This window comes from Mixophyes fleayi, chromosome 3 (genome assembly GCF_038048845.1).
Source record: "Mixophyes fleayi isolate aMixFle1 chromosome 3, aMixFle1.hap1, whole genome shotgun sequence".
In the NCBI taxonomy this organism is placed as follows: Eukaryota; Metazoa; Chordata; class Amphibia; order Anura; family Limnodynastidae; genus Mixophyes; species Mixophyes fleayi.
This window is the reverse complement of record NC_134404.1, coordinates 285,389,432-285,461,520: the sequence shown is the minus strand read 5'-3', so window position 1 is coordinate 285,461,520 and position 72,089 is coordinate 285,389,432.

Below are 72,089 nucleotides of genomic sequence, written 5' to 3'. Positions count from 1 at the left end.
ATGATACTCATGCATTCTAGTCAAATCAAGCTACTTAAGGTGTTAAAAAGGTTCTTGTCATGCATTTGGGCCATAGCCCAGGCCTCAACCACCAACCACTCCCCACTGTCACCCCCGGCAACCACCAACCACTCCCAACTGTCACTTCTCCTTCAAGAAATATATATATTTTTTTTAAAATCTTTATAAACACTTTTAACAATTAACAAATTAAATTAACAAATTAAAAACATCTTAGTATACCAAATTTCAGCCCTTTCTGATTTTTTTTTTCCACACACACTAAGAATTTAGTAGGTCAGTGTATAACTCCGCCCAGCAGGTGGCGCCGCAGCTTGGTTTTATTTTTTTCCACACACACACAGACAGACTAACACACGCCACTAGACATTTATATTATAGATATTTAGGACTCTAAGATCACCTTTCATTATAGGAGTTTGAGGTATTGGAAATAACTATTGTTAGCTAAAGAGAGATAAAAGGGTATACCAAATGAATATAAGGGAACAAATATAGAAGAAAATATGTAGGAATGGAGCCACACTGTATGTACTAACAATTAATTTTTCATATACCAAGTCATTTTAGCCCACAATTAATATAATTTTAACCACAAGGCACTCATACATCTAAATACTACCCCAGTTCTAATTCCTACATCAAACATTTCACGTAACCATAACCCCTAGAAAAAATCTTCCTACTGTCAACCCAAATGAATCTCTACTAAGTTCCAGGACTTCCCTAGCACCATATGTGACCCTCTGGCCTGTAAGGCAATGTGTTATACACATACACTGTGAACAGTGTGAACAGTAAACACTGAGGGATTGATTCATTAAAGCACGCAAAATTAACATATTGTGCATTTTTTTAAGAACGCACGTAAAAATGTATGTAATCATGGCAAGAGCATTTCCGTATTCAACTACAAGCGGATCTATAGAAACATCTCTTTTTGACTATTGGTCTAGGTATGCTCTGCTTAAAGGGCAGTTGTCGTATGCAGAGAGACACAAATCACTGCAGAATACTGTTGGCAGAACCTTGTAGTGTCTGTAAGCTGTCAGCAGTGTTGGATAGGGATGTTAGTCCATGCAGCCAAGTTGTTGGTTTATTTGAGAACACTAACAACAGCAGTGATGCCGGTACACACAGGGTCAATGGCTGCAACAGTTGTAACAGTTATAGAATACAATTAGGGTCAAAGTGTCATACAGCAGGGTCATAGTTTCATACAGCAGCAGGATGCTGATGTCCCTAATCACCTCCCCTGCACCAGTTGGCACTAGAGGACCAACAGAGAGAGTGTGAGAGAGGAGACAGCATACAGAGCACACCTTTCTCCAACAGATATGCCCAATACATATGTGGAATATAAAGTCCCAGCAGAACTCGCCAAAAAAAAAAAGTATTCACCTGTTAATAATATAGTCATTATATGTATAATGTATATAAAATTATTTTTTACAGTTGATATTGATTGCAAACACATGTTCTAGCATGATACACGACTGTCATCACTTGACACTTACATCTGCCCTGTGGCTGGTGCAAGGGATATGACTGAAAAACACGTACCAGAGAGCTGCCAAGATCTTGATTCATATGCTCCTGCGTGAGCTTGAACCTGGCACGCTATTATTGTACATTGACTATTTGCAAACGCCCTTCCCCTCTCAGTTCCACCTATGAAATTATAGGCTGTCAGAAGTGTTCTTTGCGCTCAAAGATTAATTGGATGCTCTTGCGATCATTGGCGTATAGTCCGTTTCTGGGCATGCACAGTACAATTTAATGCAGCATACGACACTTATCAACATTTACATTCCTTAATGAATCATGTGTATGAGGAGGAAATGAAAGAGGGATGGACAGAAAGAAGGAAGAGTGCTGGGTAGAGAGGAGGAAGAAAAGGGACAAGATAGAGCAGAGGGAGCAAATATATTCCATCTGTCCAGTTTTACTACTATACATACCTCACAAAATCCTTACATGCAAAATAAGCAAAATCAGCAAATAAGCCACACCCCTGATCCACCCATACGTTGCCCCCAACCCACCCCAAATGCCATTTTTGTGTGAAGCTCCACCCATTTCCATTTAACTTCACCTCTTTCAAGGTCTGCTATTCGGGACAGTTGGAAGGCATGATATGGACATTTTTTTTACCATCTCAGCACCAATGCAGGTGCACAACCTGCATGATAGTAATTCCTGTCCCTAGTCATGTATATAGTCATGAAGCGCTTCAGTGTTCTCACAAGTTCCTAGTGAATTCATAGTCTGGATTCTCAGGAATATTGCAGATTGTCACGGAACTGGGACACCAACAGGCTATTTACCCTGAGTAGAATATCCAGATAAAAATACACATTAGGTTTATTAATAAATAAACACTAGCAGCAATTATAGCACTATCAAGAAATGATTAACCAAGAGATACTACAACAGATGGAAACTACATCACAGCGGGGGTGCAATTGCAACACTATGCTGATATTCTATAAGTCAGCCTGGAGTGTCCAATACGGGCTGGCAACCATGCTGCTGAGGCAAGTCAGGAGTCGAGCTTCACTGTCACTCTCCTTTTGGCATACACATATAGCCTCAAGACTACAGATGAAGGAAGATTGCCAGTTCTCAAAGTCCTTCTGTAGCATTCCATTCTTCTGTCAGCTCATCTGAAGCAATCACTGCAAACGATTTCTGACTTCTTCCAGGTTGCAGAAAGTGTCTTTAATGCAGCATAATGTGCTCTTTATATAGTCCACAATCTAATCTCCCCCTCTAGCAACAACTACACACTGTCTGAATGTCACTATTCCTCTAAGAAAGTATGAATCCTAAAATGTCAGTCTAACATATCACCAGACTTCACCAGGTACCCCTGCAAAGGAGTATGGGCTCTGCTGCAAGGTGACACACAGGTGGTAGCCCTCTGCCTAGGTTCCAGGTGTGCCTTATGCCTAGGTTCCAGGTTCACAGGCTTGTACATCAAAATCACATAGAAGTCACGTAAAGTTCCAAAAAAATCATGGTCAAAAACACGCTAGAGGTTATGGTGCAGAATCAACTCGCAGAAGAATGGTTATGAAAATCCGAGGTCAGTGTCACAAACAGAGGTTCAAGATCAGGAAACAAGCTGGAGAACAGTATAACCCAAAATCATCATTACACATTATCCTAGCATTATGGGGTTCAAAATGATCAGAATTTAGAATTATCACACAGTTCTATGACATTAAAAATTAAAAACTGTCCCCTACTACCTTAGACAAGTCATATGGTTTAGAAGAGATGCAGGTATCATGATTAGCATTTGCAGGAACATACTGAATTATCAACCATCCTAAATCAGTACCTAATAACACATTTGTGGGACTACTATTAGACACACCTCTTTCTCCCCCCTCCATGCTCCTCAATCCAGATTCACTTGTGCCATGGAAACGGCCAGGCTGTCTGCTACAATCTCTGTAAAAGTACGGGTCTTTCATGGAAGCTGATTCGTATAATTCACAAGTCCGTTCTGGAAGGACTAGGGTAATTTCAGCCCTAGTATCTCTCAATCGTAGAGTTACGGTATTACCCACAGCAACTGAGTCTAAACAGCCTAAAACAAATTGTCAGGAGATAGGCCAACAGCAAGGGTAGACTGGGCTGGGGTCACAAGCGGCATTTGCCTCAGGGGCTGGTCCCATAGATGGGCTACTTTGGGCTGGGTCATCATGTCACCTGCATTTTCTTCCTATAAAATGTTCCTAGTAGGTTGCTGAGTTGAGTTTTTTTCCCCCGGGCTAAGATTTGCCAGTCCTCCCCTGGCCAAGAAGCTTAAATGAGGGAGTGTATTTCTTTTTTTCAGGGCAAGAAATACTGACATGTCCCACATCCTTACACACAAAACATCTGCGGGTAACAACGCCTAGTTTGGTGGGTGAGACAGGTACAAACAATCCGAAGGCCAGCTGGGAAAAAGTGTTTACAACAGGCTTACCTCATTTCCAGCTGGCAAATGCAGGCTTCCAAGCCGCTGAAATCTGGTTGGCAACACTTCCATCCAACATTTGTGCAGCCTCATCCGAACTTTTGGATGCATGGCCCTGCAAAAACTGCCATACTTCCACAGAGCAAATATGAAGAAACTGGTGTTTAACCATCAGGTCCATCAAATCCAGGTGGTAATAGACAGACCTAATTGTCCAAGTCCCCATCTTTTTCCTTAATAGGAAATTCTCCAAACAGGGTTTTAAAAATCGTACATCCCAGGACTCACGGTACTGTGGCAAATCACTATACCTTTCGGCTAACTCCAACTGAAACTCTCTCTCTGCCTGTGCCTGGCATTCTGTAGATTCATGGTCCTCCTGTGTCTGGCCTTCTCAATCTCAATCTCTATCTGTCATTCTTATAAAATAAAATGCATACACATATTAGGGTCACACATATCCCTTCTGTTGAAGAATCATTGGTTGAGAACTGTGAATGCTGGAATGCTCTGGTTTAGACAATTACTTGAACATCATCCACGGTGATTCTCTTGTGCTGTACTGGTTCCCAGTTGAGTTACCATGCCACATTCTTACTTTGCATCATCTTCCACTAATGCACAGGTCAGCACTTCTTTCTTATAAGTAGCTGCCATCTGCTCAATCTGTTTGCCAAATAAAAAAGTAGAAAAAGAAAAACAAGGAAGGGAAAACTGTTTTGTACATATGTCTTGATAAAAAAAAATTGTGCTTTGCACTGTTCTATTCCTCACACAGATACTACCAGTTCTTAAAAGAAAGAGTTTATTACTAAAATCAAGCATTAATAATCTAAGTAATGAAACTATCCCACTGCTTAATCACCAAATTTTCACGCACACAGTCACCGCATCCATGTCTTATATGTATATATAACTTATTTATTGGAAGGGATTAAACAGGATTTCAGGACTCTCGCATTCACCTATCACACATCATAGATCTTGCTGAATCACCCACTAAACAGTTCTCTCACATCCACACACACTTAATCACTACCACTACCTACTTATTGTATTAGGGCAATAGGACCCCAAGCTCTGTTGCACAAATGTACACACTGCACCCATTATGCTCTTTGTGAGTCAAAAGAGTTAACTATTTACACACCTGCATTCAAAATGTAAACATAGCCAAGCAATATTTTGTTACATAAATGTACTGAAAAGGCTTCTGGATTTGTTAAGATCAAAACATATTACATTTTAGATTAAATATAAAAAGTGTAAGGCATTAGATATAATAAAAACAAAACATATAATAAATGACATAGAAGATAACTGCAATAACAGTTAAAATAAAAGAGATTCCCATACAGAAATAGAACACTTACATAGATCCTTTTGTCTATATACTGGGGAAGAGTTAAGATAGCTTCTCAATTAGATTGATGCCCCACAAAAATGACAATTTAACATAACATACAGTTTTTTTTTACCATGCTCACCTGGAAAGTCATTCATAGGGGCAGTAAATTGCTAATATGGGGAATAAATTCACATCTGCGTAGATTGTAGTCTGTTAAGACAATCCAAAATTCTTATACCTGTCATATCTTTTCTCTGATACATCACAGAGGCATAATTTCCCACTCAATAAACCATTCATAATTCTCAACACAATTGCATCTCAAATATGACATTATCAGGTAGATAGATGATGATAATTTCTCTATACAATTTATGCAGCTTTGATCACATTGGCACAGAGATCTCTTGAAATGGAATGGGAAGAAAATTATTTTCAAGTTGTATAATTTCTATATAACCACATAGGCTCTGTCTGAGGGATGATGACAGCTGTGTCTTTGAAGCATATCTAAATGGATATGGCTATATTAGGCGGATGCAGGTAGGATTATCAGATGGAAGCAGGTTCTGAGACTATGCATGTGCTCTTTGATACATTTAATCTAGTTAACTCCCTGTCAGGATCTGCCTGCAAGCTTATGCATTACATGCTGCTTTGCCTGGCAGCTCCTGCCTTTGTCCTTATTATTGTATTGCGGCAGTACCTCTGATTACCAGAGATGCTGCTATTGTGCCTTTCTTGTTTGCTTTAGGGGTTAACTTGTTTACTAATTATTCCATGCACCTGGGTGTGTTCTCATTTCCCTTTATATACCTGTCACTCCCAGCACACATGGCTGGTTATCGTTGTCATATCCTGTTGTTACACCCTGTGGTTTCTTCCTCCTGCTTGCTCCTGTGATTATGCTGCATTAGGATCTCAACATACATTCTGCTGAACTGTTTTCATCTGTGAACCTGGTACTTTCATGTGCATCTCCCTGTACTTGCTGCCTGGAATCTTTCCACATCTCCCATTTACCTGCAACTGTGTATACCTGATAATTTCTACAAGACCATTATTACATCATCTGTTCAGTCTCTTCAGCAATAAACTTGTATGTTTTTCACCTTATTCATGGCTCCGCAGCTGTATCTCTACATTGATTCGTGACAGTATAACCAGCCTAAAGAAAAAACAGCTTAGGAGTCGTGTGGAGGATATTTTCTGGGATCTTTTTCTGCAATTCCTTTTTCATTTGTTTTTTGCAACATGTCTGTTTCAGCAATCTTGGAATTGCCACTGCTACAAACTTTACAGATGGACATTATCTTGCTACGTTCTCAGCTTGCTAGATTTTCCGCTTTACTTGTGGACCCTCTCAGGAGAATGTCTGATTATGTCTCTTCTAATACAGAAGCTGCTGGTCTGTCTCAATCCACCTTTACTGCTGCTGAACCTGTGCAAACAGCACCTCTTAATGGTGCTTCTACAAATTTGCTGTTTAGTAAGAACTATGGGGTAACTAATTCCCAGTTCACAGGTGGTCCACGCCCATATCTGACCGAAGAGGAGCGACAACGCAGAATAACAAACAAGTTGTGTCTCTACTGTGCCAGCAATGCACATTTCTTGCAGGACTGTCCTATCTGTAGACCACGTCAGCTTACTGAACCATCCCCTGTTGGTTCCTCTCTTCATTCTAAATTTGTTTATGCTCCACCATTTCTGTTCTCTGGGAAGAGATCTAATCTGCCAGCTCCAGCCGCCTGCAATGAGGCGCCAACAGCCTCTGTTTCCTGTTCCGAGGTGCCAGCCTCTGTCTCCTGTTCCACTGTGCCAGCCTCTGTCTCCTGTTCCGCAGTGCCAGCCTCTGGCTCCTGTTCCGAGGTGCCAGCCTCTGGCTCCTGTTCCGAGGTGCCAGCCTCTGCCTCCTGTTCCGAGGTGCCAGCCTCTGCCTCCTGTTCCGAGGTGCCAGCCTCTGCCTCCTGTTTCGAGGTGCCAGCCTCTGCCTCCTGTTCCGAGGTGCCAGCCTCTGCCTCCAGCCCTGAGATCCCAGCCTCTGCCTCCAGCTCTGAGGTGTCATCATCTGCCTCCAGCTTGGAGTCTGCTTCCACTGTGTCCGGTCCTGAGTCTGCTGCCACTGTGTCCGGTCCTGAGTCTGCTGCCACTGTGTCCGGTCCTGAGTCTGCTGCCACTGTGTCCGGTCCTGAGTCTGTTGCCACTGTGCCCGATCCTGAGTCTGTTGCCACTGTGCCCGGTCCTGAGTCTTCTGCCACTGTGTCCGGTCCTGAGTCTTCTGCCGCTGCCTCTGCACCCGAGTCTCCTGCCACCATACTGCCTGGTCCTGAGTCTCTCGCCACCGTGCTACCCAGTTCCGAGTCTTCAGCCGCTGTCTCCCGTTCCGAGTCTTCAGCCGCTGTCTCCAGTTCCGAGTCTTCAGCCGCTGTCTCCAGTTCCGAGTCTTCAGCCGCTGTCTCCAGTTCCGAGTCTTCAGCCGCTGTCTCCAGTTCCGAGTCTTCAGCCGCTGTCTCCAGTTCCGAGTCTACAGCCGCTGTCTCCAGTTCCGAGTCTTCAGCCGCTGTCTCCAGTTCCGAGTCTTCAGCAGCTGTCTCCAGTTCCGAGTCTTCAGCCGCTGTCTCCAGTTCCGAGTCTTCAGCCGCTGTCTCCAGTTCCGAGTCTTCAGCCGCTGTCTCCAGTTCCGAGTCTTCAGCAGCTGTCTCTCTTCCTGAGCTACAGCCTGCTCCAGGGGGGGCGCTGCCCTTAAAGCCTGCTCCAGAGGGGGCACTGCCCTTAAAGCCTGCTCCAGAGGGGGCGCTGCCCTTAAAGCCTGCTCCAGAAGAGTTGCCTGTCTATGCGGTTCCGCCCAAGTTGCCTGTCTATGCGGTTCAGCCCGAGTTGCCTGTCTATGCGGTTCAGCCCGAGTTGCCTGTCCATGCGGTTCAGCCCGAGTTGCCTGTCCATGCGGTTCAGCCCGAGTTGCCTGTCCATGCGGTTTAGCCCGAGTTGCCACTCTATGCGGTTCAGCCCGAGTTACCACTTGGTGCTGTCTGCTTTGAGGCTTCTCACAGCGCTGTCTGCCCCGTGGCTTCTCACAGCGCTGTCTGCCCCGTGGCTTCTCACAGCGCTGCCTGCCCCGTGGCTTCTCACAGCGCTGCCTGCCCCGAGGCTTCTCACAGTGCTGCCTGCCCCGAGGCTTCTCACAGTGCTGCCTGCCCCGAGGCTTCTCACAGTGCTGTCTGCCCCGAGGCTTCTCACAGTGCTGTCTGCCCCGAGGCTTCTCACAGTGCTGTCTGCCCCGAGGCTTCTCACAGTGCTGTCTGCCCCGAGGCTTCTCACAGTACTGTCCCCGCCAAGCCTGCCTCCCCGTCCGGGCCTGCTGCCAAGCCTGCCGCCCCATCCGGGCCAGCTGCCAAGCCTGCTGCCCAGTCCGGGTCAGCTGCCAAGTCCAAGTCATCCTTTGCTGAGAGTGCCAAGTCTGAGCCGTTGCCTTTCTTTGAGGGGCACATTTCCCAACTTGGTGCCCTTTTGAGATTTTCTGCGTCTTATATTCCCTCCCTACCTGAGCTTGTTAACAACCCTAAGAGACAGGTACTGTTCCTAATTTCATATTTTAGAGGGGAAGCTTTGGAATGGGCAAACCCACTTATTGAAACGGATCATTCCATCCTATCGGAGATGCTGCTATTGTGCCTTTCTTGTTTGCTTTAGGGGTTAACTTGTTCACTAATTATTCCATGCACCTGGGTGTGTTCTAATTTCCCTTTATATACCTGTCACTCCCAGCACACATGGCTGGTTATCGTTGTCATATCCTGTTGTTACACCCTGTGGTTTCTTCCTCCTGCTTGCTCCTGTGATTATGCTGCATTAGGATCTCAACATACATTCTGCTGAACTGTTTTCATCTGTGAACCTGGTACTTTCATGTGCATCTCCCTGTACTTGCTGCCTGGAATCTTTCCACACCTCCCATTTACCTGCAACTGTGTATACCTGGTAATTTCTACAAGACCATTATTACATCATCTGTTCAGTCTCTTCAGCAATAAACTTGTATGTTTTTCACCTTATTTATGGCTCCTCAGCTGTATCTCTACATTGATTCGTGACACTCCCCATTGAGCTTACAGGCAAAATTCATATGCATTTCATCTATGGAGAAAACATTTATTGACAATTATATTCATCAGTGAAATGTATTATTTGGGCCTCCACCATGGCACTTATCGTATCCAATACACACTTTGAAAACACATGTCTGATTGTTTAGTGGATTACAACTCTCAATGTATATAAAACAATATGTAACCACCTAAACAGCGCTCTATGATCCTAAATGCAGCAAAATCTTTTAAAAAAGGGGTATACAACTTAAAAAATCTTAAAACAGAAAAATAAAAGACATTCAGCGCTAAATAGTCCTCATGGACAGAACAGACACAAATGAACAAACAAATAAATGTTTATCGAAAAAATCCACAATCTGATCTTTGATCCCAAGTGACAATGAGGAGTGATAGTTTCACAACTTAGATGATTTATTCCTGAAATGATGTGCAACTTCCCATCACCTTCGTGGTAATAATAATAGGTGTATTCCTACCGGATCACTGGATCACAATGACATATATACGGTAAGGGAACTCCTCTCATCAGATCACTGGGTCACAAAGGCATACAGACGATTAAGGAACCTCCTCTCAGCTTGAAGGTTAATCAAGAAATATCACATGGCTGTCTTCCTCTCCAATTTCAATATATCGATGTAAATTCATTCAAGGGAGGAAAAACAAACCAGATCTAGCGTGATATTGTTTAAAAAGCTTCAAAGTTTATTTAAAAAGTTAAAAAATCAAGCATATAATAAAAGAATGCTCCTACCAGAAATCAAATTCTCAATGCACCAAGTACAGGATAAGATGGTAAATGTCCCGGGATAACTTATACTCTGATGCCTTCAAAGAAGATAACTGGCGTGGCTCTTAATACAATCCCATAGATCAGTCTTATCACTCCGACGAGTTTTTGTCTAGCGGTCTTTATCAAGGAGATAAGACTGATCGTAAACCCGTGGTTATTTAAACCGGATGTTGCCAATCAAATGTGATTGCAATACAGACATATCAAATAACATATAACATATGAATATACAAATAGAGATATACATAACAAACCTTAATCCATATAAATTTACTGAATTGATTATGAAGATAGTGATGTACTGTCCCAAAATCACAATTGCCAAACCGGATATGACATAGCGCTACAGAATAGTATTCCGATTGGTGCATGTGATGGAACGCAAAGCCGGATATGGGCTGGTATTCCCAAGTGTTGCGTTCCAGACCTAATGTGTAATGGAGCGCAAAACCGGACCTGGGCATCATAAGATGGTGATTCCAAGTAATGCGTTCCAAACCTGATATGCGATGGAGCGCAAAACCGGAAGCGAATGCTCATAAATAACGGATTTATTTGTGGTATATAATATCGGAAGGGTTTGGCTTAACAAAAACATATTGCACAACAAAATACAAATAAACAAAGTAACAGCAGAGAGTGTAGTGATATAAGGAAAAGATACATTATTACAATCGGAAACTATTAAAGAAAGCATTTTATTTCAAAATCCTTGTTAAGTCCTTGAGGGATTAAACTATCTAACTGGAATATCCATCTCATCTCGGTCTGGGATAACTTAATGTCTACAGACCTATGTTTCCAGGTTGGTTTGATGGTATCAATACCTAAAAAATACATAATGTCTTTCTCCCTACAGGAGTGATGGGTTTTGAAATGAGCAGACAGCGAATGGGTTTCCAAACCTCTTCTAATGTTATAAAGATGTTCGCTCATCCTTTTTTTTTAAAGGTCTAGAGGTCTTACCGACATAAATCAGACCACATTTACACGCAACCAGATATATCATATTAACTGAATTGCATGTAATAAATTTTTTAATGGTATAAGTTTGTGCATTGACAGTGAATTCCATCGTTTTACTTGCGAGATTATTACTCGATGTGGATCTGAACGCCTGGCAGCTTCCACATCTATAAAATAACTTATTTTTAATACTACCTGCTGTTAATGTCTCAATAGGGAGTGTACCTCTTACCAAATGATCCTTTAAATTTGGAGCTCTTTTGTATACAAATTTAGGTTTATTTGTCTAACAGGATATTATCTTCTCAACTCTCAGTGTATCACCTCCTTTTTTCCAGTAAACACATTTAATATTTTTGCAATGTGATATCTCACTATAAAATATTAAAACATTAACAGTTGTGCAATGTTCTATAATTAAATGAAAAAACATGCCGATTATTTGACTTTTGGTTATAAGCTCCACTAGAAATTGCTTATATCCCATTTAAAGGAATAGTCCATCTGTGTGTATATTTCTTTCTTCAGAGTTAAATATATCGTAATAGGCCCATTGGGTCTGTTTTGCAAACAGAACTACCTACCTAATTTTAATTATGGGTTAAATATACTCTGTGGTTCTTTTAGCATTGATTACACAGTTTAATTAAAAAGAATTAAATAATGTCTATAGAGGTGGCTTTGCCTTTAATGACACTTCCGTATATATCCCACTTCTAAATTGATAAATTATAAATATCATTTAGTTAGTGAAGTTTATTGACATTCCATGACTGGTTTTTATCTGCTTATCGTAATGTGTATCTCGACACATGATTTTCTCAGATTTATTGCTTGTTTATATTGCATTATTCTTTCATTTGACTATTTACAGACACACCTTGAAGCCTTCTTGCCGGGTAATAAAATATCTTATACTCTACTGATGCTGGTAAACAGAAGCAAGAAATGTGAATAAAACAAATAAATTCTAAAGAGACATAACATATGAACAAAAGAAAATATTTGGTCTAGAATCTTGATGTGTAGGGTTAAGCCCTATCACCCATTTTCCCTGGAGATAGGGCTTTTGCCCTTTAATACCTCATTGGTTATGTGCAAAAAGTTCAACATAATCAGGATTATTTTACACTATTATACTTTTCATTGTTCAAGTCATATTGTCACTAATAGATATATTTATAAAATAAAGTTGTTATTTTACCTTTAATGAGAATATAAGGGACTCAATGTTCTACTGACATTATTAAAAGTTCTTGCATTAGTATTAGCAGCTGCTTGGGAACTCAATCCCAAACCAAAAGAGCAAACTGGCAGTCTAAAGCAAGTTTGAAGGTCGGATATTGCAGACAGCCATGAGAGTTGGGATTGTGTCTGTTTGGAGCTACTTTTGTCATTGTTGCTCCTGCAACTTTTCTTTTGTGGATAGGCTAGGGGTAAAATTATGTGTTGTGTTTTTTGCCGCAAATTGTGAAATTAATCACCAGATCTGCCTACCATGACCACACCCCTATAATGCTACTCTCTGTGACCTCATTAGATTATTCTTCCACTTATATTCTCCATGCTTGATGATTTTCATCATTAAAAGCTTAAATTAACACAATGCGCCTGAGTTACTAAGGAGAGTAAAGCGTAAAAAAGGAGTAACGCTGTACCTAGGCGAAACCATGTTACATTGGAGAGGAAGGTAAATTTAAAAGTGGGGACAGATTTAAAGTTGGCATAGGGCATATCCTACATCAACTTTAAATTTCAGTGTAAAGTTAAAGCTGTCAAGTATTTGTGTGTAACCTGAAAAAACAGCCAGTATTTAACTTATGTGCAAAACAATAAACTAATTTGCACCCCTTGCATTGTAACATGGTTTGTCCCGGAGTACATTTACTCCTTTTTTTTTGCTTTGCTCTCCTTAATGACTCAGGCCCAACATGAGCAACACTTGGTGCTTATACCATAAAACCGTCTAGGATTACTTTCTACAAAATCGGATTCATCTCAACTTTTTCTTTTGTCAGTAATAAGTCTGTTGACATTTTATTTTAGTAATAAGCAACTTAATTGTCTTTTCCTACTCAAAATGTTAACCCCATAGTTCCTCATGCTGATTTGAACACTATACATCCTACAATAAGCTCTTAAAAACTGCATGTACAAATAGTGTATTTACTTCCATCTGTTTATTCAGAGGCATCTCAAGACATATCCAGGTCTGCACCAGTAGCATATGCGCCAGGTTTACATCAGGTGTACTTGCAATCAGATACACCAGGATATAAGTACAAGAAAAGTAGCAAAAAATTCATTATAAAATACACCCACAAAATCATATAATATAGACGATAGCAATGAAGAAAGCTGCGAAGTTCAATCAGCAATCAGCCAATCAGAAGCAGCTAGCTAGTGCTGGTGACCGGCATCGTAATTGGGGTGTTCTTGCACCATCCTTTAGGCACTCACAAGTGATACGGATATTGACAGGTGTATCTACTTCTCTGTGCGGGTCTACCTTAGTTGGCAATTACACAAATACGTCTTCACTGTATTCGGTCTGTGTTTGTATGTTCCTTCCCCCTTCAGCCTTTCTAAGTGTAAGTAGACTCAAGTTGCAAACCTGAATACGGATGTAGACGTGCACTTTTTTTTGGGCATGCGCAGTACTTTACGTTAATGTAACTGGCATATGCATGAGCCCTATAGGCAGGAGTGAGCCACAAACATGACTGTAGCCTGTGTTTAATACAAACAACCTTTAATACTTTCTCTGAGCTTTGTGCAAAAAAAAATATTTTAATGTGAACCATAACTATCCAATTTTTAGGTACCCTCCACTGTATTATATTTATTTATTTTATTTATTCATTAATATTATTTATATACACCAGCATATTCTGCAACACAATTGGGAACAAACACAGTAATAAAATAAGACTTGGGTGTAAATTTACTAAGGGGCGGTTTAGTTGACAATTTTTAAATCTCCACACATCAGACGTGGATTTATTAGCCTGAAAGCTCAAACCGTATCAGATGCCTGGCGATTTGAAAACCCCATAAATCGACCAGATTATGCCAAATGCCTGGTAAAAGCACAAGCTAAACATCCTGTTTTACGCTTCATTGTGTAAGATTCTTGCATGCTGCTTCTTGTAGAACTACAAGGGTCAGCATGCACAAGGGCGCCAGTGCCTACGGACACTGATGTGTTTATTTATGTAAGACAGTTTTTTATTTGCAGTATCTAAATTTATAAACATTTCAAAGCAAAATGTAAAGACAAAGGAAGAAAGGAAATTGAACCAAGAACTAGCAAATGATCTGGAGAGGCTTCAGCTGGATGCCATTGAAAATGACAGATAACGCCTTCCCGAAATGGCATTACCTTGCTGTGAAAAGCTTTGCTTAATAATTTTGCATACCCAATATTGATATATGGTGTCTGCATTAGGAAATGTTAAAAGGCTTATTATGGCAGGAAAATATTTGAACCCATCATATAATATGCAATGGCCATTTTACATAGAAAACTGCAGTTATTTCCATTTGTACGGATTCTCGCACCTTAGTAAATAGACCCCTAAATCTACAAGATGATTAATTTAAGTGTAACACTCATCATCATTTATTTATAATATACATATATTATATATTCACTTATTTATAATATACATATATTATATCTATCCATATATATATATATATATATATATATATATATATATATATATATATATATATATACAGTGGTTGCAGAACTCACATCTTGTTAATCTTTTAAGAAAAAAATTATAAAAATTATAAAAATTTACCCCCTTGTATATTCCTATATATATATATATATATATATATATATATATATATATATATATATATAAATTTACTCCCTTCCTTGCCCCTCACACGCTTGACAATTGTAAAATATAAATGCTTACTCTTACCTCCTCCTGGCTGGCTGGCAAGGCTGCAGTCCAGATGCACTGCTGTCTAAAGCAGAATGCTGTCCAGTCTTCACTGCTGCCCAGGAGCAAACGCAGGATATCTAGAGGGGAGGCCCCAAATGTGAGATTTAATAATTAACAAAACAAGACAACTGGACATCACTCACCTGTTACACACTGACATGCCCCCTGCTGCCTATCAACTTTTTTCACATATGCCCACTAGCTATTCTCCCCCCTATTCTGCCCCCCTCATTCTTCTGTAGCCCTCTCTTTCTGCACCCCTTGTTTTTTTGTAGCCCTCTCTTTCTGCCCTTCTTGTTTTTTGGTAGCCCTCTCATTCTAGCCCCTCATTTTTCTGTAGCCTTCTCTTTCTGCCCCCCTTGTTTTTTGGAAGCCCTCTCTTTCTGCCCCCCCCCCTCATTTTTTGGTAGCCCACTCTTTCTGCCCCCCTCATTTTTTGGTAGCCCTTTCTTTCTGCCCCCCTTGTTTTTTGGTAGCCCTCTCCCCCGCTTTCTGTAGTCTGTACTTACCTTCTATGCTTCTTTTCTTGCTTCTCTGCTTGATCGCGGCTCCTCTCACTGACAGTGTTGTGACGTTACGGCCCGAAACAAGACACACACAGAAGCGGTGCTGCACTGTAGCAGCACCGCAATGAAAAAAACCTCAAAACCCTTGAAGAAAGGTGCCGGAACACCATTTGGAGGGTTCTATGAGAAAAAAAAGCCCTGTATATATATATATATATATATATATCTCACTAATTCCACAGAGCTCTACAGGGAACTCACTCACATCAGTCTCTGCCCCATTGGAGGTTACAGTCTAAATCCCCTAACACACAGACTAGGGTCAATTTTGATAGCTGCCAATTAACCTACTAGTATGTTTTTGGAGTGTGGGAGGAAACCGGAAAACCCAGAGGAAACCCACGCAAGCACGGGGAGAACATACAAAATTCAACACAGATAAGGCCATGGTTGGGGATTGAACTTATGTCCCCATTGCTGTGAGACAAAAGTGGTAGCCACTATGCCATCGTGCTGCCCATAGATAGGATCAGGTTACATATACTGCAAATTGTAGCATAAATTTGATCTAAATGATGATATAGCCAAATTTGCTTTGTTGATTGTAAATTACACTTGGCTAAAATCAATAATGAAAATCTTAGTTAATAATGGTGGGATAAATAATCATTCACACTTTAAAATATTTAGCCCAAAAGAATATGGCATGCTATAATAAAAATGAAATATGTTTTTGGGCTGTCTAATTTAATGACTTCATATTCAAGGGAAATTGAAATTGTAACATGTTTATTAAAATAAAGAAAAACTAAAACACTGCATGAAGTAATGATTTAAGGCAAAGTACATATTATTACTTGCAAAAAATGTGTTAGGTGTAATGTTATATCCTTGAAAGAAAGACCTTGCAGATTAGCATACAATCCCAGAAAGTAACTCTATTTTTCAATGTAATGGCATATGATTTATGTCTTTATGTCCTAACAGCTTCATGTAACATCAATCAAAATCAAGATGTAACAAGCTGTTATCAGGATGGGATGATATCACTATGTCCTAAGGCTTTACTGTGAGTCATATCTGACTAGACAAAGTTTGATCCTCATATTTTCCACTGCATATAAATATTTCTGAAACACTTTCTGTGTAGATTTATTACAAAACATAAACTTAAGAGTACTGAATCTAAAAAGAAAACTATCGCATATATAAACAAAATACCGTACTCTCCAAAGAAAATGAAATATTCAATAGGGATGCAGCAAGTCCATATTTTCAGCTTTAAAAACTTTTTCCAAATCCCAAAAAAGAATCTGAATGCAAATTTGCTTCTTAAAATTAGGTAAGGTGGGATGGGGTGGAGCTAAATGAAAAAATAACTTCTTAATCTTTAGCTACAGGATTGAGTAACAATATGAAGGATATTTAGGGGCATATTCAATTGTTATTCCGCGCCGCGGAAAAACAACTACAGTTAATACGGTAATTTGTAGATGGATTTCAGCTCGCGGCTCAGGGAGCTGCGAGCTGAAATCCAGCGAGTAAATTACCGTATTAACTGTTTTTCCACGCACGATTACCGTAATAATGGTAATAATGATGTTTCTAAAAACACAGATTTTTACTGATATTACGGTAAAAATGGATGCTCACTTTTGCTCAAATCTCTATGCACACCCGGTAAGCCCATTAAGCACGGCAGGAGGGCGTCGTGTTTACGGGAAACCCCACCAGCCCACCGGTGCCCAAAATAAGCATTTCTTTAGCGCAGGTATGATACTAAGAAAACTGCTGGGCACCCAGCGGACCAGGACTGTCTCACAGCATGATACTGGAGAGACTTTAAGACCCAGACAGTCCAGTCTGTGAGGGCTGCTGAGGTTCTGTGTTGTGTTTGACAGGAAAAATGATGAGAAAGGTAAGACAGTGATTCAGGGAAGCAGAGTAACAGGGAGAGGCCTGAGGAGACTTCTTAAAACAGTAAATAGAGGGAAACAGATAAAACAGAGAGCTAGCTGGAGTGACAGCAGCAGTGACCAGGACAACTGATTGAGTGACAGAGCAGTTACCAGGACAACTGATAGAGTGACAGCAGCTGTGACCAGGACAACTGATAGAGTGACAGAGCAGTTACCAGGACAACTGATAGAGTGACAGAGCAGTTACCAGGACAACTGATAGAGTGACAGCAGCAGTGACCAGGACAACTGATAGAGTGACAGAGCAGTTACCAGGACAACTGATAGAGTGACAGAGCAGTTACCAGGACAACTGATAGAGTGACAGAGCAGTTACCAGGACAACTGATAGAGTGACAGCAGCAGTGACCAGGACAACTGATAGATTGACAGAGCAGTTACCAGGACAACTGATAGAGTGACAGCAACAGTGACCAGGACAACTGATAGAGTGACAGAGCAGTTACCAGGACAACTGATAGAGTGACAGCAGCAGTTACCAGGACAACAGATAGAGTGACAGAGCAGTTACCAGGACAACTGATAGAGTGACAGAGCAGTGACCAGGACAACTGATAGAGTGACAGCAGCAGTGACCAGGACAACTGATAGAGTGACAGAGCAGTTACCAGGACAACTGATAGAGTGACAGCACCAGTGACCAGGACAACTGATAGAGTGACAGAGCAGTTACCAGGACAACTGATAGAGTGACAGAGCAGTGGACAAAGATGGTGAGACACAGTGAGAAAAGAAATCTGAGACAGGCATTAAAAAGTGTAAGAAAGATAACATTATAAAGAGAAACTGATAAATAGATAGAAAGAGATAACAGATGAGGATCAGACAGTGATATATATTTACCTATTTGCAAGTGACAATTTCTCTGACAGGAAAACAACAAATAGTTTCACATATTTATCAGAATATCAGTATTATTTATTACTCCCTGAACATTTGGCTGATACTTATGTTTAATCACCAGATAAGTGTGATGTGTGTCCAGTGACAGAGACTCTTACCTCACAGTAACACAGAAACTGCATTATTACTGCAACTAACTGTCACCTCAGAGACATCCTCCATCTTGTGGTTGGCATCCATATTGCCTAGCTAAGTTTATTACCACTAAGACTACTGATTGTTCATGGAGAAAGAAAGATAGTAATTGTTATATCTAAGATGCTATGTGTAGAAATGCAAAAATGTGTTTAAATCCGCTGTGCAATTTCCATCACTGTTGCCAAAACACTCAAAGGCAGTGAATTTTGTGTTATATTAAGAGTAAGTTATTTGTGAGTAGCATTACTTGTAACTAGAATATTGTAATTATATGGTATTTGTTTCTAATCATTATTCCCCCCCCCAAAAAAAAAAATTTTTTTTGTAATATATTGTGCCTGAATACTAAATTTGACGTTAGTTAATTTTTGGTGTCCTACTTGTATTGGGGACCTGGGTTCTCTGTCCCATTGCCTTGTCGTTAACTAAAGAAGAGCATCGGAAGACCAGGTACGATCCACACTACACTCTAACAACACCTACCTATCGGAGTGTTACACGGGCGCCTTCTCCCTTACACTCTGAGTCCCTGCTCTGAACAGAGCAGTGATTGTAATAGGTGCCTGGGTACTGGGGAGTGGCACATGTGCAGCCAATCCCCAAAGGGTCTTCATTGACCATGCACAAACTCCAGGTAGGGGTGAGCTGGAAATGCCTGGCCAGCCCTGTATGGAGCATGTACATGGTGCTGATATCAAATATGTCCAAGTACTCATACATGTACGTCTTGGTGTTTTTTTTATATTAAATAGTATTTAATCTGTCTAACTAGAAATATTATATAATTACAGAACATGTTTGATATGATTCAGCAAAATAATTTTCCTGCACTACAATCATAGAAACTGAGCCATTATCATTTAACATAGATGTCTTAATTCCAAAGATAAGCAAAGTTGTGGCGCAATTTCACGTGAAACAAATTTCGGTCCAAACACCTAATTTCACAGAGGTGCAAAGTTCCAGTTACACTTTTCCTTTGCCATTGTGTGGACTAGCCAAGTTGCATTTGTAAATCTGCATTGTGTAGAATTTTAGTTTATAAATGCTGCTGAAACTGCAATGGACAATTTACTCCTCTGTGTTGTAGTTGGGATAGGATTCGGAATTCTAAGCAGCAATACATACATAATATAGTCAATTCAGTGCAGAGCAGTTAGGACCAATATTTTTGGCACAAATCCATCCATCTTTCTATGGGTAGGGTGACCTCTAGTGTTCATTCAGTTCATGAAAAAGTATCTTGACCATAGTGTTAACCTTACTGTTTGAGAAAACTGCCAGTAAGAACAATGTAGTGGATATTTATAAAATCTATAAATACATTCTTAAACCCAGACATGTGATATGCACACCAAAACTCTCATATAAAAATTATAGAGAAAAACAAACATATCACAAACCATCGGTAAACAAGCCGAGGTCAACAACGATTGGTCAGAACAGAAATAACTGGTATTCAAGGGGCTAAACAAGCTCAAGTAAACATTCTGCTCAGGCCCTCAACAATATGACTGAGTGCCTTTCTGACATATACTTAGGCCACAGCTACTATAAATGACACAGAGAGTGTTTAGGATTGCTGTTCTACTACTTGACCCACATTGTGTTAGGCTTCCACTTATAGACAAAAACACTGATGTTCTCCAATAGAATTTGCTGATATAGGGCGTGATTCATTAAGGCAGTGGTTCCCAAACTTTTTCAGTTCGCGGCACCCTTAGAGTCTCCAAATTTTTTCAAGGCACCCCTCCAAAATAATTACTGAGCAGTCCTGTTTTAGAAGTAGTTGGGTCAAAAAATTGTAATAAGTATTTAGGTCACGACAGAAATACTTATATGCAAAAATGCCCCTCTGCATCCAGGCACACTGCCCCCTCTGCATCCAGGCACACTGCCCCCTCTGCATCCAGGCACACTGCCCTCTCTCACGTTGCCCCCTCTGCCCTCTCTCACGCTGTCCCCCTCCTATGCCCTCTCTCACGCTGTCCCCCTCCTCTGCCCTCTGTCCCCCTCCTCTGCCCTCTGTCCCCCTCCTCTGCCATCTGTCCCCCTCCTCTGCCATCATTCTGTCCCCTTCCTCTGCCATCATTCTGTCTCCCTCCTCTGCTATCTGTCCCCCTCCTCTGTCATCATTCTGTCCCCCTCCTCTGCCATCATTCTGTCCCCCTCCTCTGCCATCTGTCCCCCTCCTCTGCCATCTGTCCCCCTCCTCTGTCATCATTCTGTCCCCCTCCTCTGCCATCATTCTGTCCCCCTCCTCTGCCATCATTCTGTTCCTCCTCCTCTGCCATCATTCTGTCCCCCTCCTCTGCCATCATTCTGTCCCCCTCCTTTGCCATCATTCTGTCCCCCTCCTCTGCCATCATTCTGTCCCCCTCCTCTGCCATCATTCTGTCTCCCTCCTCTGCCATCTGTCCCCCTCCTCTGCCATCATTCTGTCCCCCTCCTCTGCCATCATTCTGTCCCCCTCCTCTGCCATCATTCTGTCCCCCTCCTTTGCCATCATTCTGTTCCTCCTCCTCTGCCATCATTCTGTCCCCCTCCTTTGCCATCATTCTGTCCCCCTCCTCCTCTGCCATCATTCTGTCCCCCTCCTCTGCCATCTGTCCCCCTCCTCTGCCATCTGTCCCACTCCTTTGCCATCATTCTGTCCCCCTCCTTTGCCATCCTTCTGTCCCCCTCCTCCCTAGCCATCATTCTGTCCCCTCCTCCTCTGCCATTATTCTGTCCCCCTCCTCCTCTGCCATCATTCTGTCCCCCTCCTTTGCCATCATTCTGTCCCCCTCCTCCTTTGTCATCATTCTGTCCCCCTCCTCCTTTGTCATCATTCTGTCCTCCTCCTCCTCTGCCATCATTCTGTCCTCCTCCTCTGCCATCATTCTGTCCCCCTCCTCTGCTACGATCCCTCTCACACTCTTCCCCGCGCCAGGCGCCAGCCACAGAAAGAAGAAAGAAAACAGGAACTTACCAATCCGCCGGGCCCCGGGACCCAGCAGCCTCCTCTCTCCCGCAGCTGTCACTGACGTCGATATTCAGTGACAGCTGCGGGAGAGAGGAGGCTGCTGGGTCCCGGCGCCCGGCGTTTTGGTAAGTTCCTGTTTTCTTTCTTCTTTCTAGGTCTGGCCCGCGGCACCCCAGTGACAGCGCCGCGGCACCCCTGGGAGCCGCGGCGCACAGTTTGGGAACCGCCGCATTAAGGAAAATAAGGCGAAAAAAGGAGTAAATATTCTCCTGAATAAACCATGTTACAATGCAAGGGGTGCAAAGTAGTTTATTATTTTGCACATAAGTTAAATACTGGCTGTTTTTTCATGTAGCACACAAATACTTGGTAGCTTTATTTTTACACTGAATTATAAAAGTTGATCTAGGACATGTCCTACTCCAATTATAAATCTGTCCCCACATTTTAAATTACATCCTCTTCCAATGCAACATGGTTTTGCCAAGATGCAAAGTTACTCCTTTTTTTTGCTTTACTTTCCTTAATGAATATGGCCCATAATCAAGAACTCATGGTTCCCTCAATTATTGAGAGTTGTCCTGGTCCTATTAGTGCAATTTAAAAATGATGACACACGCGGTATCATACTTTATAGTTGGGCTGAGCTTCTTTTTATGGAATGCAGTGTTTTAGTTTCTCTTAAATAACATGAATGTAAAAAAAATTTCAATTTAACCTTCTCCGTCTACAGCATATTTTTAGTAGATTTCTAGATCGTCCAGGATGGGCAATTTTGAGACTTGCAGCAAATTTCTGTGTGGAGAGCAGTGGCCCCTTTCTTCTTAGAATTCCTCCCATGAGACCCATTCTTGCTCATTGTTTTCATATGGTATAAGAGGAAGCCACTGTAAACTCCTAGTTATTCTTGATAAATGGTGTTCATTTTTTTCTATTAGAATACTATCTGCTTTGCCATCGTTTGATGAAAGCCAAGAACTTATCTAATCTATGGTTTTGTAACCCTATGAGTATCATCAACTTTTTTCAAAGGCTCCACGAAATGTCTTTGGGTTCACAAACTTGTAAATAGCAGATTGTTGTGGTGACAACTAAAATTTGTTTATATATGGATGGGATCCTGGAATTTAGACCTATTCTGGTTTCTATGTTTAGTTATGATTTGAGCATGTTTATATATATGACTGACTACATGAACAAGCTCGGAATTTATGATTATTCATGTACTTTCGAGCACTTGCATCACAAAATATCCTGCATGTTCACTGACACATAACAGGGAATTAGACCCATTCTGCACTGACTAGAATGTACAGATCACCTCCAGATGACTATTATTAACATTAATGTTTATATTGCCAACATACTTTGTAGCACTTTACAATTGGGAACAAACATACTGGGTATTAACAAACATACAAAGAGATTAGAGGGAACTGATCACAAGCTTTTGTAACACCCCCTTTTCCACGCCCTGAAAATGGTATGTATGTAAACGTATAACAGACTTTTCTTATCTTTCCTGTAGCGGACAGTGCCTCTACTTAAGTGTTCACATGTACATCAGGGGAAGACAAAAGGAACTATATTTCCCAACATTTGAACAGGCAACATCGGCCATGGGCCTAGCAATGGCAGGGTTGGGGGTCTCTCCACCCATTCTCCTGCTGTGCATCTTCCATTACATCTGCTCAAATGGGGTGCCACTCTGTCCCAAATGATAAGTGCTGGATCCAACTTCTGGATCCAGTACAAGCACTCTTCTTATCTTCTCTCTTTTGATCTCCATACTCTTTCCCTCTGAGCTCCGTTCACTACCTATCTCAAGCAATCTGTCTCTTTTTATCTCGGCTTCACAGCTCCTCTCCCACCCTCCTCCCTCTTTCCCCTCAGATCTAGCTCCGCCTTTGTTATTTGGCGCATTTTTTTGCCGCTCTTGGCAAGCAAATGTAATTACCTGCAAATCACAGTTATTACTGCATACACTCATTGATAAAACTACATCTCCAAGTAATGGGAACTTAGTTGCAAATTGCGTCAGCCATTTTAGGGTGGACAAACTGCATAATAGAGCCCCAGATTGCACACTAGAGCCCCAGACTGCACTTGAAGAATGCAGAGATAGTTAGATGCTGCAGCAAGTTGCAGAAAAACTGGAATTTTGGTGCAAGAATGTACATGAAGGCTCCAGAAGATTCTTGGCTGGAAGGAGGAGGAGCCAAAAATGGACTGCTCTAGACTAGTGGATGGTTGTTGTGAGTTGTGCTGTGTTATTGCTGGGATCCTGAAGGATCTACACATAAGGAGCCATTGAGTGCTGTTGCTGGACTATTGTCTGATGTTAGCAGGAATCATATGAAGACAGATAAGTTTATGGCTTATTTTGCCTTACTATGTTCAAGTTATAAAAGTGAAACAAGTGAGACATCAAGCTGTATTATTTAAACCTCTGACAGGGACTGTAACATTGCTATTGGGAGTTTATGGTGCTGTCTTAAGAAGGAGGTTTTTCCAGTCTAAGCTGCTGTATTTAAAGTTTATCTGCAAGCTGACGCATTGTGCTAGGGTCATAGGGCCTGATTCATTAAGGAAGTTAAGCAAGAAATTGAGTAAGTTTTCTTACGCAAGTTTTCTGGACAAAACCATTTTGCAATGTAAGGGGTGCAAATTAGTTCATTATTTTGCTCATATGGAAATTACTGACTGTTTTTTTCATGTAGCACACACATACTTGATAGCTTATTTGTATACTGAAATTTTAAGTTGATCTAGGAAAAAAAAAGCCAGTAGTCTCCTTATGTGCAAAATAATAAACTAATATGCACCCTTTGCATTGTAACATGGTTTGTCCAGGGGGAAACTTAAGTAAAAAAAATTAGTACTTTCCTTAAGGAATCAGGACCATAGAGAGAAATCATTTGTCACAAGAGTTTGCCTATATTTTATCAGAAATGTGATCCTATTGTGAAACTGCCTAAAATGGTTGCTGAGGAGAGAATTGCAAGTTGTTTAATTATAAAGTTGCTGGGAGAGATCTGCTTATTCCATTATACGGATTACTAAATGAAGATTGTGTTCCATACGCTGGAAATCATGCATTGTGCAGAATTACTGTTTTTTACACTGAGTGTCAAGCACTGAAGCTTTGCTTTTACCAACAGATTAAAATTTCCCCCCAGGGGTTTTGTCTATTGTAAAGTGGCAGTAGTTTATAGTCATTTCTTCTAAAATATCTAACCTAATAAAATTGGATTAACCCTTGTTGCATCTTTACTGATTTTTGTGTATTAAGTGTATAATTACACTGAAAGTCTATTGTGATTGATTTGTGTAGATAATCTGCTGCAGCAGCACTTTATGCAATTGCCTAATTAACCCTTATGCCACAAACAAAAAAATAAAGCCACAAGTTTATGCAGTCTTAGCCCTGTGTCCTTTATTTTATTTCAACACTACTGTGGGGAGCTTTGCCTCTCTATCATACCACCAGGCCTAAGTAATCCTATCTTACACAACTTCTGGGTTGCCACCATACGCCCTGTTACACAGGTCACACTTACAATCCATTCTGCTTTGAGAGCAGACAGGTCACTAAATATAAGTTAGAGATGGGCGGGTCCGGTTCCCCGAGAACCGAACCCACCCGAACTTTGGGTATTCGAGTACCGAGCTGAGTAGCTCAGTACTCTCCCGCCCGCTCCGAATCCAAATCGAGGCCGAACGTCATCGTGACGTCGTCGGATCTCGTGGCTCGGTTCTCGCGATACTTCAAGATTATAAATACACACCTCCACAGCAATCCATCGCCATTTGACAGAGGGAGAGAGCAGGGTGTAGTCACAGACTGACAGAGAATAAAATATTCTTATTCCAATTGCTGTAACAAAAATCGCTAGAGAAGAGAGGAGGATAGAGGTTTATTTTATTTTTTTAATATTTGGCACTCCCCAGTGCTTTTGGGGTGTCCCCCATAATTGTGCATAAATATTTCTGGCTGTCAAAAGTCATATCTGTCAGCAGTATCTACCAAATAATTTTTAGCACTCCCCAGTGCTTTTGGGGTGTCTCCCATAATTGTGCATAAATATTTCTGGCTGTCAAAAGTCATATCTGACAGCAGTATCTACCAAATAATTTTTAACACTCCCCAGTGCTTTTGGGGTGTCCCCCATTATTGTGCATAAATATTTCTGGCTGTCAAAAGTCATATTTGTCAGCAGTATCTACCAAATATTTTTTAGCACTCCTCAGTGCTTTTGGGGTGTCCCCCATAATTGTGCATAAATATTTCTGGCTGTCAAAAGTCATATTTGTCAGCAGTATCTTACCAAATAATTTTTACCACTACAAGTGCTTTGCGCTCAGAATTTTATTAGCTTTAGAATTACCTCACTTATCTAAGAAACTGGTGGAGCACTAAATTAGGTTATTTTATACCAAAAAAAAATTATTTTTTTCGAAAATAGCAAAACAAAACCAAACAAAACCAAAACACGAAGGTAATCCAGATCCAAAACCAAAACACAGGGGTCAGTGACCATCTCTAATATAAGTATAGGGTAGGGAAAATAAAAAGCAAAGAAAATGCTCTAATGCATCGTTATAAAATCTAGACACGTTTGTTTCTTTTTAACGGAGTAATTGACAATGTCTTCATTTGATCTTTATACATGTATTGCAATGACAGGCAAATATTTAACATAATACATGGCAGTAATGCTCAGTTAAAATGTACATATTCTTTAAAATAAATATCTGATCTAAAAGTGAGAGCAGCAAAAAAATGTACTCATCTAAATTATTTATGTTTTACTAGGTATATAAGCCTAAGGCAATATTTCGTATTTCCTCCATATTTCCCCAGATTTTTCCTTCTGTTTGTTGACAGTCAGTAATCTCTACATGAATAAACAGGTAAAGAGGAAAGGAATAGGACAATATGATTTCAAAATAACTGCTTTTTTCTATTAGTAATCCAGAAATTGCAAATTATATGCTTCCTTTATATGTCAGTAAATGCATATTAGTTGTGATCAACTGTTCTCTCCCCTAAAACTATTACATATGCTGAATTTTTAAAATATGTCAATATCATTAGAACAAATATAATTTTCTTTAAAATTGTAAACAATCTGAAAAGTTATGTACTTGGGAAGAACTGTATACCATTATTATAATGATTTTCATCACTTGTTTATTCACCAGACACTGAGTTATTTTACTACCTGGTAATTGGAATAATATTAGGATGTAAGGATGAAAACATGGCTTGATCTTATGCTTTAAATTATATATTAGTTTCATCATGAATGACTTGAAGACAAAGCGTCAAGCTACAAATTATAGAGCAATAGTTGCATTTAGTCACATCAAAGACCTAAAGTAAACATTTTGTTTGTGGGAAACCTATTCTGAAGAAAAGGATGAAACATTTGCTGGTTCCAACATGCCAAAAACATTTAAAAACAGTTAATCAAAACCAATTTTATGAATTTAAAAAAAAATGCCCGACCCATGGCTTTATCTTTCAATTAACAAATAAATCAGTGTGCTATTTTAATAATCACATCTTACTGGAGTTATTTAACCTTTGACAAATACTGTTAAATTGTTGAGAATTATCAATGTTTTGTTTTTACTAAATTGGTAATGTTTTACATCAATCCAACTCTCTGGACTTGTTTACACCTATTGTTTTTTTCTTGTGTTTTTCACTCATTAATAAACACATGAAAACTGCAATATCCACCACTGCATTCCAAAATTTTTATCAGCACTTTTACAGTTCTAGAACGCAGCATGTCCTATTTCTCAATAGATTGTATTGGTAAAAGTGCGTTGCATGAAAAGCGTTATGCATTTTCCCAGCACGTAACTGTGAATGAACCCTCAAAATTAGAGATGCTCACTGAGCCCCGTGTTTTGGTTTTGGTTTTGGATCTGGATTAAGATTGTGTTTTGGTTTTGGCAAAACCGCCCTCGCGTGTTTTGGTTTTGGTTTTGGATCTGTACTTTTTAGAAAAATAGCTAAAATATGCTAAAATCACATAATGTTGCTCTTTTTTTGTCCCTACATTATTATTAACCTCAATAACACTAATTTTCAGTCATTTGTAGTCAATTTTGATCACCTCACAGGTCACAATGTTATTTTCATACACTTTCGGACAAAGACTGCAGCGAGCTGGCTGGATGCTAAGCGACAGAGCAGCAACACAAACACACGGCAGTTCATAGCATATCTAGGAAACATTGCCACACAGCAGTGGCAGAAAAGAAAAGTGGTGCAAGATGGAATTGTCCTCCCACCCACCCTTATGTAAGATATTGAAAAGGACATGTACAATTTAATAAAGCAAGCACTGCAGTGACTAGAAGTGCCACTTTTGTGACTGATGTGTTTGGTTTGTTTTGGCCCCCACAACACAAGCTACCAATAGCTTAGCTGCCTTAAGCCTAACAGTGCTGTCAATGAACTCTACATTATTAAACCATGTCTGCTCGTGCTGTATCTTTAATCTCCTTCTTCTCTGTGGATACCTCCCTCTCATCCCTGAAGAACTGCCAAACTTATGTAGACACAGGAATGGATATTACAACTGGAGTGGCATCAGATCTGCTTCAGACAGACTGTAACACAGAACATGTAGGCAGCATGGAATCTGTCATGTTGGAATATGCTGCATTGAACAGAGATTTAAACCAATATATAGACGCAGTTGAGGAGGCTGTACCTAAGTTAAAATGTGACCCACCGGATGAGATCCCGGATATAAGAGAGCTTGTACACAAGAGATACACTGCGCTCCAGAATAATAATACAGAGGAGGCCCTGAGGCAGGACGATAAATATGTCCAGTTTAAAGAACAGCTAAGAGACATGAGAAAACAAATGGGTGTGTCACTGGCCCCTGCAGACTAAGCTTTGGAAGATGAAGATGAGGAGATTGCCGTCACCCAGAGCACTCCTATAACACAGTTGGAGATGGTGAACCCAGTAAAAATCAAAGTATGTTGTCACATATATGAGACAGAAGCAATTGAAAGGCTGATTGAAAACAAACTTCAGAATGGTAAATCCGCCAGTTTTCCAAAAATTGGCTGTGATCACTCTAACATGAGTATATCGGATCTTGTTCCAGACAATGCACTAAAAAGAGCCAATGAAATTCACAGCAAAAAGCAAGGTCATCACTGAGCTTCGAATCAGCCCCAATTAAAAAATAAAATAAAATATAGCTAGGTACCTTTGACGTACAGTGCAGATAACAAACACTGCAATACTGATAAAACAAGAGCAAAGTGAAAGGTTTAACTAATACATATACACGTCTGATTAGACATCCATGCTTACATTACTTCTGCAAGCAATGTTGTTCTATGTTAATAAAACTGTTGTTTTTATACCGTTTAAAACAATTAATAATAATCCACGATTCTTTGGATGTTGATAGTTGATAGTAGGATCAAGTGGAGTTAAAGCAGAGGTGTCACTAATTTTGGTCAATTGTTTTACAGTACAGACCAGGGGGTAAATGAATCATACTCCAGTTTGTACAAGTCGCCGGAAATCGGCGAGTTGGCAGCTAAAATTTAAAGCGGCGCTGCCTTGTAAAGGGAAACTTGCCTTTACAAGGCAGCATCGCTTTAAATTTTAGCTGTCAACTCGCCGATTTCCGGCGACTTGTACAAACTGGAGTATGATACATTTACCCCCAGATGTCAAAATATTGTGCATCATCTGCATCATCAATGGGTGTCTTTGAGTTTTGCAAAGCACGCAACAATATATAGCACATGTAGGTAACATTGGCACACAGCAGTAGCTGAAAGGAAAAGTGGTGCAAGATGGAATTGTCCTTGGGCCCTCAGAATCACCCTTATGTTGGATCTTAAAAAGGACATTCATACTTTAACAAACCAAGCACTTCAGCGACAAGGAGTGCCACTTTTGTGGCTGAAGTGCTTGGTTTGTTTGTGCCCCCATAAAACATGCTAACAATGGCCTTAAGGCACCTAAGCTAACAGTGCTGTTAATGAACTCTACTGTGGAAAGATATTGTTGTCATCATCCTCAGCCTCATCGTAAAGGGACTGTCTATTTCTATGCTGTTGTTAAAATAATCCTCATCATCCTTTGGATGTTGATAGTAGGATCAGGTGGAGTTATGGCAAAGGTGTCACGTTTTATGGTCAATTGTTTTAGACCAGACCAGATGTCAAAATGTTGTGCTGAGTCATATGCATCATCCCTGGGGCTCTTGTTAAAGCCAATTTTTTTCCGACCACCAGTAGACTGAGAAACTGAAGGAGGAGATGCCGTCCTGTCACGTAACACTTGAGCTGTTATCTTGCTCACCAGGAGCTCCTTGCATCTCTTGAGATCTGGGTCAGTTGGAAGCAAAGAGAAGACATAGCTCTTAAACCTAGAATCAAGCACAGTCGCCAAAATGTAGTGATCCGATTTCAAGATTTTCATTACTCTTGATCCTGGCGAAGTAAATAAAGTACTTGATCTACAAGTCTGACATACTTAGCGTAATTGCTTGTTTCATCCCCTCCTTCAGTTTCTCAAGCTGCTTTTTCAAAAGTCTAATTAAGGGAATCACTTGGCTCAAGCTAGCAGTGTATGAACTCACTTCACAGGTGACTACTTCGAATGGTTTCAGCACCTTGCACAACACAGAAAGCATTTTCCACTGTGCTTGAGTAAAATACATCCCCCATCCTTTCCCAATGTCATGGCTTGTGGAGTAAGCATGGATGGCATTTCACTGTTCCTCCATCCTGAGAAGCATATACAGGGTGAAATTCCACGTTGTTACCACCTCTTGCTTCAGTTGGTGGCAGGGCAAATTAAATTGCTCCTGTATATGCTGCAATCTCCTACATTCTGTTGCCGAATGCCGGAAATGTCCAGATATTTTACGGGCCACAGACAACATCTCCTGCATATCCCTGTGATTTTTAAAAAAGCTCTGCACCACCAAGTTTATTGAGAGAATGTGATGGAATTCACCCAGCTGTAATACTGTCACAACATTGGTGGCGTTATCAGAAATTACATATCCTGAGGAGAGTCCAAGCTGGATTAGCCATGTTGCAATGACATTGTTTGCTGTATGTCTCTTAATGAAACTGGTGATACATAGAGTAGCCTGCCTCTGAAAAATGTGACCTACTTGGGTGCATGCTGCTGTTGTTCCTGATGGTGAGGGTGAATCACCAAACCAGTGGGCTGTCACAGTCATATAATCTTTAGTTTGGCCAGTTCTGCTTCTCCACATATCTGTGGTTAAGTGTACAGTGGGTAGAATGGCATTTTGTAGCCCAATAAGTACATTTTTATGAACCTTCTGCTAGAGGTGAGGAACAGCTTTCCTAATAAAATTGTGTCGTGATTAGAGATGGGCGGGTCCGGTTCTCCGAGAACTGAACCCACCCGAACTTTGGGTATCCGAGTACCGAGCTCAGCAGCTCGGTACTCTCCCGCCCGTTCCGAATCCAAATCGAGGCCGAACGTCATCGTGACGTCGTCGGATCTCGGGGCTCGGTTCTCGCGATACTTCAACTTTATAAATACACGCCTCCACAGCAATCCATCGCCATTTGACAGAGGGAGAGAGCAGGGTGTAGTCATAGGCTGATTAGAGCAGGGACAGAGAATACAATATTGTTCTTGCAATTGCTCTAACCAAAATCGCTAGTGCAGAGAGGAGGATAGAGGTTTATTTTTTCTTAATATTTGGCACTCCCCAGCGCTTTTGGGGTGTCCCCCATAATTGTGCATAAATATTTCTGGCTGTCAAAAGTCATATCTGTCAGCAGTATCTACCAACTAATCTTTAGCACTCCTCAGTGCTTTTGAGGTGTCCTCCCTAATTGTGCATTAATATTTCTGGCTGTCAAAAGTCATATCTGTCAGCAGTATATACTAAATAATTTTTAGCACTCCTCAGTGCTTTTGGGGTGTCCTCCCTAATTGTGCATTAATATTTCTGGCTGTCAAAAGTCATATCTGTCAGCAGTATCTACCAACTAATTTTTAGCACTCCTCAGTGCTTTTGGGGTGTCCTCCCTAATTGTGCATTAATATTTCTGGCTGTCAAAAGTCATATCTGTCAGCAGTATCTACTAAATAATTTTTAGGACTCCCCAGTGCTTTTGGGGTGTCCTCCCTAATTGTGCATTAATATTTCTGGCTGTCAAAAGTCATAACTGTCAGCAGTATCTACAAAATAATTTTTAGCACTCCTCAGTGCTTTTGGGGTGTCCTCCCTAATTGTGCATTAATATTTCTGGCTGTCAAAAGTCATATCTGTCAGCAGTATCTACCAACTAATTTTTAGCACTCCTCAGTGCTTTTGGGGTGTCCTCCCTAATTGTGCATTAATATTTCTGGCTGTCAAAAGTCATATCTGTCAGCAGTATCTACTAAATTATTTTTAGCACTCCTCAGTGCTTTTGGGGTGTCCTCCCTAATTGTGCATTAATATTTCTGGCTGTCAAAAGTCATATCTGTCAGCAGTATCTACTAAATAATTTTTAGGACTCCTCAGTGCTTTTGGGGTGTCCTCCCTAATTGTGCATTAATATTTCTGGCTGTCAAAAGTCATAACTGTCAGCAGTATCTACAAAATAATTTTTAGCACTCCTCAGTGCTTTTGGGGTGTCCTCCCTAATTGTGCATTAATATTTCTGGCTGTCAAAAGTCATATCTGTCAGCAGTATCTACCAACTAATTTTTAGCACTCCTCAGTGCTTTTGGGGTGTCCTCCCTAATTGTGCATTAATATTTCTGGCTGTCAAAAGTCATATCTGTCAGCAGTATCTACTAAATTATTTTTAGCACTCCTCAGTGCTTTTGGGGTGTCCTCCCTAATTGTGCATTAATATTTCTGGCTGTCAAAAGTCATATCTGTCAGCAGTATCTACTAAATAATTTTTAGCACTCCTCAGTGCTTTTGGGGTGTCCTCCCTAATTGTGCATTAATATTTCTGGCTGTCAAAAGTCATATCTGTCATGCAAAGGATGGTGGAGGGCCTATCAGGGATTAAACTGTATTTTTCATAATTTTCACTAATAATGTTTGGGTGTAATATACACCCAAAGACGAGTGCTCAATTGCTCAAAGAGTCATTGATGGAGAGGAAGGCAAGCAGGCTTGTCTGTAGAATTTCCAGGCAAATTGTGCTGCGTTATATAGGTAACACCCAAAGAGAAGAGCTCCATTGCTCCATTGCTAATTGTAATTGCTGAAATAGAATAAATAGGGCTGACAGTCTTGGTCTAAATCTGCAGTTACATTTTATTGTACCATAGCTCACTGCGAAACTGGAGAGGTGGCAGGGTTTAGTGATAATCTTCCTCCAACAATACTAATTCATCCCAATATCATAGAAGTCTGTGTAGTATGATGTAATTGCTGATAATGGCCTTCCAAAGGGAATGACTAGTTGATTTTAGGGCAGAGCTGTCACGATTTTTGGGCAATTCTTTTACAGCACAGTAAATATCAAAATGTTGAGCGGACTCATCTGCATCACCACTGGGTGTCTTGGAAAAGCAATTTCTTTTACAACAAGCAGTTGCCAGAGAAACTGAAGGAGAAGACATCCCAACAAGATGTTGATAAGTCTGGGATCCTTGCAAAGAAAATAAAGTATTTAATCTACAATTAAAATATAGTTAGCACATTTACTTTGTTTTATTGCACACTATAATTTTATGTAGCACCTTTTCAAAATCTATTATTAAGGCAAGCACTTGACTCAAGCTAACCGTGTCTGCACTTTCTTCACAGGTAACTACTTCGCTGGACTACAGTATATTCCCCTCAAATGCTAGTCTTCTTGCAGCTGCTGCATTCTCCTACATGCTGTTGCAGAAACCAGAAATTGACCCTAAATGTTTATGGACACAAACAGCATCTCCTGCATGTCATTTTTCAAAAGTTCTGTAACACCAAGTTGATAGTGTGTGCAAAACAGGAAATGTGATGGAATTCAACCCCGCTGTAATGCTGGACCAATATTGGGGTCGTAATCAGAAATGACATATCCTCAGGAGACTCCAAGCAAGATTAGCCATCTTTCAATGACATCCCTTAGTTTTTGGAACAGTTTCTCAGCTGTTTGCCTCTTAGTGGAGCTGCTGATACACAGAGTAGCCTACTTCTCAAAAATGTGATGTACCTGGGTACATGCTGCTGCTGTCCATGCTGGGGAAGGCGAAAGACCAACCCAGTGGGCTTTCACAGTCATATAATCTTTTGTTTGCCCAGTTACGCTTGTACACATATCTGTGGTTAAGTGTACAGTGGGTAGAATACCATTTTGTCACCCAATAATGACATTTTTAGGAACTTTCCGGTACAGGAGAGAATAAGCTTTTCTAGTAAAATGGTATAGTGATGACATTTGCTAACAGGGACATAACACCTCAATTAAATGTCTTAAACCAACTGTATTAATAGTGGACATTGGACACAGATCTAACACTAGCATAGTACCCAGGGCATCTGTGATCCGCTTTGCGACTGGGTGACAGGTTTCATTCTTGCTTACTCTTGCAGAGGATTGTTTAACTGCCAATTGTTGGGGGGGAAGATTGCAGGTGCTGGGATGTAGATGAGAGAAGGGAGGTAGATTATGCTGGAATGCTTGTTTAACTCGCTGAAAAATGACGAAACATGGATGAGGATCCCAGATGGTTAAGGTCCCTACCTCTACTGAGTGTGGCTTTCAAAATGCTACAAATGGATAGACAACTCTTGCCAGGATTCGTGTAAAAATAATTCCACACTTAAGAGGTGGATTTTTGGTCTTATGCCCAGGCATGACAATGGCCTTTTTGTTATCACTGGCAAGAACTGCAGCAATTTTACTTTTCAAGTGTATGAAAATCATATTGTGACATAGGAGGTGTTCAAAATTGAATAAAAAATGACTGGAAATTAGTGTTACTGAGGTTAATAATAATGTAGCTACAAAATAATACCTAAATTTTGTTATTTTAGCACCAATAAATGTAATATTTATAACAAATTGCAAAACAAAACCAAACAAAACCAAAACCAAAACCAAAACACGCAATGGCGGTTTTGCAAAACCAAAACCAAAACCAAAACACGACGGTAATCCAGATCCAAAACCGAATCCAAAACCAAAACACGGGGGTCAGTGACCATCTCTAGTCGTAATGGAATTTGGTAAGAAGGACACAAGACCTCAATTAACTGTCTAAAACCAGCTGCATTAATAGTGGATATTGGACACAGATCTAATACTAGCATAGTCGCCATGGCGTCTGTGATCCGCTTTGCGACTGGGTGACAGCTTTCATACTTGCTTCCTCATGCAAAGGATTGTTTAACAGTCAATTGTTGTAAACTACTAGTAGTCTTCTTCTTGGTCTGCTTCTGGGATGAAGATCTACCCCCAGCAGCAGCAGCAGCAGTGGGACGCTCAAGAATTCTTCTGAGGATTCCAGGATAGTGGAGTGTCACGAACAACACTCACCTTTGCCTACGTGATGCGTATGTGACAAAGGGTTAACCAAAAACAACCACCTGTCTGTCTAAAATGATTAAATCCTTCCCTATCTATGTCAACCACTAGCTTTTCTGTACCAACTATGCCATCACCAAGGTTTTTTTTAATGAAGAGCTGACACTCCTATTTAGGAAGCCTTCGGTTCTCTCTTAGAATTAATCTACCACTATTTACTTTAATCAGAGTTAACATAAACCACAATGTCCCCCTCTTTTCATTTAAGTAGCGTTTTGACCAAACTGTTGCATGAATTCGTAAGACTTGAGCTTAGTAAGTGTAATTTAATATGGAAAATTAAGCCACAATGCTTATGATAAAACAGTTAATAAAATGACCTACAAATATAATGCAATTGTTTCTTATAAAATAAAAAGGATAAAACACAGAATTGATAACTCACATATATTCTAGTTTCTGGTGGTGGGAGAAGCAGGAAAATGGGACACTCTTCAATATCAGATTGACTCCCAAAAAGTGAACAATTTCTTACAGTCACAGTGCAGTGTTAAAACCAAGCTGCAGGGCCCACAGCCCCCCTTCCTGGGTTGTCAGAACTAAACAGCTTTTGTGAATGCAAAGTAAGGTGTACAAACATGATTTTACCTCCACACAACAGGTCATAAGTTCCCCTTCATCTGTATACCACACATGCCCCTGGTAAGCATGATATTGGAGAAAATGATATGATATTTTCATGTGACCCTATTCAGCTTGAATTTGTAATTCACATATAACTCTGTCTGTGCAGTCAGTATGTCTGGGTTTCTCAGATGGGTGATAGATATCACTGTCCTGAAAGAGATATTTTCAAAGGTTTTCACTTGCGAACTGCCATAAATGATACAAGGTTCTACAATGAATCCAGGCTCTTATCTACCAGCAACCTCTGGATAGCTTAACATAAACAAACAACATTGATTTAAACAGCTCCTCTGAGCCATGTCACACTCTTTCTAGGAATTAATTCACAAACACATATTTGCAGATTTATATGCCTAAAAATTAGCTTGCACATGACATGGAGGAGTCATCTAGCCTTAGCAACTTGGATGCAGGACTAACTCCAATCGCTACTGAGGATATTGATGAGGAAGGTGTTGTGGGTGTAGATTGCAGATGCCAGAATCTAGCTGAGAGAAGGGACCTAGCTGATGCTGGACTGCTTGTTGTTATTTTTTTAGTATGAGTTTCAGATTGCCATGAACTTGCTTCAAATGGCGTAACATGGATGAGGTTCCTAGATGGCTGAGGTCCCTACCTCTACTGACTGTGGCTTTACAAACACTACAACTGTTATCAGGATTTGGGTAAAAATAATTTCACACATAAGATGTGAATTTTTGGTCTTATGCCCAGGCATGACAATGGCCTTCTTCTTATCACGTGCAAGAACTGCTTCCGCTGGTGCAGGACTTACACATAAACATCATCCTCATTAGTGCCGTCATCAGCTACACAAATATCCCCCTCATCCTGTTGAAATTCCAAAGTGGCATCCTTAATTTGTGTATCACCGGCTACACTTGGGCTGCTCATCCACACATCTGCAGAAATGCTGAAAGGAGGCTTCTTTATGGGTACAGTATCAGAATGGTCAGTCTTACACATAGAACTCGTGGATAGAGTCTCCTCAGGGATTTGTGTAATTTCTGAATCTGAACATACATTTTCTTCTGATGTCTTACTGTTTTCTTCCAGCTCGGCTTTTACGCGTAAAAGTATTTGATTCATAATGACAAGGTCATGACTGAACTTACAAGAAGATGCCTCAATGACAGTTGCAGAACTAGCAATCATAGAGAAAGGCAAAAGCCTCATTCTTTCCTTGCCACTGCGTGTGTAGAAAAGCATGTTGGCAATTTTGCTTGGATTACAGGTCTTTTTTTCTTTACCAAGGTAAAAGGTGTTTTTTCTACATTTTTGTTTCCCTATTTTGTTACACTGTGCACTTTAACATAGGCTTTAGCAGATAATGTAGAGGGATTACTATCATCATGACTGGTGCCAGCAGCTGCTTGGTGCTCCCGGTCTTCTGTTTACTGCTGTGAATCCATTTTAATAATACAGTTGTTATGATCCCTAGTGCATTCACGAAGCAACAATGGAAGTATAAAGCAAAATGTCTTTATTCAGGCAAATACATAAACAAGGATAACTCAAATCTACAGAAAAGAACAGGTTCCAAATAGTGACTGTACAGTTAAATGGCAGGAACAGGTAATATAAGTTACTCCAGTCCAAGGAGGCATGAGGCTGTCCAGGGAAGCAGACAGAGTCCAGGGATCAAGCAGAGATCAGGTTAACAGAATCCAAATATTCAGGCAGAGATCAGGGTCAAAAGCGAATAAGCAAAGTCCAAAAGTCAAGCCGAAGGTCAGGGCAACAGGCAAACGAGCAGGGTCCAGGAATCAAGCCAAGGGTCACAACAGAAGATCAAGCAGCAATGGAGCAAACACAGGAACAGGGGGAAACCAGCAGCAGCTAGGAATAAACAGATGAACTGCACAGAGCACAGCTTGAGGCAGGTATTTGAAGCAGTGCTACAGGTGCAGTTCTAATTAGGCATCAGGCAAGGAGATTAACTCCTTCAGGCATGTTGAAGAGTTCAGGAACAGAACAGCAGCACGTCTGGTGGTATGAGGTACTTCTGCTAGATACAAAGAATAGGCAGAGTTGTAACAACAATTCAATGTGACTGCAAATTTTGAAGAACACTAACAGCCCTATTATTTCTATTTCAGCAACGACAATTAGCAATGGAGCAATGGACCTCTCCTGTTTCTGAGTGGGCTATAATAACAGAGTACAATGTGACTGCAGATTTTGAAGAACACTGACAGTTCTATTATTTCTATTTCAGCAATGACAATTAGCAATGGAGTAATGGACCTCTCCTGTTTCTGTGTTTCAGATGAATGTCACTGGAGACTTTTAAGAAAACTGCCACCTCCTCTTCTTTCTGTTTTAGATATGACTGCACTATAGGCTGCCAAGAACCATGCTATCCCTTCTGTGTCTCTCTGTGAAATGGCGCTGGATCAATGTGCAGGGCGGTACTTATAGAATCCAAAACTCGCAAGATCCAACGATGCACTGATGACATTTTGCCTCGTTTTCACTTCCGAGGGCACGTGAAAGTACCGAGCCGATCCGGTGAAGTTTGGGTGAGCTCATCTAAAGGTGAAGTCATCTAAAAGAGCCTGCGTGCCAGGAGAACATACTTTTCTGTGCATGCTTTGACCAATCACAAAATGCATCTGCATTATTATAGAAGCTCATTATATATTAATTATGGAACGGAAGTTCCATTTGCGTGGCGTATTTCACTTAAAATTGCTCTACACATGCTCAGTAGCTGACTATACGCCAGTGAACGCAAGTGCATGCAATTCATATTCGCAAGTAAATGACACTTCCGACAGCCTACAAATTCATGGGCGGAACGGGGAAGGGGCATAGGCATGAAGGCAATGTACAGCAAGGGCGTGCCAAGGTTGAAAGCATGCAGCAGTGTTTGATTCAAGCTCTGGGCATCTCTAAGGTACATCATTTTCAGCTGTATCACTTGCATCAGCTACAGGGCAGGTTCAAGTGCTGATTGATAGTGATGACGTACATGTATGGTTGCCACAACATGTGTTTGCAATTAAGAGCAACTGTAAAACGTAATTTTATATACAGTGGCATTGAGAGCATCTCGATAAATATATTTGGTGAAATAAATAAAAAAGTTTTTTCAATATCTTTTTCTTAATGATTATATTATTAACAGGTGACAATAATTGAATACTGTTTTTTCTCTGTACGTTCTGCTGGGACTTTATATTGCACATATGTATTGTTCGTATCATGCCATGTGTCTGTCTCAAAACGGAGAGCACCTTATATGCAGAGCGCACCTAGACCCGTATTCAACAAGAGACGGTTCTTCAGATCTGCTTGTAGCTCAATATGGATGTGCGAATGCCCAAATTACATGTGTTTTTAAAATTACACACATTGCGTTCATTTTTCATGCCTTAATGAATCATGCCCTATGTTCATGACAGCTGCTTTAAAATACAGTGAATATTCAGTAGGTGAAAATTACAAGGTAAGTGTTTGTTTCCTACAGTAGGACACTTGCTATGGTTGCTTATTAAAAGCTTTTTTTAAATAAACCAAAAAACTTCTGGCTTTCAATTCAATGTTTTTTAGTTTCCACCATGTGCTTATTTGTTTTTACTAAAATGAAATTAGTGAAAATGTTCTGTTTTTCATTATAAGCACTTATTCTGAATTTGCAAAATTAGGCCTGCTGAAATAATTTTCTGAAATAAAAAACTGTGGGGTAGATTTATCAAACCTTCCAAAAAGAAAAAGTGGACATGGATGTGTTGCCAATAGCAACCAATCAGGTTCTAGCTATCGTTTATCTAGTACATGCTATGGGCAACACTTACACTTTTCCTTGTTAGATGTTTGATAAATCTATCCCTGTGTATGCATTTGGTGTTGTGCACTTGTTTTTATAAACATCCCCCTGTATGATGAAGGAGGAGCTCTGACTAATAGTGTGCAAGGTAAATGCCACACATTTTAAAAAGAGACATTAACTAGTTTTTAGGACACATAATATATAGTACTTTATTTTACGTCCATTAGCTAAGGTCATTAGGAATCTATAGGGGCAGAAACAGGTGAGACCTTTGAAAGTCATCAGAGACTCAAATAAGACTCCCCTATACTGATAGAGTCAATGCAAACTGGATGAATTAATAGCATTAGTATCAACATTGATCAATAGTAATGCAAGATTGCATTCCTACCTTCCATCAGGGAAGCTACAGGCGATGTCACCGGTATGTCCTATGACAATATGATAGTACTTTGTATTGCACAAACACTGCTCAGATTTAAACTATGTTTGTAGACTTCCTTACCTCGAAACATTGAGACATGCAGGATCGGGACAAAATAAGCCCTGCTCTGATAAGCCCAAACCCTGTCCAGATCCACTCAGTGCCCACTTTTGGACGAAACTCTGCACACTTCCACGTAAGCTCCACCCCTTTCTTGAACTGTAATTTAATGCTGCCAAAATTGGGAAAGCAGGGAAATATGCACTTCGCAAAGCCAAGAACCAAACAAACTGGTTTTTGTATCCACCGACTATGATCGAGGTTTGTATGGATGGAGGGTTGTGTAGGAACAAATCCCCCATCTCCGTTGATGAAATTTAGAAACTTCAATATGTGTTATAAAGCACCACTAGGTATGGTTTTGGAACTAGTGCGCATGTGTGGGGGTCACTACCCCGGGTACCAACCAGGGCGGTTCCCCTGTTACCCACTGAAGGTACTCACCTGATCCCGAGGGACTGCTATGGAAGGTGTTACTCTCTCCGGCTACAGCAATTCCACCCCCATTCTTTGTGGAGTTCGCTCCCCTCCTCCTCTTGCAGACAAGACAAAGAGAGAAATGTTCCCCCGAGGGGGAAGGAAAGGGGCTGTCCGTGGCTACAACCAGGAATGGAGACAAATGCTCGATTACGCCTGTCATCACCCCGTGTTACTCTGGCCTGGACACGGGGGCTACGAGTGTTCAGAACAGAGAACGTTCTCGCCCGAACTCTCGACTCACCAGTGATGAGGGCCACCCAGCGGATTGAGTGACAGGGCTACACTTGCCAGCAAAGCGTCGCCGGATCTGGTGGTTCCCACCTGGAACTGTCAGTGCACTGCCGGAACTCAGGTGAACTACACCCTACCCCACGAGACACGGCCTGCCCTGGAACCGTCAGGCTAACCTGCTGGAACTCAGAACAGGCACCCAAATGGAACCGCAGGAAGCTCCCCCAGAACTCACAAGGGCTGTGTTGCAATGCCAGTGAGGAACCCAACCACTACCGCTGGAACCTACGAGGACTCACCGGGCGGGAGGACTACCGTGTGGCTTTTCTTCTGGCGTGGTGCTTGGCCCGTTCTTTTTGCCCCTTTCAGGCCCAGCTTGCGGCCAGAGAACGGACCAAACACCAGAGCCTCTCTCCAACGGGACGCTAACTTCCTGCTCCTGGAGAGGAAACACAACCCAACCCCACAACCTGCATATGCACACACCAATACACTACCACCAGTCCCACAACAATACAGTACACAATGCCCACAACAATAGAGTACCAGTGCCCACAACAATACAGTTCACAATGCCCACAACAATACAGTACCAATGAACACTATGCCTTCCTACTCTGCCCGGACCTGCTGAGTGCCCTAGAAGAATGATGGGCCTAGTACCCTGTCCTAACTAGGGGCCTACCTGGCTGAGGGCCTTGTGCCCTGCCTGTGGGGCTGAGCCCCTTACCTGGCAACAGGCCAAACGCCCAAACCTAACTAACAGCCTTGTTGTTACAAGCCACTGCGGTACGCCGCATCCTGGCGTGAGGTAGCAGCCAAGCACATGCATTAGTTACAATGCACTGTTATCTTTGTGGCATAGAGTAGGAGGGTATAGGGCCATCCTCCAACTCCAGGGGGAGCTCTCGCATGATTCTATTTGTCATTTATACATGTTCCTGGTTTGTGATATGACCAATGATAGTTCTAAGCTAGTAATTAATTAGCAGCCTCCTGAGGCTGATTGTCAGCCCTGTCCTCCTCCTTTCTGATTTGTCCTTCATAATATTTATGGAAGTGAGGACTGGGCCTCACTGCCGGTTATAGTTCCTGCTCTGTGCATACTTACCTGCTCCCTGCTCTGTTCCTCTTCTCCTCCTTTGGATTGATCTTGCCGTGTATGACCTTGGACCGTGTACTGGACTCTGCTATATTGCCTGTGACCTTGATCTCTGCCTGTTACCTGGATTGATTGTTTGCCGCCAGCCCTGACCTTTTGCCTGGACTTCACCACCGCTGCCCGCTGTATCCCTTGACCTCGGCCTGTTTGGACTTTGCTATTCTTCCACCTGACCCTCGCCTGCTCTGTGGTAGGGTTATAAACTTGTACTACTTTGTGGTTAAGACCTGTGGGCATCCGAGTACCTGTGAGCACATTCAGCTCTACGGGAAAGGCGGCTGCTATAGGTGAAGACCTCTGTGATCAGTTCTACAAGTTTATGACACTTGCCGTCAGCCCTAACACTTGTGCCCTGCTGTACCTAACTAAGGGCCTTGTGCCCTATTGTGAGGCTGAGCCCCTTACCTACACAGTGGGCCCACAGCCCAGTACTACCGACTAAGGGCCTTGTGCCCTGCATCTGGGGCTGAACTCCCTACCTGCAGCTATGGGCCTAAGCCCGATAATAGCCTACAGTTGCCACCCCAAACTGCGCCTCAGGCCTGGTGCCTGCTGTGCGGCTCGGGCCTTGTGCCCGGTGAAAGCTTTATCCCATAGAAGAAGGTCTAGAGGTCTAGTGTGCGGGCGTGGGAGAGGTGGAGCCCCAGAGACCTTACCTGGTCCTGGGATCCCTCTGGTTACTTCGGTGTACGTTCTCTTCTGGCCTTCCATGGACGGCCGCCGGGACTCTTCCCCTCTTCCCTGCACCGCCAGGTCTTCAATAGACAGAGTAGCTGTCTCTTTGATCGCCGCCGTCGACTGAACTCCCGGGTGCCGACGTGGGCGTCTTAATTAGACGCCAGCGCGTCAACGCCTGATGACGCCGCGCTGCATCATCACGCTCACGCCGCCACAAACCCGGATTGGCTCGCGGCGAACCACTGTTTAAATGGGCGGTCGTGGAGCGCCTATTGGCTCCCCGACCTGGCGACATGCGCCGCGGCTGTCACACATGCTCAGAATTAACAAAGCATAGTATGTGCAAAAAAATTGCGTTCAACACAACATGAGCCCCATGATGTTATGAAACTTATTTTTTTTTACTTAGTTGATGCAGCTAATTAGATAAACTGCAGAAAAAATATATGCACACCCTGTATTGTATTCCAGACAGGGGTGAAATCTGATAGAAAATAAAAATGGGGCTTTTCATAAACAATACCTAGAAAACAAGACTTATTTGTAAATTGGTGCTAGTTTGTCAACACTGCACAACTCCCTTGAAAAACATCCCTGATAGCTAGCTATAATGTTAATATATTTCTATATACATAGGAAATAGGCTAGCAAGTTACAGCTGGATTTTCCTTGCATATTGGAGTCAATAACTGGTTCTAAGATTGAAGATTAGGAACGAAGGTTAGTGTGATAGGTTTTTTATCACACGGTAGAGCTGATCTATTTAATTAGTTAGTAGCAAGGGCACAGAGAAAAATGTACTAGTTTCAATGAAGGAAGTCTCCATCTGTTAACTCCAGAATAAAGTGATTACCAATGAGTACTGTCAGGGTGAAGGGTATTACGTACTATAACTGTCTTATGTTTAGAACATCAGATTAAGGGGCTTTCACTTAAAAGGGCACCTGTCACATACTCAAAGTGGAAGCAGAATTATCTAGCAATATCACATCATATTCTGACATTTCTCAGGTTAAGTTAACATTTAAACCAAAATAAATGTAAAATATTTTAAATAAAATGAAATCACTTTGTGAAAGCAAATCTTGGCAAAACTAAAATAAGAGAAAATACAAAAAAAAAAGTTTATGCCATAGGCTATAGAAGGGAAGTGGAAAAAATGTGTATTGGAAAACTTACACACTACAGATAGTGTCTTCAAAAGGTATGCACCTGTTCTGTAGTTATATATGACTTATGCATAAAATATGTTGCTAAGTGTAAATGCTTCACAAATTGTTCTTGTGACATAAGGAATTTGTAGCTGAAATAATTTATTCGAATGATGAATATTCATATAAGCAACAATTTACACATTTAGAAGACTACAGTAGATGAGGCAATATACAATACAGATGAATAAACACAGTCCAGTGATAGGCATTGAAAAGATTAAGTAAGAGGTTTTGGTCCAAAGGGCTTACAATCTAATCAGACTTACAGAAGCAGAAAGAGAGTGCATAAAAGTTTAGTGCATATTTTACATCAACATGGACCACAATATTGTACTTGTTTAGGGCCTGATCACCCAATAGACTAATCAGCCTGCAGCCTGGGTTTTTTTTTACCTTTTTTTTAATTGCGTGCTCCACGACTGTCTAAGTTTATTGTGAGCTCTAACTTACGGTTTGGATTGACCTTGGGCTGTATGCTTTTGGTGTTTAATGCACCTATACAGTGTAATATCAATATTTATTTTATATTAATATGAGTTCCTGAATGTAATTGAGTAGTACGTCATTTTACAACCATTTTTTAACAAGTGCACCAAATGGTCCCTTCCAGCTGTGCAGTTAGGAAATGAAAAAGTTAAAAACAGAACACAACAAGAGGAATCTATTTAGCAAGACTGAATTCAATGTAGCCCCTTAGGCTGCTGACCTGAAATAACTAAGCTATTAACTTATTTCTAGCTCTCTAGATTTTGGAAGCAGAGAAACACAAGACACGGTTTAAAAACTCAATCATGGACATTGCAGCTTCTTATTGGTCCTTCTGCTCACACAACCGTGCAGCCATTGTAAAGTGGTGAACCAAAGCTTTAAACATCAACCACATATATATATATTTGCAATTAATATAATATACAGTCATGGCAAAAACAATTGAGAATGAAACAAGTATTGGTTTTCACAAAGTTTGCCGCTGCAGTGTTTTTAGACCTTTTTGTCAGATGTTGCTATGATATACTGAAGTAAAATTTCAAGCATTTCATAAGTGGCATAGACTTTTATTGACAATTACCTTAAGTTTATGCAAAAGAGTCAATATTTTCAGTGTTGACCGTTCTTTTTGAAGACCTCTGCAATTCGCCGTGGCATGCTGTCCATCAACTTCTGGGCCACATACTGACTGATGGCCGCCCTTTCTTGCCTAATCAATGCTTGGAGTTTGTCAGAATTTGTGGGTTTTTGTTTGTCCACCCACCTCTTGAGAATTGATCACAAGTTCTCAATGGGATTAAGGTCTGGGGAGTTTCCTGGCCATGGACCCAAAATTTTGATGTTTTGATCCCCCGAGTCACTTAGTTATCACTTTTGCCTTATGGCAAGGTGCTCCATCATACTGAAAAAGGCATTGTTCGTCACTAAACCGTTCTTGGATAGTTGGGAGAAGTTGCTCTTGGAGAATGTTTTGGTACCATTCTTTATTCATGGCTGTGTTCTTAGGCAAAATTGTAAGTGGCTGATGCTGCTTATGGTCCCAAAGAATTTGCTTGGTCCTTGATGTAACTGAAGTGAGAAACATACAGACATTTCTGTTGCAGATAGGTATGGATAAAATCTTTCCTGTTTCATTGATAGTAGTTAGTAAGAAGCAGCTTGTCAGCGGTGCTTGTCTGTATAATAATGCTGCAGCATGTGTCTCCGACAGGCGGTCATGTGATAATTTCCTCGAACAGCTGTGCCGGGAGCAGCCTATGATTGGAGCAGCCGCCGCGATCTTGCTGATGAGAGTGATGAGAGTGGCTGTGTGACTGATTAACTTGTATTCACAAGCCGGTGGTAATTCCTACATAAATTATTGAATTTTAAAAATAGGGGCTCTTAAAAACTTATGGTGATATGAAAAGTCAAACATAAAAGAGTCTTATCCAATGTGTTTCAACCATGCTATAGGTAGAATTCCTCAATGAAAAATGTGTAATTGAACAGACGCCTGAGAATTTGTCTGTACTCAGACTAGGTTGTGTCTCTGAAATTGGACTGGTGCACAAAGCTGAGTGGCCTGATTAGGTTCCTTCGCAAGAGAGGAAAAGAACTGATGCAGATGGTGGTTGCTGAGTGTTCAGGAAAATGCTAAATATGAATGGCACTGGAGACTGACAAGAAGTCAAGGGTAGCAAGACACTGATAGATTAGCAGGAGAAACCAGACGGGAACCAGAGTGCTGGACAGAGCTGGAACCAGAGTACTGGACAGACAGGGACTGGACTGGGAACGAAATACAGACTGCGCTGTCTGTGCAGAAACTACTGTATAGACTGCAGACTGCTAGAAACCAGTTTGGCCTCTAAAGAATCAACATTGCACTGGCAACAGGTTAGGGTTCCAGGAAGTCATTTTATAGTAACTGCTATCCCTTGATTGGAGGTTGCGGTAAGCTGAGTTGAAGCAGCAATCTGATTGGCTGAGAGGGATCAGGTGAGTGGATCCAAGATGGCGGTACCCAGGCACTGGTTTTGGAGGGAACTCTGGAGTGGAGACTGCTATCTTGTGATTAAAGGCTGCAGTCAGCTGTGCTACAGCAGCACTCTGACTTTCTGAGAGGGAGCGAATCCAAGATGGCAGCACCCATGCACTAGTTTTAGAGGTATCTCTGGAGTGGAGATAGACAGGGCAGCATCCTGCAGAGAGATCTGAGACCAGCAGAGCCTGTGGACCGCAAGGACAGCCAAAAAAACCAGCGGAGGGGTAGGTAATAGGATCTGGGAGTCTGGTGCGTGACAGAACCTAATAAAGGCTACTAGGGTGTGACCTTCCTTAATTAACCAATTATAGAAGTCTGGATGCATTTGGATGTATTTGATTGGCACATTTGATCCATGGATGTACTAATAGCATAATCATTTATGCAGAATCAACACAATTAATAATCTTTTTGGGCACTAGGCCTGTGCAGCAGCAGTGGGTTTAAGGTCCTGTGTAATTAGGTGAGTGGAGGTTAATTAATATTTCTTTCTTTGAACACATTTGTTCCATTTCAAGCTTAGCCTGTGGCACCAGTAATTTCAGGTTTAGTCTACAACAGCATTTAATTGCAGGAGGTACCCTGTCACGTAGGACCGCACCCCGGCTGTCCCCACTGTATTGTATTCAGGTAGACATTGTGTGGTTTTCACTGTACTGTATTGTGTGTATTTATCTCAAGTATTTTACCTTTCAGGGTCCAGAAGCCAGGCACCCATTAAAGGTAGACTTTTGTTATTTATATTCCCTGTGTCTGCATTTGGTGATTTGTGTTTTTTTTAAGTATGAGGTTTGAGTTAGGGCAGTACAGGACACCTAGTGCTAAGAGATCATAATTGCGCAGCATCTGGTCACAAAGTTTAGTTGTTAGGACCAGGTTGTTGTTTTGTGTTGTTGTAGCTAGCACTAGTGTGGGGAGTACGTACTAGCCAGGTAGATAGCGACAGCGTTGCGGGTGGGCTATACTTTGTCATCCATTTTTCTAGATGCTGATTCCAGAAGTGCAGACAACCATTAAGAGGAATCGGGGATTATCTGGTGAGTATCATCTTTCCATTTTGTCTCTCTCTCTCTCTCTTGGTGGGAGGGCTCACCAGTACATCAGTGAGTAGGATATTTGGTGGAATACTTCCCTGTCACGATTATCTGTAATCCCACCACAGGCCCAGACCGGTAATCAGTCAGTAATAAGGGTAGAGTGCAGGTTCTCTGCTACTGGCCATCACCTCGTACACCCTCCTTCCTTCCACTGTGTATCCACACCCTACAGTAATTTGTTGCGGTTTCTTCCTAGACTGAAGCAGAGTGGAGAGCTGTACTGAGGAGTCCATACGAACGGTAGGTAAACAAGTCGTGATGAAAAGTAAGAACTTTGTGTGCATCTGTACTTCCACATAGCACTTCAAGAGCAACGCATTCGGATGCACACCTGTTTGGCAAGCATCGCATTGGAATGCACACCTGAGAAATACACTTGCTTAGGAAGCAGCACTCATTAATACACAATGGCCTAGCAAATATTAGCACATTGGGATACACTTCTGACTGGCATACAGCACAATGAGTACTCACATGCCTGGGAAGAAACTTATTAGGATACACACATGCCGGTCTAGCAGTGCATTTGGATGCACATCTGCCTGACAAGTAGAACATTTGGATGTACACACTCTTCTCCTGCAAGCTGTGCCCACTGATACACACCAGTCTGTAAAGAAGCACTAGCTGATAAACACCTGCCTAGCAACCATACTTGCCGACTTTTGATACCTGTCCCCCAGGAGAGCCCAGAGAACAGGTGAAGTGACAGGGGATAGGAGAGGGCGTGGGGACGACGTTGTGTCCCCATAGCCACTCCCCCTACTAGAAAATGGCGAAATTCACAGCATTCAATATTGGGGACAGGACTTAATGATGTCATTAATGATGTCATTAAGTGAATGAAGTCAGGATCCAGGAGGTCGCCAACTCTTCCGGGAGCCTCCTGGAAATTCCGGGAGAGTAGGCAAGTATGCTGGTAACACTAGCACATGGTGATATACCTGCTTGGTTTAGCACTCGGTGATACACATATGTCTGAAAAGTAGTGCATTGAGATTCAAATCTGTCTGGCAAACAGCTCTTTGGGATACACGATTGACTGGCTAGCAGCGTATTCAAATGCACCAGTTAAACAAACCTAACAGCCAGCGTCACATTGGGATAGACTTCCTGGCAAGCAGCGCTCAGGTGTTCATACCTCCATGCAAGCAGCACTGTGGGATAGTCTTCCTGGTGGGCAGCACCCATCGATATACACCTTCCGGGCAATAGGGGCCTAGTGAAGCACACTTCCCAGGTGAGCAGAGTACACTAATAGATGCCTGCCAAATAAAAATGAGTGCATTGGGATGCACACCTACCTCAAAAGCAGTGCACTGAGATACACGCCTGATTAGGAAGCTGTAGTGTTTCGGGATGCACATTTGTTTTCCAATTTGGGCCAGTAATATACACTTGCCTGGCAAACATCATATTGGGGTGCACAGTTACTGGCTACCATTACATTAGTAAACATGCATGCCTAGCTTGTGAAACCAAGGTAGAAGAGCTTTGCCAATATGTAGTATCTGAGTATCTAAAAATTAATATTAATAACAGCACAGAGAAATGATGGAAAGCCCCAGTGAAACTGGAGCAGAAAGATTGTGGTTTCAAGCACATCTCTGTGTGAAACTATAACTGTGAAAAGTTCATAAATCCAGCTTGTTTTTGTTTCAGAACCAGTATAGTCTTGGAACCAGCTTTGTAATCCATGGTATGTGTTCTATAGCAGAACAATACTACCTGATTGTGGATAGTTCGAAATATGACTATCCATATATTAAAGGTTTCACATAAATACCAGCTAACAGTATCGAGACATGGTTATTGTATACTAAGTAAATGATTCATGTTTAAATAGTTTTGCTTCTTTGAAATGCGCTCAGTCAAGAGATTGTCGATACCATTGATAAATATGAAAGATCTCTTCTATAGATTGTAAGCTTGCGAGCAGGACCCTCTAACCTCTTTATTTGTTTCGTAATACTCAGCTTTGTTTTATTAATTTGTTTCTTCCCAATTGTGAAGCTCTCTACTATATGTTGGTGGTATATAAATTAATATTATTATTAAAAATAATAATAATAATAATAATAATAATAATATTTATATATCTAGTAATATACATAATACTTGTAGAACAATTATTTTACATATTTATGTGCACATGTGAAAACACTGTGGGTATTTATTAACTATAATCAAGATAATCTAATTTCTAACAGATTTGCCCACTTTAACTTGACAGAACATGAATGAACCAAAGAGAGACTATGAATACAAATGTCTTCCTGATTTACAACTTTACCAAATAGTGACCTCCAATGGTCATTGCTGTTATAACAGGGCTTCTACAAAGGAAGAAGTCTTTAAGCCAAACTTAAGATATACATGCCTTTGCTATCCATGCTCAAAACTACATTTAGGCATCTACAGCAGCAAATAGGAAACACATAACATCTGATTCATTCCATTTCACCTTCTTCTGGATAGTTAACATGCAGCATTTAAAATTGCGTGCAAATCTTACTATAACCCAAGGCTTTACATAAACTAAATGCTCAGGTCATTGGGAAATAACTGGTATTTCCAGTTTTTTCTTTGTACTCTACTGCACGCACACTAAAGTAACAATGATCTAAGACAGCCTGAAAGGGAGAGGTGAGGAAAACATCCTAAATGCTAGTTCTGATCTCACCCCATTCATCTTCTCTTGTGTGATTCATGTAATGTGTTTACTCATGTAGAATATGTTACAAGCTGTAAGTGGATTGTATTTTGAATCTCAGCCGTCATGAAGGAAGGCACCTTACAATGAATAATAATAATATTATTATTATTATAATTATTATTTTTATTATATAAATCCACTTCACTGAAACCATATGACTAGTGCCCCCCTAGGCCAAGGTGTACATACTTTTTAGTGTCAAAACCAGAGAAAAAATAAGTCTGTGCTCCGTATATCCCATATTATATATAGTACCAGCTGCATGCAATATAAATGCCCATATATGTATACAAAGCAAAAGGACAGTTGTTGTCTGCGCTTTTCCATAACACTGCATACATGTGTGCATCTAGCAAAATGAAAACATGACGTATGGTTCATTGATCAAACCTTAAATGGCTTAAAAGCTTTGATCAAAATATGAACTAATACATAATGTTTTAATTTTTTTTAGATACAAACATAAATGCAGTGTTAAGGATAAGCACTAACAACTATTTTTGTTTTGTATTCATATATGGGCATTCATATTGCTATGCAGCTGGTACCATGTATAACATGGGATATACAGAGCGTGGGCTTATTTCTTCTCAGGATTTGTCTCAAAGTATTGCCTTATGTTGTCTTACCAGTTGTCCAGCAAGCCTATTTAAGGCTCATTTGGGTGTGGGTTACAAGCCAGCCCCAGCTAGATGTAAGCCCATATACATGGGAGGTGAGTGTAACTGATTTTTTGCGTTTTATTGGTGTCTAAGGCATATAGGTCAGTGCACAACCTGCATAAAATGGGGTGCCCTTGACGCTGGCTTAAATGTTTTGATCAAAATATGAACTAATACTTCATGATTTCATAAAATGCTTAACGTCTGATATTCTTTCCTTACCTTTATACTCTTACACCATTTAAATAAACCATAAAATAATGACACAGACAACTAAATGTGGGGAAATCAAGGAAATTTATTGTAAAGGTATGGTGGTGGAAAAAGAGAGCAGTCAGATCGACATCCGCCAGGCCAACTAGGATGCCCCAGAATTTACCATGGGTTATCCGCAAACGGGGGACAACCAACACACCCCAAGGCGCACATATCTACCTTCAATGGGACCAACACCCTGGGTACTTCAAAACCCGCCTCCTTTCTAGGCTAACGAAAGCAACCACAAGCCAACCCGCTTGGGCGGTACCTGGACCGAGACTAATAGCCCATTCCATTGAAAAAAGGTAGGTTATGTGTGCCCGCTACCGTAATGTGCCCTTACTACTGGCCGTCTACTGTACTGTGATTTCCGTCCACGCCTGGATCCATTAGAGCCGAGGCCCGCTACCACACCTACAAAACTTCCACTACACCCTTATAAACATCCCTTATAGACAACAACATGCCATCATCATTCAAATGAACACCATCTGCCCGATAAAGACCTGGATTCTGAAAACTAATAAGTGGATGCTCAATAGGTACACCACCTAACGAACGAGTGAAACGAGCTATCACCGAGTTTATCTTTTTTCGTACCTCATCAGCCACCCTGCCATCCTTGAAGTATCGCCAATTCAGCCTGAGCACTATATCAGACCAGCATATAGTAAGGTCAGGCCAGGAGGCATGGACCCAAGCCAACTCAGACAGACCTAAAGATATGCCTAAACCTAAGTCATTTCCTCCAAGATGAACTACCAACACATGAGGCACCCCTCATTTCGCAATCTCGCCTACCAGAAGCTCCCTAAAACCGGTCCACCTTAAACCCCTCTGACCAAACCACTGAAACACAACCGACCCCGGAATAGCTGATGTATCTCCTGCTGCCCTATGTAATGCAGCCCAATGCACATACGAGTGTCCCAACACCCATATCAGTCAAGTGGTCTTGTGTTCTGTAAGAGGCAGTGAAAATCAAATATAAATATTAGCAGACATCATACATGAAGCACTTCCCACGACTTGAATGGAGCAGGAAAAAGAAAACAAAAAGAGGGGGCCAGAATGACCCATAGACTTTATGATGCACATCCATGCCAAGCGAATCAGCAGTACACCACACAAGAAGTATACATTCCCACAAGGTAAAAGAAGGAAACAAAGAGGGGAGCAGAAGCACTAGTGAAGGTAAAACCATAAAATCCTGTGGTGCCAAGTGCCAATCAGGCCCACTTTTTAGAGGAAAAAATGGACAAATCCCTTTCCAAAAGCACGAGTCAGTTGAGAAGAAAAGTCAAGGGATAAGTGAGGGTCGAACATAACGTTTATCACATCCATTTTCCACCTGCCTAGCTCCTTTATAGCAGGCCCTGATGCCCCAGCAACCGCACCAGATGTGGCAGCCCCAATGCGAAACGAATGCGTGCCAAACTGAGAACCATCCATACCCACAGCCGTCAGGGTACATTTAAACACCACCAAAAATTGGTACCTAGTGAGGGGAGAACCATTGCCATGCACCAACCAAGGGAGCGCCCCACTCAGCCTCAGGGAAGCAAATTGACAGATTATTACAATCGGGCATACAGAGAAACCCACCCTCGGGACCATTGTAATTCAGCGCCCTCGCCCCAGCTGATCCGATTTACTTTTTCTCACCTTGCAACACACCGAATTGCCAGATATAATCACGTGCTGCCCCAGCATGCCTGACAAGGGGGAGGACCTAGAGGAAGCAACTAGCTCGCTCACCCGCAGAGCGCCAAAGTATAGCATAACAAAGGCCGCGCAAAACAAAGCCACCTCATAGTTGTCCCGTGCCACTCTTGGGATAGCCGCCAATAGACTGTCTAACAAAGAGTCATTAATGGGCCTCCTCTAATCTGGTAGTACCTGTTGCTCTCTCGCCCAACCCCTGAGAGCCCTGGAGATCTAGAAATTCTTCGTAGTCTGTCTCCCCCTTCAACCTAGCGAAGAACGATATTCCCGCCAGTGTCTCTGCCATCGCAGCTCTAGACCTGCCCTCTCGAAAACCTGCCCAGACAAAGCAAGCATGCGCTTGACCCCACCTTCCTCACCGCCATGGCCTTGGCTTCGGAAAGTACACCACTTGTTCCAAGCAGCTCGATACTTCTTCCGAGTCGAAGGGGCCAGGGAGGATTCAGCTAGACCCTCTATGTCGGCTTAACAATCTGCCATACATAAGATTGACAGGGTAAATCCGTTAAGGATGCCCCAGTGGCCAAAACTCTAAACCTCTCCATCTGCCCCTGAATAATGCATCCGCCAACTCATTCTCCACTCCAGGCATGTGCCTAGCTTGAATGCAAATGTCGCAGGCCAGACAGCACCAATCCAACCTCCACAATAGCGTAATCACTAGAGGTGACGTGGCCCTTTGCCTATTGATCGCCTGCACAATCCCGAGGTTGTCACATCAGAAGACTAAAGTTCTACCGCCACTATTATCAGAAAAATCTCAAGGAGTGTCAAATTAGCCATCCAGCCGGACAGTACCCACTCTTTAGGCTACGGGCAGCACACCACTCCCCCGCAAAATAGGCACTGAAGCCCACTGCCCCGACGCGTCCGTGAAGAGCTCAAGCTATTGACTAGACACCAGAGGCTCAGGCCACAACCGCACCCCATTAAACTCCTGAAGGAACAGGTCCCAAACCACCAAATCCTGTTCCCGGCCGTCGCCCTCTCAAGCTTCCAACAAAATACCCGTCCCATGGGTATCACTCGACAGGCGAAATTAAAATGCCCTAACAATGCTTGAGCCTGCCGCAAGGTCACTCCTCCTGGCCCTAGCACCTGCTTTATCGCCACCCGGAGCTTACTCACTTACTCTCGATCCCCAGGTACAATAACCGGGTCGTGGGGCCCAAAGAATGGAAAAGAGCCCTAACCGCAAACCACATGTTCTTACAAGTCTCGGGACCCCAGGACCCGACCACCAAGAAATCATCCAGGTAGTAGGCGACTCCCTGATGACCCGTGCCTGTGCAGATACACCAGTGCAAGAATGAACTGAAGCACAGGACACTGCACATCCCATAGGAAGGCACCTGTCTACGTAATAGCCCTCCTCCGACCTGAAGCCCATAAAGGGAAAAGAATCCGGATGCAGCGGCAGTAAACGAAAAGCCGACTCCACGTCAACTTTTGCAAGCAATGTCCCTTCACCAGCAGAAATCGATGGTTTAGATAAGAGGTGAGTGCAGTGTAGAGGGATCTTTGCAGATCCCTCCCCTGTCAGACTGCACTCTCCTCTTCTTCTTGCTCTCCTTCCTGCTTATGCATTTGCAGGTAACAGTGAGCAGGTCAGATATTTATTAATATATTTATTTATAAAAAAAAATATTATTTATATTTATTTTCTATTTATTCATATCTTTTTCTATTGATTGAACTCTCTGTGTCTCTTCCTATAGCAGCTTCCAATCGGTGTACCACAGCCCTCACTAAACAGCATACTGCGACTTTACAATACAAATTGAAGCTCCGGGACTGCCTTTGCACCCCTTCATCACTGGCATAGGTTTGCTGAAGGACAGATCCCAGAGGGGGTGGGCTTTTGACACCCATGCAAGGTAAGCAGAGTTTAGTGAATTGCGGCATTATAAGTTTCTGTATTGCAGCTTCAAAGAGATAAGTTTCTAAATAACTGAATGCAGATGTTGCCCTTCCTGATAATGAAGGTTGCAACAGATGTTTTATGGAATACACAGAAGTAGTGGAATTCTCACAGTTTGCCTGATTTAGCTCCACCCACCACGGAGGTGCAGAGTCTAATGTGGTGAATGTTATGGCCAGGGACCACCACAAGGAGGTTTGCTCTTCGCTGCTAGAACTATGCAGGTTCTCTGGTGGGGTATCAGCAGGGCCGCCATAAGGGGGGTATGGGGGGTACTGTTGTACCAGGCCTAGGCTCACCAGGGGACCCCGTACAACAGCACAACACATACTTACCTGGGGGCCCGCTGTCTTGCAGTCCGCTGGTCTCCGCTACTCTGTCTTCAGCCTGGCTGTCACCGTGACAGCCAGACACCAGAATGCGATTGTAGGGGTGGAGGAATCATTCCCCCTGCGATCATGTGCTCTGCCTGTGACAGATCACATGATCGCAGGGGAATGAATCCTCCGCCCCTGCGATCGCATTCCACAAAAGGTGCGAAATCCAAGAAGCCCAAGTACAAACGCTTCATATGTCATAAGATGGGGCACAAGGCATCTGAATGCAGACTAAAAGTTTCAAGTGGTGTGCAACAGAAGAAACGCGAAAAACCTAATGAGTCAGCATTGAATGAAGCAAATAGTCATAAGAGAGACTGCTGGTATATGGACTCGGGGGCCACAAGACATTTCAGCTGCAATCAGGATTGGTTCAGTTCCTTGAATCCATGTGATCTAGTTACAGTAACAGGAATCAGTGGAAAGATTCTTACTGCAACAAAAGCTGGCACTATCACGGTCCGCCTGAATATAAAAGATGAAATCATCATCACAAATATCCAAGACGTCTTGTATGTACCAGAGTTGGGAACCAGCCTTATCGCTAAAAGTATCCTTGAGAGAAAAGGTTACGAGGTAAAATTCGCAGAGTACAAATGTGTGGTTGAAAACCAGAAAGGTACTGTAATTGCAACAGCAACCCGGTGTAACCAGCTTTATGTCCTAGACACTGAAGAATGTCATGCGATGTTGGCTTCAGATAACAGTCAATCAATGGAGTTGTGGCATAGGAGATTGGGTCATCTGGGATATGACAACATCCAGAAGCTCGCTGATGGGATGGTGACAGGCATCACTGTGAACAGTTCAGAGTACCCGACATGCGACAGCTGCATGAAGGGTAAGCAAACTTGTTGCCCATTACCAAAGTCAGCAACTAGAGCTAAAGCACCCCTAGCTCTAGTGCATACTGATGTGTGTGGTCCGATAGAGGTGAAATCAGTCAGTGGATACAGATATTTTCTCACACTCATTGATGACGCAACTAGGATGACACATGTCTACTTCATAAGAGCTAAGAGTGAAGTCGTAGAGAAAATTGCGTAATACAAGAGCCTTGTACAGACTCACACGGGTCTGAAACTAAAGGTCTTGAGATCAGACAATGGCGGAGAATATGACAACGGGACTTTAGCAGAATTCTTAAGAAAATGTGGCATACAGCACCAATTAACAATTGCCTACACACCAGAACAGAACGGTATGAGTGAACGAGCTAACAGAACAATTATTGAGCGAGCACGGACTATGTTGAATGTAGAGATGGGCGGGCTTGGTTCCCCGAGATCCGAATCCTACCGAATTTAGGGTATCCCGCCCATTCGGATTCGAAATCGAGGCAAAACGTCATTGTGACGTATTCGTCTTTCTGAGCTCGGTTCTCGCGAGATTTGAAAAGCATAAATACCAGCCTCCACAGCAATCCATCGCATTTTGACAGAGGGAGAGAGCAGGGTTAGGTCACACTGGCTATATCAGTGCAGGGACAGTGATTGATTGTATTCAATACCATTGTAATCAGTTGATACAGCGGTAAGAGGAGAAGAGAGGAGGGTTTTTGTTCAGTTTCTGGCACTCCAAGTGCTGTTTGGGTGTCCCCCATTCTTTTGCAGAAATTTATCTGGCTGTCCAAAAAGTCCTATTTTGCAGCAGTGCCAAAAAATATATATTTAGCACTTCCATTTGTTTTTGGGGTGTCCCCCATTCTTTTGCATTAATATTTCTGGCTGTCAAAAGTCCTGTTTGTCAGCAGTCTTAAAAAATTATATATAGCACTCTCAAGTGCTTTTGGGGTGTCCCTCATTCTTTTGCATCATCAGCTAGCACCCTCCGCTCACCGACATCTCGATGGCTACAAAATACACCCACCACACCATCCTCATCAATATCCTCAGTAGCGCTCGGAGTTAGCCCTGCATCCCACTTATTAAGGCTGGATGACTCCTGCACTATTATTGATTCCTCTGAAGAAAGCGTTAGTCCCACTGCTGCTGCTGTTGCTGCTGCTGGGGGTGAATCGTCAGCCCAGAGGAAGGGCAAGAAAAAGAGCAGTCCTACATTTCAACAATTAACTGTGAAACAATCATTTGCTAGGGGAAGCAAATATGACAGCAGTCACCCAGTCGCCAAGCGAATCACAGATGCCATGGCTGCCATGTTAGTGTTAGATCTGCGTCCAATATCCACAATAAACGCAGCTGGTTTTTCACAGTTAGTTGAGGTATTGTGTCCGCGTTACAGAATTCCATCGCAACACCATTTTTCCCGTAAAGCTATTCCACAACTCTACCAAAAGTGTGTACTACGTAACATTTGTCACAGGCAGGCCACTCTTTGTATCACCGGCTTCACTAACAGGCATACAGCTGACAATTTGTTACGCAAACTAAGAGATGTGATTGATACATGGCTTATACCACTTGGACTCTCCCCAGGATATGTCATTTCTGATAACGCCAACAATATAGTGCGAGCATTACAGCTGGGTGATTTCCAGCATATACCATGTTTTGCTCACACCATCAACTTGGTGGTGCAGAGCTTCTTAAGAAATAACCGTGAGGTGCAAGAGATGCTTTCGGTGGCCTGTAAGATTTCAGGCCATTTCAGGCATTCTGCCACAGCATGTAGGAGATTGAAGCAGCTCCAAGAGCAGTTTAACTTGCCCTGCCACCAACTTAGGCAAGAGGTGGTAACTAGGTGGAATTCCACCCTGTACATGCTGCAGAGGATGGAGGAACAGCTCAAAGCCATCCAAGCATATTGCACAAGCCATGACATTGGGAAAGGAGGGGGCATGTATTTCACTCTTGCACAGTGGGGAAGCTTTTCAGTGCTGTGCAAGGTGCTGAAACCATTTGAAGTTGTGACGTGTGAAGTGAGTGCAGATCGTGCTAGTTTGAGCCAAGTCATTCCTTTAATTAGACTATTGGAAAAGCATCTTGAGAAACTGAAGGAGGAGATGAAAGCAAGCAATTCTGCAAAGTATGTTGACCTTGTTGATCAAGTACTTAATTCGCTTCCCAATGATCCTCGAGTTATTAAGATCTTGAACTCGGATCAGTATGTTTTGACCACAGTGCTTGATCCAAGGTTTAAGACCTACATTGAGTCTTTGCTTCAAAATGAACGAGATGTGAACTTTTGCAAGGAGCTATTGCTCATCAAGTTGTCCGCTGAACTGGGCCTTGGCTTGCCAACGCGTCCTCCTTCAGTTTCTCAAGCAGCTGCTGCTCGTAAAAAATTGAATTTTCAAAAAAGAAGCAGGGAAGACGCAGAGGGCAGACAAGAACAGTTTAACATCTGGGCTGGTTTGAAGGATTTGTCTAAAAAATGTGTGACCTTGCCCATAACTCCATCCAATATGAGTATTGACATGCAAAGGATGGTGGAGGATGATTTTCAAGAGGTAATTGATATGGAAATGTCAGACAGTCCCTTTCCTTACTGGGAAGAAAAGCAGGCAATTTGGAAACCCATGTACAAACTTGATTTGCAATACTTAAGCTGCCCACCCTCCAGTGTGTACTCTGAACGAGTGTTCAGCACAGCAGGGAACTTAGTCAGTGATCGCCGTAGAAGGTTACTTCCCAAAAATGTGGAGAAAATGATGTTTATAAAAGTGAACTACATCTTCCACGAGGGAGGCCTTCACAATCCAAGACATCCAAGCACTGACTGTTCTCTAATGGCGGATTCAAGCGGCGATGAATTGATAGTCTGTGATGATGACGTACACACTGATGAGGGTGAGGATGAAGCTCCAGATGATGACGATAACATCTTTTTAAAACTTTCTATGTAAGTGTAGGGTGCAATCTACCCCCAAAGAGGAAAGGGACTTGGGGCATTTCCATATCACATACCGTCTTGAAAGGCTGCTGTTTGGGCAATTTATCCTTAAGGATAGGGTGTCATACACAGAGTGACCCCAAACTGTCTTTGTCCATTTCTCTTAATATTGTACAGTCTATAACGGCTGAATTTTTTGGTATTTTATACAAGTGGAGGGGGGCCTAGAGAGATAGAAACCAGACTGTCTTTGTCCATTTCTCTTAATATTGTACAGTCTATAGCGGCTGAATTTTTAGGTATTTTATACAAGTGGAGGGGGGCCTAGAGAGACAGAAACCAAACTGGCTTTCTCCATTTCTCTTAATATTGTACAGTCTATAATGGCTGAATTTTTTGGTATTTTATACAACTGGAGGGGGGCCTAGAGAGACAGAAACCAAACTGCCTTTATCCATTTCTTTATATATTTAAGTATAAGTGTAGGGTGTAATATACATCCAAAGACGATTGCCAATATTCATAGATGGAGAGGAAGACAATCTGGTTTGTGTGTCGAATTAATGAAGGCCTACCAGGAATTAAACTGTTTTTTGGATAATTTATTAGCTTTACAATTACATTACTTATCCAAGAAACAGGTGGAGCACTAAATTTGGTTATTTTACAAAAACCAAAAGCAAAACCAAAACACGCAATGACGGTTTGGCAAAACCAAAACCAAAATCGAAACACGACGGTAATCCAGATCCAAAACCAAAACACGGGGGTCAGTGAGCATCTCTAGTTGAATGACGCAGGTCTGGAGAAAAAGTTTTGGGCGAAAGCAATGTCCACTGCAGTCTACCTTAAAAACCGAGTGCACACAGTAGCTGTTAAAGGTAAAACGCCACTGAAGGCGTGGTCTGGTAAAAGCCAAGTGTCAACCATCTCCAGGGTTTTGGGGTGTAAGGCGTATGCACATATTCCTAAAGAAAAGCGACGTAAGTTAGAAACCAAGTCAGAATAGTGTATCATGCTCGGGTACTGCCAACAGATTAAAGAATACAGACTTTTGGACATTAACAACAAACGTCTTATCAAATCCAGAGATGTGGTGTTTCACAAAACACGCCACCTAGTGGAGTAGTGGAACAGCAACCACAAGAAAAGTTAGTGCCGCTGGATGTACAGGCAGCAGAAAGCGTGTCTGATTCAGAAAATGTAATTGCGGATTTCCAACCGGAAAACAGAAGTTCTATGAAGAGTTACAAAGGTATTCCCCCTAGGAGATATAGCGAGGAGTACGCTAATCTTACCTTTTGTGAATCGCAAAACATTGAAGAGGCAAAATCAAGCAACGACTGTGAACAGTGGAAAACGGCCATTGATGCAGACTTAAAGCTTTGGATGACAATCATACATGGACTGTAGTTGACAGGCCGAGTAATCGCAAAACGATCAGGAACAGGTGGGTTTTTTGTAAGAAAGTGAATGCGGACGGTACCATTGCACGCTATAAAGTCCATCTTGTTGCCAATGACTACACACAAAAGTCCATGATCGATTACGGAGAGATATTCTCGCCTGTTGCCAGATACAGCACCCTGAGGTCAGTGATTGCCTATCCATGATATGCTGTTGTATCAGCTTGACTTTTACTCAGTATTCTTGAATGGAGAATTGTTAGAGGATATTTACATGGAGCCACCTGAACACTTCAACAAGGGTGTCCACCAAGAAGGTAAATCTGCCGCCTAAATAAGTCACTTTATGGACTTAAACAAAGTGGTCAATGTTGGTACATAAAACTGTACTGCTAGACATGGACTTTGATAGGTCAGAGACTGATCATTGTCTGTATCACAAAACCATAGAGGAAAGATGTCCTTCGTAGTTTTGTATGTTGATGATCTGTTGCTAGCAGGCCAAGAGAGACACATGACCAGTACCAAACACCTGTTGAAACATAAATTCAAATTAAAAGATCTTGGCACTGCAAACAAGCTGTTAGACATGAGGATTGTGCAAAATTTGAATGATGGAACTATTACAATTGATCAACAGACATACATTGAAAATATACTTACCAAGTATGGGATGTTTGACGTAAAATCAGTTAATACACCTGTGCATGAAAGATTAAAAATGACGAAGGAAATCTCATCAACAAGCAGCGAAGAGATTGAGGAAATGAGCAAAATCCCTTACATGCTGTTGGAAGCTTAATGTTTGCAAGTATTAAGACTCAGCCAGATGTCATATATGATGTGAATCGTGTGAGCCAATCTACAATCAATCTTGCGAAAAGACATTGGACTAAAATCAAAAGAATTCCAAGAATTGATGACTTGCATTGTTTACTAACCCTTGTTTTCTTGTTAAAGGAAAAAGAGACTTTATTGAAAAATTCAATCTTTGGTTGCTTTTCTTTGTGACAGGAGACGTTGCTAAGCAAGGGGGAGTGCTGGTATTAAGAGCGCTTACGCTCCAACTCCAATTTCGTGTTGCTATGGCAACCACTGCTTTTCCCGGTTGTCATAAGAGGAAACAGGAAGTGGGGCAGGACTCCAATGTCCGATTTGCACTACTGCGCATGTCCAGACCTCCGAAACCGGAAGTTCGACTTTTCGACAGTAAACACAATTCAGACAGTGAGCTATAGAAGCTGCGTGGCACATAATATATAGAGTTCCCAAACCCCTCATAACAGTGACCGGAGGCTCCCTACTGTACCTCACTATGTATTAGAGGAGTCTGCCACAAAAGTAACTGCACGGCTGTGCAGTATATAGTAAAGTGCCTGTATCTGTATATCTCTATAAGAGTGCATCACCACCAGCATACAAGTGTGTACTGTTTACCTGTATTACCTGATTGCTGCAACTGTTGTTACTGCTCAATATAGACATACTACAAGCATACTTGCCTACTTTTGAAGGCAGCTGTCTGGGAGGGGGTCCGTCGAGGGGGAGTGGCCATGCGTGTTGCCCCGTTAGGCCCCGTCCCTGTTAATCTTAGACAATTTCGGTCAATCGCCACAATAATGCCCCCAGTACATATTATACAGTACAGTAGTGCCCCCAATTCATTTTATGTTGTACAGTAGTGCCCCAATTCATATTATGCCACATAGTATTACCCTCAATTCATATTCGATCATGCAGTAGTGTCCCCATTTCATATTATACAACACAATAGTGCCCCCAATTGATTTTATCTCACTATAGTGCCCCCAAATCATATTATGCCATACAGTAGTGCCCCATGTTCAATTATGCCATACAGTAGTGCCCCCAAACAGGGCCTGATTAAGGGTTCAAACCGCCCAAGGCTAACACACCGGTTGACGACCCCCCCATCCGCGCTCGCCTCCCGCCCTAACCAATACCTATATTTCTATATTTATACACAGTGTTCAAAGTGGAAACTTAGAACAGTTTTACAAGTAAGGCAGTAGAAGTGGAGGTATGGAATGCCACAGTCTACCAGCCCACTTCACCACTGTGATTGTGTGTATATACATGTGTGTGTGTGTGTGTATACATATATATATATATATATATATGTATATACACACCAACACATACACATATATCTACTATATAAATGCCTAGATGCGTGTGTGAAAAAAAAAAAACAAGCTGCAGCGCCACCTGCTGGGCAGAGTTATACACTGACCTATATATTTCTTGAAAGAGAAGTGACAGTTGGGAGTGGTTGGTGGTTGCCGGGGGTGACAGTGGGGAGTTTTTAACACCTTAAGTAGCTTGATCAAGGATGTGGCAATGAAGATGAAGGATGAGGTGATGGAGAAAACTGATGAGGTGGTGACATCTGGACAAAACCACTTTAAAAAAGGGCGCTTGCGTCGGGAAGTAACGCTCTTCCCCTGAGGAGGCCTGGGCTAGGCCCAAATGCATGACAAGAACCTTTTTAACACCTTAAGTAGCTTGATTTGACTAGAATGCATGAGTATCATGCACGGGTTAACTTGTATATATATATAAGTATTATTATTGAGATCAATAAATGCATATCCTTCACTGCTGCTGTTCACATATGTTCGCATATTTCTCCATACACTATACAAAAGAGACCACTAGAAAGAAAAGCGCTGTGAAACTACTCAAGATAATTCACCACACAGTATACATACACGCATATATATATATATATATATATATATATATATATATATGCACAAAATTTTAAAATATTAATTAATACATAAAAACACACAGGGCCTGATTCATTAAGGATAGGAGATCCCAAAAAAATTGTAAATTAAACCATGTTGCATTGGAGGGAGATGTAAATTGAAATGTGGGGACAGATTAGTAGTTGGGGTAGGGCATGTCCAAGATCAACTTTAAATTGCAGTGTAAACATAAAGCTAACAAGTATTTGTGTGCTACATGAAAAAACAGCCTGTATTTAACTTATGTGCAAAATAATAAATTAATATGCATCCCTTGCATTGTAACATGGTTTTGTCCAGGAGAAAACTTACTCATTTTTTTGACTTACTTTCCTTAATGAATCTCTGCAAACACATTAAAATATCACTACAGTAAAATTTCACATTCAAAGATAGACAAATTGTGCCATTCTCTCTTACCTGATCTTGCAGTGTAGACTACCTGATGTTCTCTCTTGCTTGTTTTTGAAGCGGTGTTGTCAGTTGCCTTCTGGAACCTTGGGGTCCTGTATTGAAAATGTGCAAAAATGTTATTATAATGCAAAATGTTAACTAACCTTTAATGATTCAAACACAACACTCCATTATGACGAAATAAAACAACCCCTTAGTACAGGCACATATAGGCAATAAAATATATGAAAATTATTTCTAGTCATATCCTGACATCTACCAACCCCTCCCTTAGCCAATTAATAATTTTGATGCCCCGCATCCTATCCCCCCCCCCCCAGAGAAATAATAGTAATGGTGCCCCCGCAGCCTGCTTTTGACTTTAACTTACCTTGTGGACTGCTGAACTGGTCCTCTTCTGTCCCGTGCGGCGCTCCGGTGCTTCTTCCTTCTTGCAGTGCGGGTGCAGTCTGTCTGCTTAGTGTGGTCTCGTGAGATGTTAACATCACACGTGACCACAATAAATAGCGCACCGTGCCCACACTGACGGCAGCTGACAGCTTCTGATTAGCTGTTAGCTGCCGCCTTCCGTCTTCTGCTTATTGGAGCTGAGCCTGTCACTGACTGTGTATGGAGTCATAGGTGGACTCCATACACAGGGGCGGACCCCCATAAGGTAGGAATTTCGGGGGCGGCTTGAATCGTCCAAATAAAAAAAAAGGAAAAAAATGTTTTCACTTAACCAGCGCTGCGCCCGCCCCCCTTCCCCCCCCTCCGTCACAGCGCCCCCGGCTGCAGCCTGGTCAGCCTGTTGACTGATCAGGCCCTGCCCCCAAATCATATTATGCAACAATAGTGTCCCCAAAACATGTAATGCCACCTAGTATTACCCTGTATTCATATTATGCTATGCAGTAGTGCCCTGAGTTCATATTATGCAACACAATAGTGCCCCTAGTTTAAATGATGTCAATATAGTGCCCTCAAATCATATTATGCCACACAGTAGTGCCCCCAGTTCAAGAAAGGATGGTTAAAAAGTAATTAAAAATACATTGCACACAAGAAATTATATTAACACACCTGATTATGGCATCCTGTGTTCTTTTCTGTTACTGGGCAAGCCGGGCGAGGAGGGATCCGCAGCTGTCAGCTTAGACATGCAGTTGGGAGCAGGGGAAGAAGGAGGTGAAGATAGTGAAGAGGGGGAGGGGGAAGATGTAGTTAGGTGGTTCCTGGGGAGGAGTCAGCCACCAGGAAGCCAGTCAGTGTCGTGACCAGCCATTAATAGGCTGCGACCGGCCCCATTAGTTGTCAGGTCCTGGTAACATGTAATGGCCAGTCCGCAGCGGCCCATCTAGCATTTGCCAGATGGCCAGTCCACCCCTAGCCACTTGTATATATACTGCACCTGCTGCATTGAGGCTTACGATTTCTCCAATCTCCACCATCAGTAACATTGATGACAATGAAAAGAAACTTTCACCGTACAGCATAGGTAGGGTAATACATCAGAGGTCTTAAAGTAAAAATTCCATTATTGGGTCCAAACACTCATATGCAAAACACAAGGTGTAATGTATCCCAATATTTTTTTCCCATAAAACACATGCACATACTAGTACATACTATGGATAAACTTACATTGCTTCAGAATAGAGTTTAGTTTAAACACGAATATTGAAAAAAGTATATCCATTTAAATATTACAGATATCACTGTTTAGATAAATTCATTTGACTAGGCTAATGTCACTGACTTTGATCATGAATAGCTATTGTGACACATAGCTTAGGATAGAATTAAGTGCCTGGCAGCCTGGAATTACTGTTTGGATTCTCAAACTGATCGCAGCGGAGTATATGTGCTCATTCTGCCTTTCTACTTATTTTGTGTGTATCCCAGACAGCTCAAGGGTACAGGGAGAATGCGTGCCCAGCAGACACAGTCTTTGTGTGAAAGAGGTCCAGGCATTGTACCCAGGAAATCCTGCAGCCTTCCCGTGGACCTAGCATTAGAAATGGGAGACGACAATGAGCCCCGCAAGCCACCCAGCCTTTGCCCACGTTGCCACAGTGGATTATGGGGATCCAGAAAAACAAAGAATCTCTGCTGAAAATGTTTTGCGGATTTCCAGAAGAAGCAGTCAGAGGATGACTCTGCCCCCAGCACAAGCACTTGCCAATGCCCGCAGAGCAGTAGTACCAGACAACAGATATTGGCAGACCTGACTGTAACTTCAGTTCATGTCTCCCTAACCACACCATCAAAAAGATCCTGTGAGACATATTCTCATTTTCCTATTAAACGGCCTCATCTACTAGACAGTGGGAAAGGGCCCGACAGTAGCCGATCTAAGCAGAAGACCCATTACTGCTGCTCCCTCTGTCAAAGAAGACTGAAGTTGGTACAACAAGAGTTGGGGTCCTGTCGCTGGGGGGCCAAGGACGCGAAGAGGCCCATTATGAAAATTGTGAAGCTTGATCGAAAAATGGACAGGTCCATTCGAAACATTGGCTAGCAGTGTTTCCATTTTTAAATGACAGATTTCTTGGTCTCAACCTGTGTTTTCCTGGTCAGAATTTTTACTTAAAACTCTATGGTACATGCATAAAATGATACATTTAACATGAATACTAACAAAACTAAGTTCCCTGTATTATTTTCTTTGTTCTTTCAGTCTGCAAATAAGGTATAGTGGGACTGTTGCATGTGCTGTCTGAGTCCTCTCTCCATCCCCTCCCTTTACTCATGATATTGCACTCTGATGTGGCGATGCTGGTGCAGTGCAACCTGAGGCATCGGCACAAACTTATCTATTACGCTTGGTTTTCTGTCCACCCTGATAATTTCTTTGTTGTGCAAAGCACCTGGAGCACCAGAAAAATGAATAAAATCATAACATTTCAAAATAAAAAAATGTTAGTGTTGCTTAACCCAGCAGAACTTTATTGTTATAAATGATAAATCTTAAAAAATGAAAATAAGTAATGCAACAAAAAACGAAACCTTACTTTATATTGCATTTTTGGTATATGCTCCTTCCCCCTACAGCACATGTTTCTTTACTTACCTGACTAATAATAATTATAATTAAAGTATATAATTATATCATATTATAACAATAGATTATATAATATTGTCCTATTACAGTACTGAACACAGGGACTGATTTATAAAAGTGCAAAAAGGCCTTTTGGTTTTAGAAAAAAAAATTGGTATTTTTGCCAACAAAAGAGCTTTTTCACAACACTGGGTGTCAATCTGACATGTTGGCCCAGAGCTGGATAAAGGCTCTGGGGGGCCTGGGGCACATAAGAAAGGGGTGTTCCTATGATGTAACATGGTTATCATTTTGGACAAATACACAGACAATACTGTGTGCACTACTATTAGGTGCATGCAACTCTGCCTTTACAAGCAGTACAGTGTGAAGTGAGACATACCCCCAATTCCTGACTAAACGAGACAGTCAACCAAATTTGGGACTGCCCCACTAGCTTCAGGACAGTTGGCAGACTGTCCTGCTCTCTCCTACCTTTTCTTGCCGCTTTCACTACCTGCTGCTGGTGTCTTTAGTTGCTACTTGTCTGGGTCCTGGATTGTTGGGAGTCCTACTTAGAAAAGAAATGGGTACATGAAATTCAGAAAATTCCAACAAGCCCCGGCATTAAATCAATAGCACCCACGTTTTATAATTAGGCCTCCCTTCAGACCCAACAATAAAATAATATTACTCACATTTGATTAATAGATCTATTATCCTCTAACCAGCCCCAACATTAAATTAATATACACCCATTTAATAAATAAACCAATTTCCCTCCCTCCAAACAGTTCCAGCAATAAATGAAATAGCATTTACATTTAATGTATCTGTAACTATCCTGTTCTCTTCTACCTGTTCTTGTCAGTTTCACCAGCTTTGGCTGTTGGATTCTTTAGTTGCGGCTTGCCTGGATCCTGGAATATTGGGGGCCCTATGTGGAAAAAAAATGGGTAAAAAATTCTAACCAGTCCCAGCGTTAAATCAATAGGACCCACAATTAATACTTAGGCCTTCCTCCAGCCCCAACATTAAAATAATAGTATTCCCATTTAAAAAAATAGATCTATATCCCTCCAACCAACCCCAACATTAAAGTAATAGTATTCCCATTTAATAAATAAACCTATTTCTCTTCCTCCAAACAGTTCCAGCAATAAATTAATAGCATTTACGTATAATAAATATACCTATTTCCCGCAACCGTCACTGACTGCCAAATAGATACAAAATAGATATTCATATTATTAAATAGATAGTAGAGTTTTTAAAGGTGACTACAAACACTCTGCTATTCATTTAATAAAAATGGGAATGTTTATTTTTTTTATAGGTATTTAGTGGCAAGAAGGCAGGCCACAATAATAAAGAATGGTCAACAGTAGCCGGGTTCGATAAACAGTAAGATAATAAGGCAAATGGTTCAGGCAGAGGCATAGTTGAAGACATTCCAGGGTTGGTACAATAGTAGACGGGGTTCGATACATGTTAACGGGGAAGAGAACCCCGACACTCCACTAAAATGACGATTCTTGAAAAAGAAGAAGTCAATTTAAGCAGGCATTTGTAAGGCTGAGGGGTCCAAACATTGCCACTTTACATTAACATGAATGAACGGCGCACTGACGTCCAAGTGAAGTGCCGGACAGCTGCCACATCAGAATGACTGGCTGTCTGCAGGCGCTGCCGTCGGAGAGCTGGATCTTCGGGTCTGAGGTAAGTCTGCTTGAATTGACTTCTTGTTTTTCAGAAATCGTCATTTTAGTGGAAGTGTAAATTGTGTCTGGGTTCTCGTCCCTGTTAACACGATTACCACAGAGTAGACAATAACAGGAGGCAGAATGCAGCAACAGAAACAGGGACTAGATTATTGGCAGGAGCACAATAATCTGGCAAGGAAGATAGGAACAGGCTTTTATAGGAAGTCAAGGGGAGGATCTATAACATGTTGGAACATCAGAAGATCAGTAAAACAAAGACAAGGAGCTGTCCAGCAGCCAGAATAGCTCAGTCAGCAGAGCCACAGATCACAGAAGCTTTGGCTTTGAATTCTGATTTAGGGATTCTTTAAAGATTCCACTTGTGTCTCTTCATTAAGCACTAAGGGCCTGATGCAGAATTGGTTGTAATTTACAGGCCAAAAAAGGACATGCATAAATAGCTTATTTCAGTACATATATTGAATTGTTGCAACCAGCCATGCATCTGTTAGCATAGGATTACAACAGAAGTACTTACACCACACCCACATACCCAGAAAGAGGTCATAAGCACAATAAAACTTTGCAAACATTTGTTTTCATATGGAAAAACTTCCTAATTTGCTAATAGACTTCATATAATACAGCAGATATAACCTTCCTTAGCGCAAACAAATGAAATACATTTTGTTTTTAAATTCACACACAAAATCCTTCAGAGGTGAAACTGCAATCAGCCATAAGCGGTCAGCGCTAGTGCTGGTGATCTTCACACCTTAGACTGGTGCAAATAAAATAACACCGATTTAAAAGTGGTACCTGTGTCTGCGGTCAGGTCTACATCGCCTTGCAATTCCGCAACCACACTCTTACTGTACTCCGTCTACTTTAGAATGTCCTTTCCCTCCCCCATCATACCTCTTCATGCGCGAGCAGGCACAAATGTGAAAGTGTGCAACTCTTCATAGGCGTAGAAACCTGCAGGGTTTTTGTGGGCATGGCCGGAGCAAAAACTCTAAGACAGGCTGGATTAGGTCTACAACATCCCTTTATATTACCTGATCTCCACGGGTGGTCTGTAGAAATGAAGAAAAGAGGGTGCTCCACAGTGCCTAAAAGACTTATTAACAATGACACTTTTTAGTACACAAAGATGCATACCAAATATCCAAACATCTTTGCACACTGTCATCTGGACATCTGCACCCTGCTCAAAGACATAAAGAAACTTGTGCCAAGCCATATTTTTTTATTTTGTACAATTTATATGTTTGCTTTCTTCTTGGATGACAAATAAATTGTGAGATTGTGCACGTCTTACCACTTAGACCTATGTATGTGAAAGGCAAAGTAAGGCCAGAGGCTACGGAAGGAATATGGAGATCTATAAGTGATAGTTTTATAAAAATGATACACTTCCCAGATGCAACCGAGAAATGATTCTACAATTACAAGAAATGATTTTCAGTTGGTTTTATGGTGATTGTTGATAGCAATTTTATTGCCTTTAATGCAGAAGCCTATAGCAGGTTAGGCTGGATTAAAATCTTTAAAACATCACCAATGGGTTGAAAAATGATTAAAGGAAAGATAAGTATTGCAAAATTATTTGTGGATGGAGAAAAATCTTTTCCTAACGTATTTGTGACCAACAAGGCTTTCTGTTTAATAACAAATATAATGAAACCCTATCCTAAAAGAGGATTTGATTTAGTTAGAAAGGTTCTCAATTGTTGGCTAAATTGCTTTTGTCTTTTAGTAGACTATCAGCATCATATTGCACTGAATGTGCTTTTGGGATCACATGTTAAATGCTTTAGAATAACACCCATGTGTACAAGCCTACAGAAAATAATCTAAGCCAAATTTGGCTTTGTTCATTCAATTGGTGGAGTAGCATCCAGAGTGCTATGGTTTAACATCCCCAGCCTACAGTGATTGCTACAAGAAGAAGCAAGCCTTGCTAGAAAAGGGGGACATCTGATTCCAATGGTTTTTCCAATTGAGAGAAGGAACAAAGTAATAATGTAATACGTTATAAAATATTGCAAATATACGTACAGCAGGAAAGAGCAGGCAACAAACAAAAAAGGAATGTTGACATCATTAATTCTGATTGCAGAACTAGAATATTTGTTAAGTTGCCACTCACTCTACACAAAAGTAAATACTAAGATGGACACACATTAGCAATAATAAGCCCCAGGCTACTCTTCAAAAGTAAAAGGGCACCCTCCAAGATGACACAGAGATAACTCAGTAATAACTACACAAATAATAATCCACTAATAATATTTCATTATAAAGTATTATGAATACGTACACATAGAAAGGCATGCATACATTAAGGGTATTTTACCATATATTATATCATGTATTAGCAGATTAAAATGACAGATTGCAAGTGTTAGAAGTGTAGATGCCCAGCTGTGCTGTGGAACTCTGTTTCTATCTCCAATCTGAAGTGGTGCACTTACCTTTCTTCTGATGAGAGTTTGGGCACCCATTCAGTGGAATTGTAGAAAAGGGACCCTTTGGAAAAAGCCAGATAATGGACCATCATAAGGACAATACAGCTCAATATAGTCAGTATAAACATGGGCTAGAACAATCTCTAGAAAAAGCCAGATAATGGACCATCATAAGGACAATACAGCTCAATATAGTCAGTATAAACATGGGCTAGAACAATCTCTATTAAACACCCTGAGCACAAGCTAGTTGCGATAACATTCAACAGTAAACATATCTTGTTACTCAAGCTACACTTCATGTCTTTGGGTAATAACTCTCCTTCTTGTCCTGTCTACTATAGCATCTCTTTTGATTTATCATGATCTCCATACTGACAGGACATTAAAGCACTTTAATGTCCTTTATCCCTCTCTCCCTCTCTCTCTCTAGACATTGACATCACATTCATTTTAAAGTTTCCCTGCTTTCATATACTGACAGTTTGGACCAATTTAGCAGTTACAGGCTTGATTCATCAGTCTCAACATGTGCATAAATGCACTCGTAGTGGCATATGTTGAATTGGGTGTACACCTCTTTGCTTAATGTAAAATATGCAAATTTGTTCTTCGCATGCCTCTAAAAAAAGTATCTGCCTACATCTGTAGACAGATTTAGTACTTGCATCCCCTTATGCTCATAGAGGTGGAACAGGGGAGAGAAGGTGTGTGCGAATGTAGAGCGAGCACAGTAAGGGCATTTTGATGAAATTGTAAACCGAGGCAGATCTCACAGAGCTGCATATACACTAGAGATGTTCGCTGACCCCCGTGTTTTGGTTTTGGTTTTGGATCTGGATAAATTTCGTGTTGTGGTTTTGGTTTTGGCAAAAACCGCCCTCGCGTGTTTTGGTTTTGGCTTTGGATCCCGGATTTTTTCTAAAACCTCCATTTTTGTTTTTGCTAAAATCACATAATTTGGCTCTTTTTCATCCCTACATTATTATTAACCTCAATAACATTAATTTCCAATCATTTCCAGTCAATTTTTGTCAAGTGACAAGAACACTGCTACCCCTCATGTTTCTGTATGAGCAATGGCACTGAGCAATGGCACTGGAGACTGGAGAGTGACAAGAACATTGCTACCTGTTTCTGTGTGAGCAATGGTGCTGGATCTCCTGGGGAGGGAGGTACTTATGGAATCCAAAACCTGTGACATTCGACAATACAACAATGATGTTTTGCTCGATTCAGATCGGAGGACGCGCAAAAGCAATGAGCCAGCCCGCGAGCCTACTCGGATCCCCTAAGTTCGGTGGGCTCGGTTTTCAGAAAACCGAGCCTGAGCATCTCTCATATACACCAGTC